This window comes from Hyperoodon ampullatus (genome assembly GCF_949752795.1).
Source record: "Hyperoodon ampullatus genome assembly, chromosome: 5".
NCBI lineage: Eukaryota > Metazoa > Chordata > Mammalia > Artiodactyla > Ziphiidae > Hyperoodon > Hyperoodon ampullatus.
In genome coordinates, this window is record NC_136918.1 from 63,009,897 (window position 1) to 63,081,985 (window position 72,089).

Genomic DNA, 72,089 nt, shown 5'->3' on the forward strand with positions numbered 1-72,089 from the left:
CATGATATGACTTTTTATCTTGGGTTGTTTTTGAGATTTCTTTTAACCTATAGTTTTTAACAGTTTAAGAAAAGTGTAATTTGGTATGATTTTATTTTTGATTAATCTATTTTGTGTTTTCTGAGACTCCTGGATCTTTGGATTGCTTCTGAGCAATTACTGACAGCCTATTACTAAGCCCTAATTGAGAGAAATCATTTCACTGAAAGAAAAGTTATGACTTAATTATTCTTATTATGCAACAGGTCCTTTCAAAATTAAATTACCATAAAGTGGGGCAAGTTTCAGATAGTTCCACTGTGAAATGAAAATTATAACTGTAATTAACTGGACACTGTAAAGAGATAGCTACTTCCAGTTATACATTGGGAAACCTTTGAATAATAATAATAATAATAATAATAATAATTGAATCAATGGAGCACTACTTAAAACACTTGACACTTAACTGATAGTATGGTTGACTGATAAAACATCCCACCTCTAAAGTTGTGATAAAACTAATAGAATATTATAGTTACTCATCCTAATGATAAATTGTTGATGCCCCAATCTATTAAATGTGTTTTCTTCTAATACTATTTCTAAAGATAAGGTAGAATTACTCAGTGTTGGACCATTGACATTTTGGATCAGATAACTTCTTTTGGGGAATATCATGGGCATTGTAGTATGTTCAGTAGTATCACTGGCCTCTACTTACCAGGTACTGACAACATCATCTACCACCGCCAATTGTGACAATTAAAATATCTCCAGATGTTGCACATTTCCCTTACAGGAAAAATCACCTCAGTTGAGAACCGCAGCTATACACTATGCATCCCTTAAAATAACTAACATATATCTTTATTCATTTTGGGAAGAGGTGGGGGATAGAAAGAGGTGTTACTAATGGCCTATTTGGGTAAGACTGTTGGTCTACTCAGGACTATGTAGCTTAAGTATTTGGTTACCATCCTCTGGAAACACATGCACAACTTATTCATGAATTTGATCTTCATATTATTCTTGTATATGCCTGTATGAAGTAACACATATAAAGAAAACCATCTGGACTTACAAAACCATTTACACATGTTAGCTATCTTCTCTTCTGTAGCCCACTAAATCCATGTTGTAAGCCATTATAGTAATGGAACTGCCAAAAATAATTAGAAGGACCAATATGAAATTTTCCTGACTTATGTAACTGCTGCTCTGTGGGTCTTCTCAATGATAATCACTATAGGAGCAACTGGTCCAATCCTAGTCAGCTATATAAAGTTACACATGAACATACATGCTTAGCTGATTCTCTATTCATCCAAGAGCCAGGAAAACAAAGAGACTGTGAGAGGAGATAGTAAGTACCAAAGTGATCCTCCTACTTTAGAGTACAGTAAGTCCCCTACATACAAACACGTTCCATTCTGAGAATGTATTCGTAAGTCCAATTTGTTCTTGAGTACAACAAAGTTAGCCTAGGTACCCAACTAACACAATCAGCTATATAGTACTGTATTGTAATATACTTTAATAATATTTTTTTATTGTGTGAAAAGTTTATAATACTTTTCATACAATACTATATAAAAACCAAACAAACACAAAAAATAAAGAAAAAAAGTTAATCTTACAGTATAGTACGTTGAAAAGTACAGTAGTACAGTACAACAGCTGGCATACAGGGGCTGGCATCGAGTGAATGGGCAAGAAGAGTTACTGACTAGAGGAGGGAGAGGAAGTGGGAGATGGTAGAGCTGAAGGATCGTCAGCAACAGGACATAGAGGGCGAGCTACAATTTCACTCACTCATGACGTTGATGAAACGCACATTCACATCTTTGAAAGTTCGCAACTTGAAGGTTCATGTGAAGGGGACTTACCGTACCTTGTTTGACCTCAGCAGATAGATAGATAATATTGCTCAGATGGTGGACACCAGGATAAACATAAACAAGGACACAGACTTTGCTTCAGGTGATTCCACAACTACAGTATTCTGCCTCCAGATATTATTCATGTTGACAAAAAGACAATTATTGGGTTTCTAAGGAACACATCACTCCAAAACTGGAACAGGGATAGTCTACCTCTTCCATGAGAGGGCATGATATCCAGTCCAGGGAAATGGTAGGAAACCAGAGGAAGGTGGTATCTCTCTCCTTTCTTTATACATATGGACAAAAAGCTCTGATCAACCTTCTTTAATTTTCCAAGGCAATAGCTCATAAGTTAACTTCCTTACAATGTTGGATATGTCACTTCCCATCTGGTCCAGTTGTTTGAGCTTATTGATGTTTGTATCCCAGAAAATGTCTCAACTATCTCTGTAACCTGAAGTAAAACACAAGTGAAGGGGAAAAAATGAAATAGTTCCACAAACACTGAGGGCTAAACGAAGGAGAGATGAATCTGGATTGTCCTGGAGACTAATTTCCTCCCCTCTTTGGTAGGTTAGTAAAAGGTTGACTCAGCGGGTCTGACCTGGCACAGTGCAAGAATAGGCTGATACCTGTAACTGCTATTAGATGTTTCTCCTTTTTATCTGGTCACCTTCTCAACCAGAGCACTTCTATTTTTTCATGTTTGTATAGCTGTTTGCTACTAGTTGACTCAATAAATATGTAATTATTATAAGAATGGGGGCTTCTCTGCTGAGAAGTTGGCCATGGTGGATATAGTCCATCTATACTCAGCCTTAACTGCAGGCTCAGGGTTAAACTTTTGAGACTGTGGTGTTTTTCTACTTAAGCTTTATGTAAAGTTCCCCCCAGTAAAGCCTATTTTATATCCATGGTGTGTGACTACTGGTGTCTCTCTCTAACAGTTTCATATCCTATCATTTCAATATGCTCATAATTATAATACATTTATATGTTACAAAGAAATATTAATATGTTAACATTATATTGAGTAGTTAATATGTTGAGACTCTTCAAAATATCATTAATGTAATCAATCAAACTTTAAAAGCCCTTGTATAACTATAGGCATTGTGTGTGTGTGTGGGGGGATATTTTATTTATTTGTTTGTTTGTTTGTTTACATCTTTACTGGAGTATAAGTGCTTTACAATGTTGTGTTAGTTTCTGATGTACAACAAAGTGAATCAGCTACATGTATACGTATATCCCCATATCCCCTCCCTCTTGAGCCTCCCTCCCACCCTCCCTATCCCACCCCTGTAGATAATCACAAAGCATTGAGCTGAACTCCCCATGCTATGCAGTAGCTTCCCACTAGCCATCCATTTTACATTTGGTAGTATATATATGCCAATGCTACTCTCTCACTTCATCTTAGCTTCCCTTTCCCCCTTCGTGTTCTCAAGTCCATTCTCTATGTTTGTGTCTTTTTTCCCGCCCTGCACTAAGTTCATCAGTACCATTTTTTTAGATTCCATATATATGTGTTAGCAAATGGTGTTTGTTTTTCTCTTTCTGACTTACTTTACTCCAGGTCCATCCACCTCATTATAGACTCTAGATCCATCCATCTCATTACAAGTAACTCAATATCATTCCTTTTCATGGGTGAGTAATATTCCATTGTATATAAACTACATGTATTCTAATGAAAATATATTACATGACATTTCAACTAAATCTCAAAATGTTCATTGGTGTTGATACTGGCATTATCATTAAATGCTTTTGGCTGTAGAGAAAAAGTCAGACTGATTTGATACTATGTTCTTGATAATTAAGATTATGCACAATTAAAAAAAAAACTTGGGAAATGAAGTGTCACCTAATCTTGACTTGAAATTCAAATTCAGATTTCTTTTTCTTGTATCATTTTTATCATATAATAAAAATATTATTCCCAATTTTTTGACACATGTAATTTTAGTATATTTTGTACTGATTTTTTAAATGTATTTTTTCTTAATAAGCAAAGTCTTGGCAATGGAATATAATGAGGTTTAATGAAATTTCTATGTATATGTATTCTTATAGTAAAAGCTACACAGCATAATTAAAATGCACTGGAATATTACATGGTAAGAGGCTTTACAAAATAGGACATATCATGTAATTTTCTTTATATGAAATTTTAGAATGGGCCAGAATATCATAACAGTAGCTGTCACTGGAAGTTGGGATTGGAATTGATTTGGAAGTGGCATGAGGATACTTTCAGGGAAAATGGTAATATTTTATATCTTCATAGGGGATTTGGCTACACAGGTGAAGTCATTTGCCTAAAGTTAGGCAATATACACGTAATATTTTTGCATTTCATTTTATTTCAAAAGACATAAAATAAATATGGAGTACTAAATGATATAAATGCTGTAGTTTTTAGGGGGAGATTTGCTAATGTCTGCAATTTCCCTTTAAATGCATCCAAAACCAAAATGGACTGATAGGCATATTAATAGTAGGATCTAAGTAGTGGGTATATGGGTGTTCACTGGTAAATTCTTTTAACTTTGCTGTAATTTTGAAATGTTTTTGAAATGGAATGTTAGGAAAACATAATAAAATAAGATAAAGTAAAAATTAGAATTGCCAGATGAACACAAAACATATTGACAATTAAGAATACTATTTAATATAACTAACAAAAGAAATCCTTATACCACAGAGCTCTGGAGAATATTGTAAATGCCTTGTAAGATGAGGATTGTGTCTAATTGTTACATGTAAGATGGAAACTATTATTAGAATGAGAAAAATCTAAGGTGCAAAGGTTTAAGATTTTTGTGAGATATATCAATTTTTCCACTCTTCGGACTTTCCTCTAAAGTAATATATAGAAAGGCAATTCTTTAAAATACTGTGAAGAATACTACTAACATTAAAAAACAAAAAACAGATGTGAAATCTAAAGAAAACAGAACAAATGGAAAATTGACTTTCAAAAAATCAGATTTGCCCTAATCCCATTCTCTTCATAACATCAAGAGCTCCTTGTTATGGGAAATATTTAGCAGACCTTTGAAAACATTCAGCAAAGTAGTGGAGTGAGTAGAACTACAAAGAGTGTAACATTGATCAAGATACAGTTTCAGGTTCCCAACTTGTAAGACATTTTATTGCAATTCGTGGCTGTCTCTTTCTTTAAAATGATTGTTTCATATTGTCTAACAGTTATGTTTTCCATTTGTTAAAACAATTAAAGCAATTCATCTAAATATCCTTGTTACAGATCTCCTCATATTCAGCTTATTTATCCCTCCACTAAAATAAACTTAGCTGTAGAAGTAACTAATTTTCATACCTTTTATTTCAGTCTCCAAAATGTCTCCAACATGTTCTTTTGAGTCCACAGAATATACCCTGACCCCAATTTTTAAATTGTAACTAAAGCTCTCTACCAATGTGCTTGCCTTCTTTTCTTTCTAGTTCTTCATAAGTCAGAGCACCCTTAATTCAACTCTAACTTCTTTATGTTTACTGTTTTTATATATAGAACAAAAAAATTTATATTCACTCTAGCACATATTTTGGTGAACAGTAGATAGATATCACTTGGAAACTATTAAAAAATCTGATTATTCCTTGACATTATCTTTTAATAATTTTTATTTGAGAGGTCCAGTAATTTATATTTTAAGCATACATCAGAGATGATTCTGATGAACATAAAAATTTAAGCACCATTATTTCAATGATTTCTAAAATAATTTCCTCCCATCTTTATTATCTAGTAGTTCTCACAAATATCTTTGGGAATAGGCACATTGGCTTAAATTATGTATGTTTTTAATGCATTAATTTAGAAAAATAAATATTAGCTAAAAACTTTTATATTATGGGTTAGTCTATGGAAATAAAGAGAAGTGGATAAAATAGAAATTATTGGCTCTGAAAGAATTCACAGACAAAAGTCATTTGGACCCCACTCTTTCTTAAATAAAAATTATCTCAAAATTCCGAAAAAAAATATTAAAGTGAAATAGTCAGGTGAGTGTTTCAGGAGTGGGTAGAAGTGAGGTTAGAATTTCTTAATCAGCAGTACTGACAAAAGTTGGCACCATATTAAATAGGATAATCATTCTTGCCAAAAGACACGTATACCAATATCTGCCTGAAATGTCAAGAATTCTGATATTGTGCCAATGTACATGTATTTGAGTTAGCATTTTGAGGCCATTTTTGAATTACATCAAAATAAGAATTTAAATACAACAAATGTTGGGAATTCCCTGGTCGTCCAGTGGTAAAGAATCTGCCTTCCAATGCAGGTTACATGGGTTCAATCTCTGGTGGGGGAACAAAGATCCCACATGCTGCAGGGCAACAAATCCGGTGCGCCACAACCACTGAGCTCGTGTGTCTCAACTATAGAGCCTATGTGCTGCAAACTACAGAGCCTACATGCTCTGGAGCCCGTGTCACAACTAGAGAGAGATAACCCACACGCCACAACTAAAGGGAAGCCTATGCACAGCAACGAAGAACCCATGTGCCACAATGAGAGCCTCAATGAAAAATCCCACATGCTGCAATAAAGACCCAACACAGCCAAAATAAATATTAAATAAATAAATACAACCCATGTTATCATAACCATGAAAGTTTAGAATTCAGCAAGAACAAGTTTGGGAAAGGTTATCAGAATCTGGAGGTGGGGAATAGTTTTGTAGTTGGAGTCAGTCTAAAGGATAGTGTTTTACTAGAAGGCCATCATGGAAGACAAATCATGAAACTAGATCTGTAGGCATGATTAAAAAAACAGTAGTAGGAAGAAAATGAAATCTGATAATGTTGGGGGGGGAAACAAGGAAACCAATTAAGTGAGGTTATTAAGGCCAAATATCAAGAATCATGAGAGAATAAGGTACATTAAATCACAGGGTGAGGTCTAGAGACAAATTTGAAGAAATCACTTTATGCCAAAATCATGTCTTTTTTGTCTATTTATTTATTTATTTTTGGAGGCCCTGAGTGTTCTAACCATTGCTGCATCTCTCTCTGGCTTACAGCAAATTAGTTTCTTATTTCAAAGATTTGTTTTAGATTTCAGAAAAATAATATAGTTTTGTTGTATCTTTATTTCAGTAGGTCACTGGGCACAATTTCTCATATTATCCTTCAGAGGATGTTTGGATAACAACAGCTTGATGATAAGCAGGTATAATTGTAACTATCTGTGTGATTAAATTTCCAGAAGTTGATTATTAGAGTGAGGTCAAGCTAGAGAACAGATAATAGAGAAGAGTCAAATGGTGCTATGATATTTAATAAATGTTTAACATAGATGATAACACAAAAATATGATTAAAACTTGTAGATAAAACTGAGTTGTTAATATTAGCCAATTAATTGAATGAAAGAATTAATATCAGTAGTATCTTTACCAAATAGAAAATTAATATGAAATGAGCAATACAATTGTATATATAAACCTGAATCAATATAAAATCTTCCAACCAGGATGAAAGAATAAATTGACTAATTTCAAAATTCATTACCCAGGTTGGTAAAAAGTTCAAGTAAAAAAGTTATCTTGGTTATCATCTCATTATAAGACAATAAGGTTCACATGACAAGGAGATAATCTGGATCATTCGCTTTTGTGTAAGACTGACCACACCTGTGTGTCTGCATAGCACACTTTAATAAGATTATTAAAAAATTGTGCTAAATATTGGAATCAGGGACATGAGAGTGGTAAGAGCACTGTCAACTGTGTCATATAAATAAAAGTTGTTGGAATCAGAGGTGCTTAGCAAAGAAAAGAGAAGCACTGTTGGTGAGGAAAAGGTATCATCTCAGTCTTAATTTTCTTACATTGCTCAAGTTCATTAGTATTCAATGCACTGATAACTATTTTTCTGATTATTTGACAACACACGTAGCCTTGCTGTTCAAGTTGTCTTAAAATCACTGATCCGAACATCAAAGGGTAGATGGATTTTAAAAGCTGTCTTGTGAAATAAGAAATAAGCTCTTTTTCTTTTAACATCTTTATTAGAGTATAATTGTTATACAATGGTGTGTTAGTTTCTGCTTTATAACAAAGTGAATCAGTTATACATATACATATGTCCCCATATCTCTTCCCTCTGGCATCTCCCTCCCTCCCACCCTCCCTATCCAATCACTATAGGTGGTCACAAAGCACCGAGATGATCACCCTGTGCTATGCGGCTGCTTCCCACTAGCTATCTATTTTACGTTTGGTAGTGTATATATGTCCATGCCACTCTCTCACTTTGTCCCAGCTGACCCTTCCCCCTCCCTGTATCCTCAAGTCCCTTCTCTAGTAGGTATACATCTTTAATCCCGTCTTGCCCCTAGGTTCTTCAAGACCATTGTTTTTTTTTAGATTCCATATATATGTGTTAGCATACGGTATTTGTTTTTCTCTTTCTGACTTACTTCACTCTGTGTGACAGTCTCTATGTCCATCCACCTCACTACAATTAACTGAGTTTCGTTCCTTTTAATGGCTGAGTAATATTGCATTGTACACTGCATGGTATATCTCTCCATCTATTTGTATCATCTTTAATTTCTTTCATCAGTGTCTTATAATTGTCTGCATACAGATCTTTTGTCTCCCTAGATAGGTTTATTCCTAGATATTTTATACTTTATGTTGCAATGGTAAATGGGAGTGTTTTCTTAATTGCACTTTCAGATTTTTCATCATTCATGTATAGGAATGCAAGAGATTTCTGTGCATTAATTTTGTATCCTGCTACTTTACCAAATTCATTGATTAGCTCTAGGAGTTTTCTGGTGGGATCTTTAGGATTCTCTATGTATAGTATCATGTCATCTGCAAACAGTGACAGCTTTACTTCTTTTCCAATTTGGATTCCTTTTATTTCTTTTTCTTCTCTGTTTGCTGTGGCTAAAACTTCCAAAACTATGTTTAATAACAGTGGTGAGAGTGGGCAATGTTGTCTTGTTCCTGATCTTTGTGGAAATACTTTCAGTTTTTCACCATTGAGGATGATGTTGGCTGTGGGTTTGTCATATATGGCCTTTATTATGTTGAGGAAATCTCCCTCTATGCTTACTTTCTGGAGGGTTTTTATCATAAATGGATGTTGAATTTTGTCGAAAGTTTTCTCTGCATCTATTGAGATGATCATACGGTTTTTCTCCTTCAATTTGTTAATATGGTGTATCACGTTGATTGATTTGTATATATTGAAGAATCCTTGCATTCCTGGAATAAAACCCACTTGGTCATGGTGTATGATCTTTTTAATGTGTTGTTGGATTCTGTTTGCTAGTATTTTGTTGAGGATTGTTGCATTTATGTTCATCCATGATATTGGCCTATAGTTTTCTTTCTTTGTAACATGTTTGTCTGGTTTTGGTATCAGAGTGATGGCGGCCTCGTAGAATGAGTTTGGGAGTGTTCCTCCCTCTGCTATATTTTGGAAGAGTTTGAGAAGGATAGGTGTTAGCTCTTCTCTAAATGTTAGATAGAATTCGCCTGTGAAGCCGTCTGGTCCTGGGCTTTTGTTTTTTGGAAGATTTTTAACCACAGTTTCAATTTCAGTGCTTGTGATTGGTCTGCTCATATTTTCTGTTTCTTCCAGGTTCAGTCTCGGAATGTTGTGCACTTTAAAGATTTGTCAATTGCTTCCAGGTTGTCCATTTTATTGGCATATATGAGCTTGTAGTAATCTTTCCTGATCCTTTGTATTTCTGCAGTGTCAGTTGTTACTTCTCCTTTTCCATTTCTAATTCTATTGATTTGAGTCCTCTCCCTTTTTTTCTTGATAAGTCTGGCTAATGGTTTATCAATTTTGTTTATATTCTCACAGAACAAGCTTTTAGTTTTATTGATCTTTGCTATCGTTTCCTTCATTTCTTTTTCATTTATTTCTGATCTGATCTTTATGATTTCTTTCCTTCTGCTAACTTTGGGGTGTTTTTCTTCTTCTTTCTCTCATGCTTTAGGTGTAAGTTTAGGTTGTTTATTTGGGATGTTTCTTGTTTCCTAAGGTAGGATATTATTGCTATAAACTTCCCTCTCAGAACTGCTTTTGCTGTATCCCATAGGTTTTGGGTCATCTTGTCTCCATTGTCAATAGTTTCTAGGTATTTTTTGATTCCCTTTTTGATTTTTTCAGTGATCTCTGTGTTATGAAGTAATGTGTTGTTTAGCCTCCATGTGTTTGTATTTCTTACAGATTTTTTCCTGTAATTGATATCTAGCCTCATACCATTGTGGTCGGAAAAGATATTTGATACAATTTCAATTTTCTTTAATTTACCAAGGCTTGATTTGTGACCCAAGATATGATCTATCCTGGAAAATGTTCCATGAGCACTTGAGAACAATGTGTATTCTGTTGTTTTTGGATGGAATGTCCTATAAACATCAGTTAAGTCCATCTTGTTTAATGTATCATTTAAAGCTTGTGTTTCCATATTTATTTTCATTTTGGATGATCTGTCCATTGGTGAAAGTGGGGTGTTAAAGTCCCCTACTATGATTGTGTTACTGTCGATTTCCCCTTTTATGGCTGTTAGTATTTGCCTTATGTATTGAGGTGCTCTTATGTTGGGTGCATAAATATTTACAATTGTTATATCTTCTTCTTGGATTTATCCCTTGATCATTATGTAGTGTCTTCTTTGTCTCTTGTAATAGTCTTTGTTTTAAAGTCTATTTTGTCTGACATGAGAATTGCTACTCCAGCTTTCTTTTGATTTCCATTTGCATGGAATATCTTTTTCTATTCCCTCACTTTCAGTCTGTATGTGTCCCTAGGTCTGAATTGGGTCTCTTGTAGACAGCATATATATGGGTTTTTTTTTTTTTTTTATATCCATTCAGCCAGTGTATGTCTTTTGGTTGGAGTATTTAATCCATTTACATTTAAGGTAATTATCGATATCTATGTTCCTATTACCATTTTGTTAATTGTTTTCCATTTATTTTTGTAGGTCTTTTCATTCTCTTGTGTTTCCTACCTAGAGAAATTCCTTTAGGATTTGTTGTATAGCTGGTTTGGTGGTGCTGAATTCTCTTAGCTTTTGCTTGTCTGTAAAGATTTTAATTTCTCCATCTAATATGAATGAGATCCTTGCTGGGTAGAGTAATCTTGGTTGTAGTTTTCCTCCTTCATCACTTTAGATATATCCTGCCACACCTCAGAGTTTCTGCTGAGAGATCAGATGTTAACCTTATGGGGATTCCCTTATGTGTTATTTGTTGCTTTTCCCTTGCTGCTTTTAATATTTGTTCTGTGTACTTAATTTTTGATAGTTTGATTAATATGTGTCTTGGCGTGTTTCTCCTTGGATTTATCCTGTATGGGACCCTCTGTGCTTCCTGGACTTGATTAACTATTTCCTTTCCCATATTAGGGAAGTTTTCAACTATAATCTCCTCAAATATTGTCTCAGTCCCTTTCTTTTACTCTTTTTCTTCTGGGACCCCTATAATTTGATTGTTAGTGCATTCACTGTTGTCCAAGAAGTCTCTGAGACTCTCCTCAATTCTTTTCATTCTTTTTTGTGTATCCTGCTCTGTAGTAGTTATTTCCACTGTTTTATCTTCCAGGTCACTTATCTGTTCTTCTGCCTCAGTTATTCTGCTATTGATCCCTTCTAGAGAATTTTTAATTTCATTTATTGTGCTGTTCATCACTGTTTGTTTGCTCTTTAGTACTTCTAGGTCCTTGTTAAACGTTTCTTATATTTTCTCCATTCTATTTCCAAGATTTTGGATCATATTTACTATCATTATTCTGAATTCTTTTTCAGGTAAACTGCCTATTTTCTCTTCATTTGTTAGGTCTCTTGGGTTTTTGCCTTGCTGCTTCATCTGTTGTGTGTTTCTCTGTCTTCTCATTTTGTTTAACTTACTGGGTTTGGGTTCTCCTTTTCGCAGGCTGCAGGTTCATAATTTTCGTTGTTTTTGGTGTCTGTCCCCAATGGCTAAGGTTTGTTCAGTGGGTTGTGTAGGCTTCCTGGTGGAGGGGACTAGTGTCTGTCTTGTGGTGGATGAGGCTGTATCTTGTCTTTCTGGTGGGCAGGTCCACGTCTGGTTTTGTGTTTTGGGGTGTCTGTGGCCTTATTATGATTTTAGGCAGCGTTGTGCTAATGGATGGGGTTGTGTTCCTGTCTTGCTAGTTGTTTAGCATAGGGTATCGAGGACTGTACCTTGCTGGTCATTGAATGGAGCTGGGTCTTGGTCTTGAGCTGGAGATCTCTGGGAGATTTTCGCCGTTTGATATGTGGAGCTGGGAGGTCTCTTGTGGACCGGTGTCCTGAACGTGGCTCTCCCACCTCAGTGGCCCAGCCCTGATGCCTAGCTGGAGCACCAAAAGCCTGTCCTCCACACAGCTCAGAATAAAAGGGAGAAAAAAAAAGAAAAAAAGGAAGAAGATAAAATAAAATAAAGTAAAATAAAATAGTTATTAAAATCAAAAAATAATTATTAAGAAATTTTTTTAAGTAATAACAAACAAACAAAAAAATGGACAGACAGAACCCTAGGACAAATGGTAAAAGCAAAACTATACAGACAAAAATCACACACAGAAGCATACACAAACACACTCAAAAAAGAGAAAAAGGGAAAAATATATATATATCATTGCTCCCAAAGTCTACCTCCTCTTTTTGGGATGCTTCGTTGTCTATGCAGGCATTCCACAGATGCAGGGTACATCAAGTTGATTGTGGAGCTTTAATCCTCTGCTCCTGAGGCTGCTGGGAGAAATTTCCCTTTCTCTTGTTTGTTCGCACAGCTCCTGGGGCTCAGCTTTGGATTTGGATCCGCCTCTGTGTGTAGGTCACCTGAGGGAGTCTGTTCTTCGCTCAGACAGGACGGGGTTAAAGGAGCAGCTGATTAGGGGGCTCTTGCTCACTCAGGCCGGGGGGAGGGAGGGGTATGGAGTGCGGTGCGAGCCTGCGGCGGCAGAGGCCGGTGTGACGTTTCACTGGCCGGAGGTGCGCCATGTGTTGTCTAGGGGAAGTTGTCCCTGGATCCTGGGACCCTGGCAGTGCCGGGCTGCACAGGCTCCCTGGAAGGGGGGTGTGGACAGTGACCTGTGCTCGCACACAGGCCTCTTGGTGGTGGCAGCAGCAGCTCCAGTGTCCCATGCCTGTCTCTTGGGTCCGCGCTTTCAGCCGCGGTTCACGCCCGTCTCTGGAGCTCCTTTAAGCAGTGCTCTTAATCCCCTCTCCTCACGCACCAGGAAACAAAGAGGGAAGAAAAAGACTCTTGCCTCTTCGGCAGCTCCAGACTTTTCCCCAGACTCCCTCCCGGATATCTGTGGCACACTAACCCCCAGCAGGGTGTGTTCACGCAGCCAACCCCAGTCCTCTCCCTTCAATCTGACTGAAGCCCAAGCCTCAGCTCCCAGGCCCGCCTTCCTCGGCGGGCAAGCAAACAAGCCTCTCGGGCTGGTGAGTGCTGGTCGGCACCAATCCTCTGTGCGAGAATGTCTCTGCTTTGCCCTCCACACCCCTGTTGCTGTGCTCTCCTCTGCGGCCCTAAAGTTCCCCCGCTCCATCACCCGCAGTCTCTGCCTGCAAAGGGGCTTTTAGTGTGTGGAAACCTTTCCTCCATCATGGCCCCCTCCCACTGGTGCAGGTCCTGTCCCTATTCTTTGTCTCTGTTTATTCTTTTTTCTTTTGCCCTACCCAGGTACGTGGGGGGTTTCTTGCCTTTTGGGAGGTCTGAGGTCTTCTGCCAGGGTTCAGTAGGTGTTCTGTAGGAGTTGCTCTACGTGTAGATGTATTTCTGATGTATTTGTGGCAGGAAGGTGATCTCTGCATCTTACTCTTCTGCCATCTTGAAGCTCCCCTCTAGAAATAAGTTCTTTTTACTCCAGAGTGCAAAAGTAGAATAAATGTGTAGATAAATCAAGAAGATACATTTTATCTCCATATATTGAATAATTACCTAAAAATTCAGCCCATTATGAGTAATATTTAAGCAAAGGCTACATACATTACTGTTTTCAGTCACATGATATAGAGTAGATTCTTGTATCATGAGGAAAGTAATCTCACTAGCAACCATCAGCGTCCATCTCAAATCTAAGAGTGTAATATTTTAATTGGGTGAGGAAAAACCATTTGTCAAACAATTCTTTGGTCTACATTGAAATATTTCATTAATCAAATAATCACAATAATAAGCTTTTTAATAAAACCTGAATCCATTGACTCTTTAGTCTCTTTATTTTGTTTCATCTGTCCCCCATTCAGCAGGCAGCTACTGTTAGGATTCATATTCTTTGTCTCTGTATTACCAACACTTGGCACTTAGTATTTACTGACTCAAATCACTCTGTTGAATTATAGATGATAAAGGAAACTTCATACCCTCAAAATTAATCTACAATCCTAGAATTTTTACCCCTAACAATATTTTGAATAAGATACTTTCCAAACAATAATGATAAAGTACCTATATGACTCAGAAAGAGGAGCACATGAACTCTTTATTCATAGGTTAATTTATTATCTAGCAGACATTGGGCCTTGGGGAAGTTAAATTTGAGAATTCTACAGTAGGATATGCATTACCTAAAGAAGGAAGTTCAGTCATGGCGATGGTGTTGGTGCTATCCGATTGGCTAGGGATATTGTTAACATTATGTATTTTGTATGAAAAATTGAGACAAGCTTAGTGTGCTCCACAATTTTGCCCCAGTCTAGTTTATAAAAATTAACAAAGATGGTAACTTTAAAAAACTGTGGTAAGAACAATTAAATGAAACCTACTCAACAAATTTTAAGTGCATAAAACATACTCTTAACTGTATATATAATGTTGTACAGTAGATCTCTAAAACGTATCCACCTTATACAACTGATACTCTATACCCATTATAGAGCAACTCCCCTCTTCCCTCTCACCCCAGTTCCCACAAACCACCATTTTCCCCTCTATTTCTATGAGTTTGACTATTGTGAATATGTCATATAAATGGAATCATGCTGCATTTGTCCTTCTGTAACTGGCTTATTTCACTTAGCATGATGTCCTTCTGGTTCTTCTGTGTTGTTACATATGACAAGGGTTTCTCCTTTTTTTTTAACATCTTTATTGGAGTATAATTGCTTCATAATGGTGTGTTAGTTTTTGCATTATAGCAAAGTGAATCAGCTATACATACATATATGTCTCCAAATCTCCTCCCTCTAGTTTCTCCTTTTTAAAAGCTAAGATTCCACTGTATGTATATTACCACATTTTCTTTATCCATTCCTCCTTTGATGGACATGCAGTTTGTTTTCATAGCCTGGCTATTGTGAATTATGCTGCAATGAACATAGGAATGCAAATATCCCTTTGAGTTCTTGATGTGTATTCTTCTGGATATATACCCAGAAGTAGAATTGCTGGATCATATGGGAATCCCATTTTTATTTTATTTTTTTGAGAAACCTCCATACTGTTCTCATAGCAGCTGCACCAATTAAAATTCCCACCAATACGGTATGTGTGTTCCCATTTCTTTTCATCCTCACTAATTCTTGTTATCTTTTGCTTTTGAAATAAATCTACACATATACAGTCAACTAATCTTCAACAAGGGTGCCAAAATAAACAATGGGGAAGGATAGACTCTTCAATAAATGGTGTTGGGAAAAATTGATATCTGCATGTGAAAGAATAAAATTGGACCCTTATCTTATACCATACACAAAAATAAAATCAAATTAGATTAAAATGTAAATACAAAATGCTGAAACTGCAAAATTCTTAGAAGAAATCACAAGAAGAAACTTCATGACATTGGTCAAGAAAATGATATCTTGGATATGACACTGAAAACACAGCAATGAGTAAAAACTGACAAGTGGGACTACATCAAACTAAAAAGCTATGAACAACAAAGGAAACAATCAACATGGGAGAAAACATTTGCAATCTGTATATCTGATAAAGGGTTAATAACCAAAGTATAGAGGAGACTCCTATAACTCAGTAATAAAAAAGCAAATAACTGAATTTTAAAAGGGCAGAGGACTTGATAGACATACCTCTAAGAAGACATCCAAATGGTCATCAGGTATATAAAAAAGATGCTCAACATTACTAATCATCAGGGGAAGGCAAATCAAAACCACAATGAGATTATGACCTCACACCTGTAAGAATGGCTATTATGAAAAAAATTCTTTTTCCATTTGGATTGTTTTTTAGTCCTTGATACATAATGGAAAGAATCTGGACACTTCCTCTTTCTAGTAATTTTCCCCTCTGGAATTACTGCCTTTGTGTTCTGTTTGCTCCACAGACTCAAAATTTGTGTAAGTATTAATAGTTTGACTATGTAAAAAGGACTTGGAGGTGCTTACAATAAAGAGAGCATGGGATAGTCATTAAGAGCATATAATCTGGAGCCAGAATGCCCCTTAGTCAATGGTTGCTAAATAACACTTCTCTCCTCTGGCCACCAGATCTAGATGTCCCAGGGGTGTTCCCTCTGTGGGCTGCATGAATCCTTCTGTTGCAGCAGGCAGACTTTTGTGGGCACCCTGGTCATTGGGGTGGGCCCCTGGCCTGGCTGGCTGTAAGGCCCTGCCTTGTGCACTGCTGTGGGTGTTCTGTTGGGTGGCACATGCTCCCAGTGTGGCTGGTTACAATACCTGGTAGAGTACAACTGCTGTGGGGCCACTGGTGGGTGGGGCCAGCCCCTGACACTACTAGACTAGAGACAAGATTCCAGAATGACACTTGCCAGCCCCAGTGTCAGTGTGGTAGAACAAGATCCCCAAAATGGCTGCAGCCAGAGTCTCCACCCACAGGGGCCTCTCAGCTGCCTCCTGCCTCTCCAAGATCTGCAGGTAGGTCTGAAACTGATGTAACTTAGATTGGGACTTGAAACCAGCCAAAACCCAGATTGGGACTTGAACTCATAGTCCTTTAATTAGAATCCCTCACCTGGTGTCTGGACTTACTGAGACTCAGGTTCTTTGTGTCTCAGTGCAGAAAGAATTCAGCGAGAGGCAAAGTGATAGATAAGAAGTGATTTTTTTTTAGAGTAGGACGCTTGTGAGGTTTACAAGTGGGCAGGCAAATGTTACACTGCCCCGAGTACTTAGTGAGTTATGTTTTTATAATGAAAGGAAGAGACAAGAGTAGAATGCCTTCTTTGTCTTTCTTGAGTAGACATCACGTTTCCATCATTGGCTCCTCCTCCAGGGTGGGCAGGGGAGTTTTCTTGTCCCTACCTGGTCAGGCCAGGACTGTCTTAGCACTTGGGAAAAATTACTTCTGGTCTCAGTACAATAAGGGTCTTTCACTTTGAAATGCCACCTTTCCATAAATGATTGTTTTTTTGTGTGCACAGAGCATGTCCTGGGGGTCATTAACTTGATACCACTGGGCAGGTTGTAAGCCTTATTCTCCACTATTGTTTTATTGTTTGGGGGGCACTGTGCAAAGAGCATGTCCCAGGGGTCAAAGAGCATGTTTTGGAGGTCATTAAGTTATTGAGCTCACTGGGCAGTATGTAGGTCTCATGCCACAGTTGTTTTATTGTTTTAGGGCATGTCTCATGCTTCTGTTGCATGGTTTTGTTGCTAATCAAGTTAGCTTTTTTTTTAATTTTAATTTCGGAGATATACATTTTAAAGTAATAACTAGAATTATGACTTGTAACATTATACCAGAACATATAAGATTTTTAGAAATTTCATGTAATGTCTGAAACATTTATATTAACATATTTCCATACAAATAACCCAAAGAATGTTTAGTATTAGTTGGTTTTTTGTTTGTTTGTTTGTTTTTATGCTGCAGGTTTTTATTAATCATCAATTTTATACACATCAGTGTATATATGTCAATCCCAATCACCCAATTCAGCACACCACCATCCCCACCCCACTGCAGTTTTCCCCCCTTGGCGTCCACATGTCTGTTCTCTACATCTGTGTCTCAAATTCTGCCCTGCAAACCAGTTCATCTGTACCATTTTTCTAGGTTCCTCCTACATGTGTTAATATACGATATTTGTTTTTCTCTTTCTGACTTCACTCTGTATGACAGTCTCTAGGTCCATCCATGTCTCAACAAATGACTTAATTTCATTCCTTTTTATGGCTGAGTAATATTCCATTGTATATATGCACCACATCTTATTTATCCATTCGTCTGTCAATGGGCATTTAGGTTGCTTCCATGACCTGGTTATTGTAAATAGTGCTGCAATGAACATTGGGGTGCATGTGTCTTTTTGAATTATGGTTTTCTCTGGGTATATACCCAGTAGTGGAATTGCTAGATCATATGGTAATTCTATTTTTAGTTTTTTAAGGAACCTCCATACTGTTTTCCATAGTGGCTGTATCAATTTACATTCCCACCAACAGTGCAAGAGTGTTCCCTTTTCTCCACACCCTCTCCAACATTTGTTGTTTGTAGATTTTCTGATGATGCCCATTCTAACTGGTGTGAGGTGATACCTCATTGTAGTTTTGATTTGCATTTCTCTAGTAATTAGTGATTGACTGATTGATTGATTTTGTTGTTAAGCAAGCCAATCTGGCTTTGATGCTAAATGACTTGTTCTGCTTTATGAGTCAAGCAAACCTACATTGTTTCATGATTTTCCCATTACTTTCTTGAGTGATCATTAAGCTTACTGTGGTCTCCCAAAGCCCCCTAAATTTCCCTCTCTATCTACAATCCCCTAATGGGGTTTCTAAGCTAACTATTTGATTATCCTGCTCTATTACTAACAGCTCTGACCCAGGTGGCTTTCAAACTATTACCTCTGTGCTAGGATTCAGAGCCTGTGAGATTTTTAAATGTATTCTTTAAAAACAAAACAAAACAAAACAAAAAAAACAGATCTTTATTGGAGTATAATTGCTTCACAATACTGTGTTAGTTTCTGTTGTACAACAAAGTGAATCAGCCATACCCATACCTATATCCCCATATCCACTCCCCCTTGAGCCTCCCTCCTACCCTCCCTACCCCACCTCTCTAGGTCATCGCAAAGCACCGAGCCGATCCCCCTGTGCTATGATAATACTTCCCATTAGCTATTTTACATTCCGTAGTGTGTATATTTTGATATCACTCTCACTTCACCCCAGCTTCCCCCTCCACCTTCCATGTCCTTAATTCGATTCCCTATGTCTATGTCTTTATTCCTGCCCTGCCACTAAGTTCATCAATACTTTTTTTTTTTTAGATTCCATATATATGTGTTTGTATATGGTATTTGTTTTTCTCTTTCTGACTTAGTTCACTCTGTATGACAGACTTTATGTCCATCCACCTCACTACAAATAATTCACTTTCTTTTCTTTTCATGGCTGAGTAATATTCCATTGTATACATGTTCCACATCTTCTTTATCCATTCATCTGTCGATGGACATTTATGTTGCTTCCATGTCCTGGCCATTGTAAATAGTGCTGCAATGAACATTGTGGTACATGTCTCTTTTTGAATTATGGTTGAAAAGAGGCTCAACATCACTAATTATTAGAGAAATGCAAATCAAAACTACATTGAGGTATCACATCACACCAGTCAGGATGGCCACTATCAAAAAATCTACAAACAATAAATGTTGGAGAGGGTGTGGAGAAAAGGGCGCTCTCTTGCACTGTTGGTGGGAATGTAAATTGATACAGCCACTATGGAGAACAGTATGGAGGTTCCTTAAAAGACTGAAAATAGAACTACCACATGACCCAGCAATTCCACTACGGGGCATATACCCTGAGAAAACCATAATTTACATGTACCCTTTAAGAGCATTGTCTTTGTTTCCTATAGCCCTCTAACTCTTCCAAATTTGTAACTTGTATTGAGCATTTTTATATCAGGCACTTTTCTGAGACCTTTATATCTTTAACGTAACATATGTAATATACATAACATAATAAAACAAACATAACATTAGCCTATGGTTAAAAAGAAAGTCAGTTGAGTAAGTGAGGATGTCAGGATTTGAAGAGAGGAAGATTATCTTCTTTGTCCTTGCGCCTCATCACAAACTTTGCAAAACAATACAGCTGCTTCTGAAGACAAGGACATCTGAAAACTAGAGCATCACATCACAAAGTGTTCTTTGCATATTAGTCTCTCAAAATAGTCCCTGAATAAAAGAGTCTGTGGTCAAACATATTTGAGATCCAACAGATTTTATTTCCCACGTACCCTTGCAAAGTCACAAAGCACATCAGCCTATTAAAGGCTCTGAGAAATCGTGAAGGAAAGAAATCCTTTATATATGTTTATCTCTACATTTTCCAAATTTTACTCATTTGAGCCCCTAGAACATATCTACTAACTTACTGGAAAATTAGCCACTGTATTCAAGAATACACATCGGAGCATTCTCATCCATAAACGAGTTGAGAAAACCTTTTGGAGTGAAGTCAGAATGCCTTATATAACACTGTGTATGCAGAAGCCTTTGTAACCTACAAAAAATGATTGATTAGCGATTTATAATTTTGATGATCTTCAAGGAAGTGATCCTCATTCCAAACCTGAGAGGAAAATACTCTTTTCTCTCTTTATAGATGAAACAGTGATCTCAGAAAGATTAAGAGATACAATCCCGATCCCACAGCCTGCACACTGCTCATTCTTCTATATTTCTTCAATGGGCAGCATATCACCCGTAGAATTGTTATATTTCTGATTTGTCTAATGTGAGAGATTTTTTTTTCTTTTTTAACCCAAACCCTCCTCTACAGAAGTGTTGACATTTTAAAGGTGCTATAGTTCAATCCCATTTATGACATCAGTGCCAATTTCTCCAATTAGTCTGACAACACATGTAAGTCTCAGTAGTCAAGTTGTCTTGTGATTGTTGATCCAAAGACCAAAGGATAAGTACTGCTGATCTTCAAATCAGTGATCAGAATGGCCTTCCTAATTATAGTTGTCCTCTTTCCTTTTTATCTGTATGACACACCCATTCTTAACAGACTTGAGGCATCTGCCTAGAAGCTGTTGTCATTACTCATTAGAATTTCACATCCAAAAAGTGTAAACAAGTCTTCTGGTTTCTATCTAGAGATAAAAAGCCTTAGGAACAATTTTTTTTTTCACACTGCTAGATTTAAAATTGTCTGTGTCATTTTATTTAATAGTTCAAAACTTGCTTTTTTTCAGAGGAAATTAAAATTATTTCCTATAATTTTTATCTTTTACTACAAGTTGATTTAATATATTTTCATCCCTCATTTATATATCATGACACCATCATTTAGGAATGAAGGTAATTTGAAAAATTAATCTATTAATAGGTTTGTAATACTTCCAAGGACACCAATGCAATATGATTTTTCTGGAGTTCAAAGTAAATACTGAAGAAATGTGTGCTGAAATGGTATAGTTCTTTTGTTTATTTGCCCAGATTTAGTTACTTAATTAAACATGAATATAACCATTTAAATTACTAGTTAAATTAAAACTCAAACTTTGAGTGTCTTTCTTTCAGAATGAGGCAATGTGAATGTATATTCTTCTCAGATACAGTACTCAGAGTTCTCTAATTCAATAGATTATCAGGATATTATTATTTATCTCTCCTGTTGACAGACTTTTGGCCTTTTAATGCTCTTCCACACCACTAATAAAGGATGCACAGACGAGATATTAAACTTAAATTAGTCTACTTATTAGTCAGTCACTGAGTCAGCAAGGACCTGATGGGAGTCCATAGCACACAAATTACAGCAATTTTGTCTTTGGTAACCACTTAGTGAGAAGGAAGCTGAAAAAAATTTTAACTATGCAGCATTCATTACAGTTTTTATGAGTTTCAACTATGTATATTCTCTCTATTCCAATGTGTATTGGTTATTGTTAATATTTATTTATATCACCATGTTTAAGTGTAATTTTCTCCTAAAAAGAGTCATACTATAGAATTTGAAATATAATAATTTAAGTTCAGTATAAAAATGGTATCAGACTAGCATTCCTTTATAATTCCTGACACTGTTTTCTGTCAATATACTGATGAATAGTTTTTTAAAATACTTAAAACTTCACCAGGATATAAATATAAAGAAAATAGTCAATAATTATACAAGTACCCCAGGACTGGTAACTACTGCAACTAGAAAAACTGTGATTCAAAAAACATAATCATTAACACACAGTCTTCACTCTGGTGCACAAGAGTATGAATTGCTAGGAAATGTATGGGAGATGTCTGTTCACTGTCTTCCCACCCCACCTTCCACTCCCATTTACTCAAAGTCTCTTGAGGTGTAATCTGCACCGACAAGAAGAATAAACCTCTGTGACGTATAAGGCTCCAGAGTCCCGTGCCATCCATTCTGTCAAAAGTGAATGGCTTTATTTCTTTCTGTGTTCAAAAATAACACAGTAGGGCTCAGTAAAACGGGCAGTTCCCTAATATAAATGACAAGAAAAGCCCATGGAACAGAGTATAGGTTTCTAAGCCTTATATTTGGTAAAAGAAGAAATCCCTGACTAAGGGCAACTGGAGCAAAAACTACCCTTTGTGCAGCCAGATACTGGATTGGAGACAAGGTTTGAGAAAGCCCTATTTCAGTCCAGCAAAATCCCAAGAGTTAATCATATAGGGGACACTGGAAAATGTTTAAGAACATCCTTTGGCAGCCACATTTCAACTTTTATTTAGAAAGAAAAAATCTTCCTTACCCATATAAACAGCAAATAAAGGTAAGAAGTTTTCAAGATATTTTTGTTTACAAATGTCAATTTTGGGTGAAATTCACCTTGATGGAAATAGTAAGCATATTTTTAAAACAAACAAAAATAACATTAGCCTATGGGTAAAACAATACAACTTTCTTCTTTCTCTCTCTGAATTTTCTTTATCTTTAAAATCCATATCTGTAGAATATAAATAGTGAAGCATCCTCAAGTGCTCACGAAAAAAATTCTTACACTATTATAAGCCTCTGTTTTATGACTTCAGTAGGAAACAAGATAATATTTCTTGTATGACTCAAGAACAGGAGGTCTGAAAAGGAAACTTTAGGAGTTTCAGAAAGTATGTTTACAAGTCAATCTGAGGAAGTCTAAAAACAATAAAGGATTTAATCAAATAGTCTGCAGGTAGGGCTAATTTTTTAATGGTTATTTGTTTTTAAAAGAAAGAAGTTATAAAATAATTTTGGACATGTAAATTCCAAATATAGTTCCCAGTATTATACGCTTAAAATTTCACTTACAAGAATTGTAACGTTGACTAACATTCTCTCAATGGTAAACAGTTCATTAAACCAGGTGTCTGAGAGGAAGATGTATGCCTGCTGGAGCACACAGCAGTTTGTTGGTTTGTTTGTCTTTGTTCAAAATATTTTAAAAAAACAGGATATTTTATTTAAAGATCCAGATTTTCCATCTCTCAAAAAAAAATGAGAGTACCTGGTATCTGGCAATGTCAGTACTGGACCTGCATTGCCACAAGGCAGCCATCTGTTTGAGCTGGCTTATACAGTCCTTTAAGAACTGTATGAATCACACCCACTCTTTACTCATAACCTCCCCCCAAGTTTCTTACACTCAGATTGCTCATTGCAAATCCACCTAAATTTAAATTTCTAATTTGTACTCTCTTTTAACGTAACATTTTCTTGACAAATGTCTATATATTAGTTAAATCTGCATTTTACTATTATATACTGCCATGTATCTTCAATTCATAAAAATGAATCAATAGTTGAAAGAGTTTATTGAAGCATAAACTCCTGAAGAATTTTAAAAGAGCAAGTTCCATTGAGCAAGAACTAGAATTTCTAGGAATTTATTTTTATTTTTTCCAAGATTTTGTCAGAATATGAAACTGATTAATGCTGGAGGGAATCATATTGCCTCTGATGGATTTTTATAAAGAGAGCTCATGGAGTTAACAGTTTATAACTTGATGGTGAGTCCTGGATCCTATGTCATTGTCCAGTTGACACTGACCTGAAGAAACCTGATTTACACTTTGTTAAGATTAAATGTCCCATAAATTAACTGGCCACATCTCACTATCCATGCTGATAATCTTGATGTGATAAGTTACTCATGATTTTGCTTCATTAGAGATTTCTGTACTTTGCAAATTTTCAAAATGAGTATATATCCATTATAGAATCATATGAAATAAACACTTCTCTATTTTATCATTATATACCATATGTTGAAACATTCTTGTACAATTGCATAATCAAATTTTGTCACCTAGAAAGTCAATACTACTTGCTTCATATTTGATTTTTGAGGTTAAAGTCAGACAATCTCACTTGTTCATAATAATGTAATTAATCTGATCTCTTCTATTTTTTATCAGTAAAGGAGAATAAGTATATAAATAGGATGTTCTGAATTTTTTTATCTTACTATGAAAATTAGAAACAAAATAAGAAGAGTTGAGATGCTAATTGTTTTATCTGTTCTTCTACTTTTATAATTTCCTTTAATAGGATAAAAGATATATCTTTGTTAATAGTGTGATTCAATATAAGTTATTTTTTTCATCACTGGATCAAGAGAAAATGTTCAAGTTTCCTTTTACTGAGTAATTTGTTTAACTTAAGACTTTATTCTAAAATAAAATAATTGTAATATTTATAAGTAACAATATATTTAATTGTATTAATGTTCAGCGTGAATAAATAGAATAAAAATGTCTAATGCCTACTTAATAAAGCAGGTGTGTATTATGGTTCTACTTATTTAAAATATCAAACTTTAAATATATGTAAGTTATCCACATGTCACCAAGTTTATTATCATTTTAAAGCATACACATTTTCTAAATATATAAATGCGTACTTTATAAATATAAAACACATTCAAAATATTGAGGAATACATCATAAATAATGCAATTCACTACTAAATGTATTAATAGAATTTTGTTAAAGTAAATCAATACTGAATACAAAAAAAACCCTTCTTCACAAGGGACAATTAATTGGCTCTGTGATTGCTTAACAATGACATTCCATGCCCTTTTCAACAATAATCATTTGTGTTAATGTGGCAGCATGCGCAGACAGAAAGCCAGGTCTTCCTGAAATAACACCTGCCAGGATAACAGGGTTGTAATAGAGATCAGATGAGCTCTCTCTTCCATCTATCTCTGCTTGTCTTTTCTCTGCTGTACATAACTTGTGATAAATGTCTTCTTTTTCTCCTTTTCCCTTAATGGTTTTTACTGTGATTAGCCCTGATATTTTATTCTTTAATTGTCTGCCTTGATTCTTGGATAAAAACTCTCTATTAATTTTATTTTTAACCCATTTAGACTCTTAAAAATGATTAAGAACAACACACACACAAAGAGCTTTGTTGGTTTGGTGGATTATCTGTTGTTACTTCAGATATTAGAAAATAAAATAACAGAAATTTTAAGTGTACTTATTGATGTGTTTCAAAATAATACCACATGTTAACATAAGTAACATAGTTTTTGGAAAATAATTATATTTTAAAAGAAAAATAGAAAAGCTACATTGTTTTACTTTTTGCAAATCTCTGTAATGTTTTACTTCATAAACAGCTGGAATCTCATATCTGCTCCTGGATTTCATCTATTGTGATCTCAGACACCTTGTAGTCCCTGGAGAACACCACTGTACACTCATGAGAAAACAAGAGTGAAAAAGCTTAACAACATCTGGGTAGCATTATGAAAATAAGTAACTTGCAAATCTCTCCAAAGAGTCTTGTGCACTCTTAAGCAAACCCACGCCACATTTCAGAACCACTGGCCTACACAGTTTTGTCTCAATAGTCAAAGGATCAAGTTATACATATTAAAGTATAACTCTATAGATTAGACTCAAAAATTTCAACTCCAGAAAATAGGCTCATCTACATCCATAAGAAGCATGAGGACTCAGAAGAAAGAGATAGCGCTCCAATTTCTTCAGTATTCTCTAGGGTCATTTTTACCACCATCAAAAGTACATGATCAGTTGTATTAGCTGTTTATACATTTTGGATATTAACCCTTTATCAGTCATATTATTTGAAAATATTTTCTCCTATTCTGTGGGTTGTCTTTTCCTCTGGTCAATAGTTTCATTTGCTGTGCAAAAGTCTTTAAGTTTAATTAGGTCCTATTTGTTTATTTTTGTTTTTATTTCCTTTTCCTTAGGAGAGGGATCCAAACAAATAATGCTACAATTTAGTGGTCTAAGTTTTCTTCCAGGAATTCTATGGTTTCAGGTTTTATATTTAGATCTTTAATCCATTTCAAGTTCATTTACTTCTTGTATATAGTGTGAGGAAGTGTTCTAACCTTATTGTTTTACATGTAGCTCTTCAATTAAAAACTGGGCAGAGCCCTGATTAGATAATTTTCCAAAGAAGACAGGCAGATGGATAACAGGCACAGGAAAAGATGATCAACATTGCTAATCATTAGAGAAATAAAAATCAAAACCACAATGTGATATCACCAAACACTTGTCAGAATGGTTTTCATGGAAAAATCTACAAATAACGAATGTTGAAGAGGATGTGGTGAAAAGGGAACCACTGTACACTGTTGGATGGAATGTAAATTGGTGCAACCACTATGGAGAACAATATGGAGGTTCCTCAAAAAACTAAAAATAGAACTACCATATGAGGCAGAAATTCTACTCCTGGGTATTTATCTGAGGAAAATAAAAACACATTCAAAAAGACACATGCACCCCAATGTTTATTGCAGCATTATTTACAATAGTCAAGATATGGAAGCAACTTAACTGTCCATCAACAGATGAATGGATAAAAAAGTGTGGTACATATATACAATGGAATATTACTCAGTCATAAAAGACGAAATTGAGTTATTTGTAGAGGTGTGGATGGGCCTAGAGAATATTAAGCTTAGTGAAATAAGTCAGACAGAGAAAGATACTCTGTTATTACTTATATGTGGAATCTAAAGCATACGACATATAAATGTATATAACAAAATAGAAGCAGAGTCACAGATGTAGAGAAAAAACTAGTGGTTACCAATGAGGAAAAGGAAGGGGGGAAGGGTAAGATATGAGTATGGGATTAAGAAGTACAAACTATTACATATAAAATAAATAAGCAACACTGATATATTGTACAGCACAGGGAAATATAACCATGGTTTTGTAATAATTTAAAAGAAGTATAATCTATAAAATGTTGACTCACTATATTGTACACCTGAAACTCATATAATATTGCAAATCAACTATACTTCCGTAAAAAAAGTACAAGATCAGCTACCTGTTTTACAATAATGTAAACAGAATATATGAATTAACTGGTAAATAAATAATAGCCACCTCTAATTGTTGGATGTTAGAAACAAGGTCCTAAGCACTCTAAAAATAGCAGCTTATTGTCAAGAAGCTAACATTTTTAAAGATGAAGAATCTAAGAATCAGGGACTCTTAATGAAGGTGATATAGCTAACAAATGGCAGACCTGAGACTTGAACTTCAGATCTGCCTGACTCCAAACCTTGCCTTACATTCAGGGAAGATCTCTCTATCATTTTGTTTCATTGCATACAGATCTGCCTGATGCTTCTAAAATAATAATAATGGCATAATTAATGAAAATTGACTTTGTGTAAAACACATAAACAAGTCAGAGTCTTAAAAACAGAAATGTAACTAAACTGCACTTATACTCACAAGCTGTCAAAAGAAGCTGACTGTTTTTTTCCTGACTTAGAATATAGGTTTCCACATAAAATGGTAGAAAAACTGTAATCACAGTAAAAGTGGTAAAAAAGTGGTTAAAAAAAAGAAGACCTCCAGGTTTTGGCTTCAGATCCTCCCCTTCTTTTCCATCAGGTTTTAAGAAAATGGCATATTTACAACGGGTTGGTGTTTTGCCCAGGCCTTACAAGCCTGGAACTTGTGTAAAGTTCCACTGAATTTCATATCTGGAACTAGAAATTGCATTTTTAATCAGACATATGGACAAGTATTAGGGAAACATTAATACATCTCAGGTAATAGTATGTATTTTTAGAAAGTCTAATTCTTGAAGTGTGATAACTGAAAAATTCACAATACATACCTTTAACTTTTGCAAATAAACTGGAAAAGATAAATATGTTCTTTTTTCATTTTATCTTGAATTTCTTTTTCTATTTCATATGATTTTATTACTGTAAGAGTATTACATTATTTGGCAACTTTATAATTTCTTTGAGAAGATCCTAAAATTTATCATATACATTTTACAATTATAGCTTTTTAAAAATCTCTAAGTAAAATTCAAAAGAAGAAAAACATGTTTAGAAAATTGTATAATGTAAAGCAAAATACTTCTTTGGTAGCATTATTGCATTTATTCAATATATTATTCTCCAATATGCTCACGTTTAATGACTTCGTAGCTTATTTTGAGTAACCATCTTTATAATATGTAACATTAAGTGTACATAGACTAACTTTATTAATATTTATTACTGTTTATAAGATTTGTTTGTCTTCTGGTCCCCCATACCTCCCACATACATACTTTACCTTATTTCATCACCACTGATATTGAAACAGATATGTGTTCCCATGTCTGCTCTATTTTTTCTCCAAAAATAGTTTTTTTTTAAGAAAAATAGTGAAAGTAAAATTGCAGAAGTATTCTATAGCTTCACATGTAAAGACAGTGACTCATTGTTTATCTTTGTTTTTGAGAATCCCTCTGTTTTGAGATTCAAAGCTTGCTTGAAAAGAAATAATTACATATATTAAGAATTAAGTTTCTATATTTACTACTTACAACATTTTATTTTGCTTTCTTAATCAGATAAATACAATCCTATAGCTAAAAAAATGATACTTTGAAACATAAAAAAATTTAAGAATAGAGTGCTTTAAATCCACATGAGTTGCAAGAATTGAAATGATACACTTATATGAAATATTGGTCTGGGCAACTGTTATTTATAATGAAAAATAAAATTAGATACCATTTGCAGGATTACTATTGAGTAAATCATTATTAATATCTTGTGTAACACATTATTAGATAAAGCAATTAATCTGTAAATCACTCTTGGAAAAAAGTACAGTTTACACTAGGTCCAGGATGATTGGAGAATACAGGCAAAAGACCTAGTAGAAGGGGGAGCCTGCAACCGGAGTTCAGGTCATCCTGGATCATTCCAGAATTTATACCTCTCCATTTTTAGAGGAATGAGGAATAGTTTCTGGTGACTATTATGACTAAGTCCATATTAACTTCTGTTATAGCACTTGCGAAAAGAATATGCTCAGGAAAATTGAATACACAAAATATTTTTCCACTGAATCATTACTTGATCTTAAACAGCAGCCTTAGTGCATAATATTAAAGAACAATTTTACTACAATAGGTTTCTGAAACAATAAATTTAAATATGTAAGGATTACAAGAGGGAAGTTATCTTAAAATATATTGACTGTCCAAATAATGTATATGAGTCAATGTTAATATCATACAAATTAGACTTCAAGATAAAAAAATAATTATTTGGAATAAAGAATTTTATTGTCTGATGCCCACTTACCAGGAAGATATAAAAATCCTGAATTTTTATAAATTTAACAGTATGGTTCCAAAAAATACTTGTTACTACATTATGACAAAGTAAACATACAAACATATAAATAATACTACATTTTATGAGCATGTATATGCCTATAAGTATAAATATGTCTAAACATTGAAATTTACTGAAGGAAAAGAGTGTAGAATTTAGTGAAAACGTTAAACTTGATCTAGGTCATGAAACTTAGATCTGGCTGTAAATTTTTTAAAAGGAAGTAGGAAGGAAATTCTCATTTATTAATGCCTACAACATGCTAGGTAATTAATTTAATCACTAATATTTATTCCAGGCATTCTCACTGATAAAAGTATCCAAAGTGCTGTTTATGGATGAGTTGCAAGAATCTTCAAAACAATTTTTATCATAATTTTACTGACAAGAAAACTGATATTCAGCTAGGATTCAATGATGTGTGTTTCATACAATTATCACAGCAGATATTCAGGATGGGTATTATTGATCAGAGAGTTCAAGCAAATTCACCAAGTATGCCTTGTAAGTAGTGGAAAAAAAATTATTTCAGCCTTTATTCATTTCAAGAACTTGTGCTTTCTCCATCTTGTTGTGTTGCGTGTATAAACAATTCAGCTTAAGTAAAAGTGAGCATGATGTGTGAGGTCTAGTAAGAATCATCTGTGGTAGAAGTCACCTTTCCTAGGGGGAGATTTAAGTAACTTTATAATTATGAATAAGAAATAAAAGATATTGAGACCAGTCGAATTTTTTTGTGTGTGTGTGGTACGCGGGCGTCTCACTGTTGCAGCCTCTCCTGTTGTGGAGCACAGGCTCCGGACGCGCAGGCCCAGCGGCCATGGTTCACGGGCCCAGCCACTCCGCGGCATGTGGGATCCTTCCGGACCGGGGCACGAACCCGCGTCCCCTGCATCGGCAGGCGGACTCTCAACCACTGCACCACCAGGGAAGCCCCAGTCGAATTTTTGTGTATGTACTTTCAAGTTTTATTTTATTTTTAAAAACTTAAATTTTTTGCTTAAAGCTATGAAACTCCATAATAAAATTAAAATATAATCAGGGAGATAAAATAATAATCCTCCATCAAAGAGTATATTTAACCCCAAATTGTAATTAATTTATGTGTGACTTAGTCCCCAAACAAGTTCCAAAGGCAGTGATTCTCAAATGTTTAGTTTTAGGACCCCTCTACACTCTTAAAACTTCAAAATCTCAAAGGGGTTTTGATTACATGGAATGAAATTGTTACAAAGTTACATATATGTTCCACACTAGACATTAAATGAAACATTTTGAAAATATTTACTAATAATTATTTAAAATAAGAAAGTAAATATATTTACTTATTTAAATATGCTTTACTTATATCAATGTAATATGTTTTTATAAGATAACTTTATTTCCAGAGCAATCAAAAATATAGTAATAAGAGCATCATTGTTTTACATTTTAATGAAACTCTTTAACATTTGGCTTAACGATGTAACATTTGCTGTTACATCAGATATCATGCAACCTCTGGAAAACTCCACTGTACATTTTTGAGTGTATCAAGGTAAAAAATGACAAATAACATTTAGTATCATTATAAAAGTCATTTGACCTCAACTGCCTGAAAAGATGCTGGGGATTGGCTCACTGAATTTTCATGAAGAGAGAAAAATCCAGGTAGAGTCAGGGAGGCTTCTGGAGACAGACTGCCTGGGTTCAAATCCTGATCTATCAAGTTACCAGCTGTGTGACCTTGGGCATTGTACATAACTCTGCTTCTGTTTCCACACCTGTAATAAAAGCACAAAGGTAGCAATAGTTTTCTCTCTCGTAGTTGGCATACTGTATGGGTATTTTAGTAAACACTTAAAATACTGCTTGTCAAAGAGCACTGTACGGAGTTTGAGAAATAAATGAAAAAATCTAAAGCAGGGATGGGTCAGGTCACTGGCTTCTCAGTGGGAACCGGGCAATATGATGCTCATATCTAAATGTTTAGCTTGGTGAAATTTCATAGTAAAGAATTACTTCCAAAAGAAGTTTTGACATTCAATATTTAAAGAAAATTATTAATTTTTAAAATACTTTTGTTCTATTAACTATTTTTTCATCAAACTCTTACTCAGGTGTATGAAAACTGGTAAACTTTTGTTCTTAAACAATCAAAACAAAACAAAACACAGAAACATGCTTTTAGTCCTTGAGAAACACAGCCGCCTAATGCTCTGATAGACCTCAAAAAAAAAAAAATAGGGACAAGATCATCATTAGATTAGCTAATGTGAATGATAGTAGATATGTCCAGATGATATGTGATACATTGGAAATGGATGTTCTGGAAATGTTTTCAGACCCAATTCATCCTTTGGGCCATGTCTTATGTTAAAAAAAATGTGGATTCACCAGTCCACTTATGTGAATACATCTTCATTCATTTGAATTGAGGAACACTGGTAATGGAAATGGATTTGCATGAGATTTAGTATACTAAGTCACTTTGAATTTCAAAAATTTCCTGACAAATGTTCAAACTTTTAGGAAATTTACTAGCAAAAAGAAATACAAAGTAAAAGATGAGATTTGGTAAGAGCAACTGGATTTCCTTAGCACTGATAAAAATATACATTAATAAAACTTCCTACTTGAAGTTTTCTCATGCCCACTGACCCACCCCACACCCTGCACCCAGTCTTTGTCTGCCCTCAGTTGAAAGTACCTTTTAGCTCTTTTGTATTTTTATAGTACTTTGTCTTACAATTTTTTGTGTGGCACTTATTTTCTGCCTTGTAATACCGTGTTTTTTTTTTTTTAATTTTAATTTTATTGGAGTGTAGTTGATTTACAATGTTGTGTTAGTTTCAGATGTACAACAAGGTGATTCAGTTATACATATACATAAATGTAAAAATGACATATCTTCTATCACAAGGACTGGTGTAGATACAGAACAAGCATTCCCTGCAGGCCTCAGACGACTATGCACAAACTGGACACCTAATCTATTTGCAGCGAGTGAATTTAAACCCTTAGTTTAAAAATAACTTCTGCAAAGCTCCTGAAAATAACATTTGAGCAATAGCCATCATACTGTTCTCTGAAGAACATTTTGTTGGATAGAGAGGAAAAAAAAATTTTCAGATAAATGTATTTTTCTCAGTTTTGATGTGATTTTTCTGTACCTTTTGGACCTTCACTATATTGTACATAATGGAAAATAGACTTCATAATGGATAATAAATTTATTCTCCTAATTTTATTTTATGTGTATGGGATCATGTGGCTTTAATTAACTTTATGATCATAAAAAGATTCAATGAGATTTTCTTTTTTTTAGAGCACTTTTCTTACAGAAAACTAAGTCCTATTTTAAAATATAAACTCACAGAAAGAAGGATTTTATAGATCAGCAATAAGATTTAGTTTTTGTCATAAAAATATTAGGTAATAATCTAATACATGCAAATTATTATACCTAAAATATAAAAGAAACATACAAGTAAAAGGTTATACATTATTGAAATTGTTTGAAAATATCCTGCTTATATTTTGTTGCAATACTTAAATACCAATCATCTCAATGCAAAATAGCTTTGCATTATTATTAGAAAAAAAGTAATTTTAAAATGCATACATTGATACATAGCATATACACAACATTCTGTTCTCTTAACCTGTTTTTAACCCCTCCCCCCAGCAACAGCTGTGATTTTAGAGATAATATTTTAATTAATCAAAATGAAACTGACATATTGAACTCTGAGTTCAGATGCAAAGTGTCCTGGCAACTAGCAGAACAGAGTGTGTGTTTAGTGTGTGTTGAGGTTGGTTAAAACAAAAACTCACTGAGAAGGAAAAAAAATAGTAAATCCTCTTAAAAAGGTAAAGTTTGAAAGCTTGAACTAAGTTTTTCGTTCTGCCTGAACTTGATGATAAAAAAATAGGTTGAACATTTCTGTTTCACTTTAATTAGCATAAGTACTCATAATGGTATAGCCCATGTGTTTCTTGCTTTCCTTGTCAGAAGCAATACTGCTACATGCAGATTTACTGTAAATCATTGAATATTATTATTTTTTTAATTTTTGTTGAAGTACACTTTATATGCCTAGCTGATTATTAAAAAGAATCATTGTCTTATTCATACATGATTGATATGTATCACTATAAAATGAATAAAAAAGAAGTTGTCATATCCTTTCCCAGCTTAACACTGTGAATAAATTCTTCAATTGATAAGTAAGAAATGAAAGGAGTATGTTCAAAAACATTTCTCATTTTAGTGAAACTTTCAATGATTGTTCCCAAAGCAATTTTAAATAATACATAACATCTTGCATTTTAACAGAAACATGATTGGTTGTTTCATGAGTCCCTCAAGAATATGACTCTGCAAATATAACATTTGTAATATAAGTATGATGATACTTTTATTTTTATGCTAACTTCTGCTGTAATAAGCTAAACAATATTGTATATTTTTTGTATTCTATTCCTCTAAGCAATAATGTCTTTTATTCTGTAGAATTACTCTCTATGCTATTTTTTCTATGTATTTTTCCTATGTATGTATGAATACATAACATAGTTGGAGACATATTAATTTCAAATAGTGGCCAATCAAAACATGCCATTTTTTCTCTTAAGAATTATCTGATACTGAAAAAGCTGTATTTCGTATTAGTATTTTATATGTGTATATATCCATATGTACATATAATTACAGCTATGACATTTATCTTCAGGTAAGCATTATACAATTTTGTCCTATAAAAATACTATTTTGTAATACTATTACAAAAAACGATAATGGTCAAATAATGCTTAAACTGATAGAGTAATTTTCTTCTCTGTACATATTTAAAATTTAATTTTGTATTTCCAAACTCCCTATAAGGCAGGGATAATACACTATTAGTCCCCATAAAAGATATAATATCCTAAGAAGAAATATTTAAATGAAATATTCCAAAATGATCTAATTAATTAATGGCAGAGAAAAAAATGTACCTCCCGACTTCTAAGTCCAAGCTTTTTGAATCCACCATATAATTCTTCCTGGTATACACCAAATTTATTACCAGAAATGTCATATCTGAAGAAAATATAAATTATTTTTTCAACAAAAAAGAAAATGTAAATACGTGAAAATTTAAATAAACAGTACCTTAAAGTGTTGAATGAAACTACTTGTGATATGAAAAAAAAAGCCAATAGTTTTTGTGTCTCTTTTTAATCTCATTATTAATTATTGGACAAATACAATTATAACAACAGTTAATACTTTTCTCACTGACAGCAATAAGCACCAAAAAACAATGCAATAATATCTTCAAAATCTGAAGACCAAAGAAACAAACCAAATAAAGACCCAACCATCTAAATTTTATGTTCAACTAAACTGCAGTTCAAGAGTACGTGTGAAATAAAGAATTGGTGGAAGATTGTGGCAGAATAACAAGACTAACAAAACCAAAAATATACAATGACTTTTACCATAGAGCCATATGTAACTATTTAGGAACCCATAAATATAAGCATATAGGGAAAAAACATAGCTTCAAGCCCACAGGATACTAGAATCTGTATGAGAGAAGAGGATGGAAACAAGGGGCATCTGACAAATCTGAGAAGAGGGGAACCAACAAATTGCCAACAAATACATTCTAGAAATTGTGTCAGGGAAAGTGATGAGTCAACAGGGAGTGAAAGTGGGAGGGAATTTTGCACTCCTGTTCATGGATTCATGGTAAGTACTGAAAAGGTGAATGCTGAGTCTAAATTCTTTAAACTAATAAAGCAAAACATCCACCCAGGACAAAACCTCACAGCAAGGAAACACAGCTAAGAGTTGAAACCAAAGAAATGAAGGAGCTATAGCACTATGAAGCCTGAAAAACTGCCCTCACACCTCGCCATCTTAGAATTTCAGGAAAACATTTTCCAATAAAATCTAGAAATGAAAACATTCCAGGAAGATGTGCCCACAAACAGTTTGAAGCTTAACCTGATATTTGCAAAAAAGATGAAAGACATTAGGAAACAGAATTGAGAGTAAAGAATTAAGTATTAAAAATTATGTGTGATAATAGTATTATAGCTATATTTTCAATTATTTTAAAGATACTAAAAATTATGGATGATCAATATTGACCATGTGTTAATAATCGGTGAGGCTAAGTGAGAGGTAAATATGGGTTCATTATAGTCTTGTTTACTTTTATATATGTTTGAAGTTTTTCAAAATGAGAAACAAATGTGTGTGAAATTTAGCAAAAAATCAGATAAAAATACAAATAAAACATAAAAAATATTTCACTAGTGGTGTTAAAATATTGAAAAACTTTCTGAAATAAAAGCAGTATATTCATGTAAACATTTCACCTGAAATAAAAATTGATACAAAGTTCCTTAAGTGGGAAAAAACTCCTAGTGGTTGAACACAATAAGAAACAAAAACATGGAAGCCAAAATTAAGAATAAATTAATTTTCACACCATTTCATTTACCAATATGGAAAAGCACATATTTTTAAAATATAATATGCTTTTACTTATGCTTTATCCAGGTGGAAGTGTTTGGCTTAATATATCATTTAAAATCCTGTATGATCAGGGATTGTTAAATTACAGCCAACTGTGATAAGATTATTTCCTGGAGATATTTTGTGTATTGATTTAATATAAAAGCTCTTTAAGCCTCCTTTCAGACGTATATGAGTCAGTAGGCCCCTAGTAAAGTAAAGCATAGAAGAAAAGGAACAAAACTTCAAGGCTGTCATACCAAATTTCTGAGTCAGTGTCGCACCAGGAATTCATAGTGTTTTCTGTAAAAGCAACAACAAAAAAACCCCAATATACTAAAAAAAAAAAACACTTTGTATATAATTGTATATGAATCCCTCACAATTTGAGTTATCTACATTTTGGCTTGTGGTATCAGATTGCCTAACTGAGTGATAGATCATGACTTTTGAGCCAAGTAATAAAAGTCAAATATTTTTCCTTGTAAACCTCAGTTTTCTCTTTCTTAAAATGAAGATAAGAATATAACCAAACTCATGGAAGATTTCATGTCATAAAGTATGCAAAACATTTACTACAGTGTCTGTATCTTAAAAACACACAAAAAAATTTAGCTGTAGTCATTAATTAGATGTCTTATACCAGTTTCCAATATAGAAGAAATATATAGACAAATTGAGGAAAACCAAAGAGGAAAAAATCCTCAAATAAATTTAAATTCTGTCCAATAATTTAATTGGTTCTGGATTAGAGAAATGTCACTCATTTTATTTTAGTGGCAAAGCTTTAACAGAAAAGTAAGGGAGATTTGAACTTAAATGCATATTTCCATTTATCAGTGACTTCATTATAGTGCCTTTTCATTCATAATGGTAACAAGGGTTTGTCAACATTAATATAGAGTGCAGAGAAAAACAAGAGCTAAGGCATATAAAAATTGGATAGTGCCTCTGTATTTTAAAAGTATTTTTTAGTGTAAAATATTTCTGTGACTCTTGGGTAATAGGATTTTTATTCTCCTTATTCATGAGAACAAATATCAGATGCAATAAAATCATTTTAAACTAAGAGCATTGTATTAATTATAACAGCACCTACAGGTTTCAAAAAACTAGTTAATACAATATTTGTGAATTGGCATTAATTGAGAGAGTACTTGTTTCAAAGAGGAATTCATAGTTCCATATTAGAAGTCTAAATGACACTATGGTTTCAAATATAGGTGTTTTTATAAAAACTTTTAGAAATGGAGGTGATTCCTTTTCATTATAAATAAACTGATCTCCAAATGAGCAATAGTGAACACCCACACTCATTTACTCTTTCTTTTGGGACAACATCTGAACTAATATTTTAGTGCTTTTATGAGAAATAAACTCATTTTAAGACTATTTAATAACTCATTTTAAATTCCCATAAGTTTAACAGCTGATCACTCAAAAAAATACTGCAAGCCAGAAGGGAGTGGTAGGACATATTTCAAGTGATGAAAGGGAAAAACATACAACCAAGATTACTCTACCCAGCAAGGATCACATTCAGATTCAATGGAGAATTTAAAACCTTTACAGACAAGCAAAAGTTAAGAGAATTCAGCATGACCAAACCAGCTTTACAACAAATGTCAAAGGAACTTGTCTAGGCAGGAAACAAAACAGAAGGAAAAGACTTACAAAAACAAACCCAAAACAATAAAGAAAATGGAATTAGGAATATACATATCGATAATTACTTTAAATGTAAATGGATTAAATGCTCCATAAAAAGACATAGACTGGCTGAATGGATACAAAAACAAGACCCATATATATGCTGTCTACAAGAGACCAACTTCAGACATAGGGACACATACAGACTGAAAGTGAGGGGATAGAAAAAGATATCCCATGAAAATGAAAATCAAAAGAAAGCTGGAGTAGCAATTCTTATATCAGAAAAAAATAGACTTTAAAATAAAGACTATTACAAGAGACAAAGAAGGACACTACATAATGATCAAGGGATCAATCCAAGAAGAAGATATAACAATTGTAAATATTTATGCACCTAGCAGAGGAGCACCTCAGTACATGAGGCAAATTCTAACTGCTATAAAAGTGGAAATCAACAGTAACATAATAGTAGTAGGGGACTTTAACACCCCACTTTTGCCATGGACAGATCATCCAAAATGAAAATAAATAAGGAAACACAAGCTTTAAATGACACATTAGACAAATGGACTTAATTGATATTTATAGGACATTCCATCCAAAAACAGCAGAATACACTTTCTTCTCAAGTGCTCATGGAACATCCTCCAGGATAGATCATATCTGGGGCCCAAGTCAATCCTTGGTAAATTTAAGAAAATTGAAATCATTCCAAGTATCTTTTCAGACAACAAGGCTAAGAGACTAGATATAAATTACAGGAAAATAAACTGTAAAAAATACAAACCCATGAAAGCTAAACAGTATGCTACTAAATAACTAAGCGATCACTGAAGAAATTAAAGAGAAAATCAAAAAATACCTAGAAACAAATGACAATGAAAAAAAAAAAAAAAACCACTATGACCCAAAACGTATGAGATGCAGAAAAAGCTGTTCTAAGAGGGAAATTTGTAGGAATAAAATCCTACTTCAAGAAACAGGGAAAATCTCAAATAAACAATCTAACCTTACACCTAAAGCTATTAGAGGAAGAACAAAAAAACCCCAAAATTAACAGAAGGAAAGAAATTATAAAGATCAGATGAGAAATAAATGAAAAGAAATGAAGGAAATTATAGCAAATATCAATAAAACTAAAAGCTGGTTCTTTGAGAAGATAAACAAAATTGATAAACCACTAGCCAGACTCACAAAGAAAAAAAGGGAGCAGACATAAATGAACAGAATTAGAAATGAAAAAAGGAGAAGTAACAACTGACACTGCAGAAATACAAAGGATCATGAAAGATTACTACAAGCAACTCTATGCCAATAAAATGGACAACCTGGAAGAAATGGACAAATTCTTAGAAAGGTATAACCTTCCATGACTGAGCCAGGAAGAAATAGAAAATATAAACAGACCAATCACACGCACTGAAATTGAAACTGTGATTAAAAGTCTTCCAACAAATGAAAACCCAGGACAAGATGGCTTCACAGGTGAATTCTATCAAACATTTAGAGAAGAGCTAACACCTATCTTTCTCAAACTCTTCCAAAATATAATAGAGGGAGGAATGCTCCCAAACTCATTCTACAAGGCCACCATCACCCTGATACCAAAACCAGACAAAGATGTCACAAAGAAAGAAAACTACAGAGCAATATCACTGATGAAAATAAATCTAAAAATCCTCAACAAAATACTAGCAAACAGAAACAAACAGCACATCAAAAGGATCATACACCATGATCAAGTGGGGTTTATCCCAGGAATGCAAGGATTCTTCAATATATGCAAATCAATCAATGTGATACACCATATTAACAAACTGAAGGATAAGAGATATATGATATTCTCAATAGATGCAGAAAAAGCTTTTGACAAAATACAGCACCTATTTATGATAAAAACTCTCTAGAAAGTGGGCATAGAGGGAACGTACCTCAACATAATAAAGGCCATATATGACAAACCCACAGCCAACATCATTCTAAATGGTGAAAAACTGAAACCATTTCCTCTAAGATCAGGAACAAGACAAGGTTGCCCACTCTCACCACTATTATTCAACATAGTTTTGGAAGTTTTAGCCACAGCAGTCAGAGAAGAAAAAGAAATAAAAAGAATCCAAATTTGAAAAGAAGAAGTAAAACTGTCACTGCTTGCAGATGACATGACACTATACATAGAGAATCCTAAAGATTCTACCAGAAAACTACTAGAGCTAATCAATGCTTTTGGTAAGTAGCAGAATCCAAAATTAATGCACAGAAATTTCTTGCTGTCCTATACACTAATGATGAAAAATCTGTAAGAGAAATTAAGAAAACACTCCCATTTACCACTGCAGCAAAAAGAATAAAATACCTAGGAATCAACCTACCTAAGGAGGCAAAAGACCTATGCAGAAAACTATAAGACACTTATGAAAGAAATTAAAGATGATACAAACAGATGGACAGATATATAATATTCTTGGATTGGAAGAATCAACATTGTAAAAATGACTATACTACTCAAAGTAATCTACAGATTCAATGCAATCCCTATCAAACTACCAATGGCAGTTTTCACAGAACAAAAAATTACACAATTTTTGTGGAAACACAAAAGACCCCAAATAGCCAAAACAATATTGAGAAAAAAACGGAGCTGGAGGAATCAGGCTTCCAGACTTAAGACTATAGTACAAAGCTACAGTAATCAAGACAGTATGGCACCTGTACAAAAACAAAAATATAGTTCAGTGGAACAGGATAGAAAGCCCAGAGATAAACCCACACACTTATGGTCAACTTATCTTTGATAAAGGAGGCACAAATATACAGTTGAATAAAGACAGCCTCTTCAATAAATGGTGCTGGGAAAACTGGACAACCATGTGTAAAAGATTGAAATTAGAACACTTCCTAACACCATACACAAAAATTAACTCAAAATGGATTAAAGTCCTAAATGTAAAACCGTACACCGTAAAAATTTTAGAGGAAAAATGGGAAGAACAGTCTTTGACATAAATCACAGCAAAATCATTTTTGACCCACCTGCTAGAGAAATGGAAATAAAAACAAAAACAAATGGGACTTAATGAAACTTAAAAGCTTTTGCACAGCAAAGGAAACCATAAACAAGACAAAATATAACTTTCAGAATGGGAGAAAATATTTGCAAAGGAAGCAACTGACAAAGGATTAATCTCCAAATTTTACAAGCAGCTCATGCAGCTCAATATAAAAAAAACAAAAACCCAAAGCAAAAATGGGCAGAAGACCTGAATAGACATTTCTCTAAGGAAGGTATAAAGACTGCCCACAAACGCAGGAAAGGATCCTCAACATCACTAATCATTAGAGAAATGCAAATCAAAACTACATTGAGGTATCACCTCACACCTGTCAGAATGGCCATCATCAAAAAATCTACAAACAATAAATGCTGGAGAAAGTGTGGAGAAAAGGGAACCTTCTTGCACTGTTGATGGGAATGTAAATTGATACAGACACTATGGAGAATAGTATGCAGGTTCCTTAAAAAACTAAAAATAGAACTACCATATGATCCAGCAATCCCACTACTGGGCATATACCCTGAGAAAACCATAATTCAAAAAGAGTCATGTATCACAATGTTCATTGCAGCACTATTTACAATAGACAGGACATGGAGGGAACCTACATGTCCCTTGACAGATGAAAGGATAAAGAATATGTGGCACATATACACAATGGAATATTACTAAGCCATAAAAAGAAACGAGATTGAGTTATTTGTAGTGAGGTGGATGGACCTAGAGTCCGTCATACAGAGTGAAGTAAGTCAGAAAGGGAAAAACAAATACTGTATGCTAACACATATATATGGAATCTAAAAAAAAAAAAAAAGGTTCTGATGAACCTAGGGGCAGTACAGGAATAAAGATGCAGAAGTAGAGAATGGACTTGAAGACATGGGGAGGGTGAAGTGTAAGCTGGGATGAAGTGAAAGAATATCATTGACATATATACACTACGAAATGTAAAATAGATAGCTAGTGGGAAGAAGCTGCATAGCACAGGGAGTTCAGCTCGGTGCTTTGTGACCACCTAAAGGGGTGGGGTAGAGAGGGTGGGAGGGAGATGCAAGAGGGAGGGGATATGGGGATATATGTATATGTATAGCTGATTCACTTTGTTATATAGCAGAAACTAACATAACATTGTAAACCAATTATACTTCAGTAAAGATGTTAAAAAGAAGAGAAAGGGCACTAGAATTTTCTTTACACAAACCCCGTGTAGTGAAACCCAGAGGGGTGGAATAGGGAAGTTGTTAAATGGGAGTAATTTAAATTATGTGCAGTATAACTTGGGATACTGCAATAAAATCAGAGAACAAAAACAAACAAAATATAAAACATTGTATTATATGCAAGAGTTAATCAATCAGGAATTAATTTGGTGTTCTCTTGGTGGCAGAAGAATTATTGCCTCATTCCTTCTTACTAATAACTTGCTCATCTTACTGCAAGCTCTGAATTATTTTGACAGTCTTTGTCATTTATTCCGTCAGTGGTGATGTCATCTATTCCAGAGGTTGTTTTCCTTATCCTTCAATTCATTTTTGGTCTGCTTTCCTTTTAATAAACAGAAAATTTCTAGAAAACATTAAAGGTTTCATTTCATTTAGAAACATTTTATTCATTTAGAAATTTTATTTCATTTATTTTTTGTTTGTTTTTTGTTTCATCCTTATGTTATCAGCAATATTCAGGACCAATATAGGTCACTTCTGCCACAAATCATCAACCAACACTAGTGTCTAATCATTATATTCAAAGATTTTTTTCATGCTTCAAAACTTCTAAATTCTATACTGTTAATATCAAATTTCATGCCCTATTTTCTTGAGTTTTAGATTTCATTGTTGCCTTTTTTTTCATTTAATTGTGTAGCTTCTTTATAAATATAAAATATGTATTTTTCCCCAGGTAACAAGTATTTTACCTCTTGAATTTATTTTAATATTAAAATACTTTTATGATGCTTCTCTTTAAAATCAGTATATACTGTTTCCACATATTTTACGGTAAGATAAGAATCCATTTCACCCTGAATGATAACATGGGGATGGAGGATTCCACCGTGTTCATGTCCAGTGTTACACATCAGAAGTCCAAGGCCAGTTGACCATCTTTGTTCTTTTGCCTGGAAACTTGTAATATTTTTAATCTTCTTATTTAGAGCTCAGCAGTTTTACCAGAATTTGTCCTCTCTGTGTGTTTCTCATCAATTTACCCTGAGTAATAGTGACACCTTTCAATCTGTACACTCAGATGTTTCCTACCAAGGGGAAATTCTCTTCTATAAATTGTTTAATTATTGCCTCTCCCACATCTGTTCCATTCTCTCTTTTCAGCTCTATCTTTCAAAGATTTTTTTATAAATTGTTTCCTTCATGATTACTTCATCTTAATGTTCTGCTTTGTGCTTTGAGATTTTCTTGCCCTTGATTTTCCAGAGCATTAATTCGAGCCTCATAGGGGAACTACAAATCATTTATTTCATCTATACTGTACTTAATCTGTATTTAATTTTTAGTTTAATAATCATATATTTAAGCTCCAGAGAATGTTGTTTTCGTTACAGATGGCTCTCTTTGTGTGTGTGTGTCTGTGTGTGGGTGTGCTTGTATGTGTGATGTATGTCATCCATTTATCCTTCCTTCAATAGTTGTATCTCATTTGACAAGTGTTCTCATTGTAATACATACCTCCCTAGTAGTTGGAGCCCTCACATAGGTTATTGTCTCTTTCTGTGAGCTCATTTTGCGGTTTCCAGTCCAATTGTTTAAATATTTGCCATTGTGAACTCCTGGGGTAGATAGGTTGGATGCAAGTGAGTATCTTACCATATCCAGTGCTCTCTGGAAGAACACAGAAAATGCCTATCTGCTTATTAGTCTCCCTCACTATTCCAGCTTCAAAGGTAGAGAAGATTGGGCTCGTTAGTTCAATTCCTTCCTGAATTTAAATGTCTGGAAATAAAAGTACTTTCCCTCCTTGGTCATTGGCACCTTTAGTATCTAATAATGAGGCTTAAAAGAAGAACTTTTGCTCAGATCTCAGAAGCATGGAGTTTTACACTTATTTTCAGTAATAAGAATGTGTTATATATTGACACATGTGAGGATATTCTTCTTTGTTTGCTTTGAATATACAGATCAGAACTAAATTTTTGACCTTTTTCTTGCAAACCTATATAAACTTATAGGGAGCACTCACCTGTGCTTCCTTTTCTCTTCTCATACTAATTTTGATGTATATTGCTTTTGATATACTATTGAACTCTCTATGTAAGACTCACTTAAATCAATTTAGGAAGGAAGCAGGAAAACCCTAGTTGGCTGGTTTGCTAGATAAGAAGCAATAAAAATATACATGATGAGGCCCAATTGAGAGAGAGCAAAAAAGACTTTCATCTCTCTTTTGAACAAGATGTTTGTACTTTAAAGAATCCTAGCTGCATCTGTTTTAATTTTATTCATTTGGGGAGTGTGATCATGAAAATTGGGACTGAGGAGTAAGAAGACTGTCCTCCACTCACTCATTAATTTAGTAATTCAGGAATATCTGAGTAGCTACCACTTCTCAGATTTTGTTTAGGTGAAGGGGATGGAAAGGAGGACAGAAAACCAACTCCCTGACCTCAGGTAAGTGAAAAAAATCAACCTTGTAGTCAAAAACTTGTTTTTCTTTTTTTTCTACTTTTCCCCCTTCTTTCTTAAGTTCTCTATAATTATTAATGTGAAAATTAGAAATTGTTCTTTTTTCTTTGAAACTATTAAGATGAGAATTTATATGGTTCTTTATTTAAGAATATTTAAATAGAAATAGTACTTAAATTTAACAAAAGTTCAAATAATTAACTTGCAACAAAAATAGATTTTAAAATCATCTCATTCATAGAATTTTTATAACATGGTAAGGTAAAAATCTTTTCTAAAGATAGTATTAACTGAGATAACCTTGTTTGCAAAACCAAACCTGATCTCAACTATTCTCAGCTGTTCCTTTGTTATCATTATACATTATGTACTATTTTTAGTTTTTTGAACTTTTTATAGTTGTGATTATATACAATCATTGGGTTTTAAGAAAAATAAAAACTATTGCTTTATAAATATGCAAACACACTCTAACCATCAGATTAAAAAAAAAATCCATTCACACTCATAAATCCTGAGTGCAAATTTCTGAGATATAGAAAATTCAAAATGACCCTTCCAAATGAAAACTGTGGTTCAAAGTTATTCTTAATTAGCCCTTAAGTAATAGCTTTTATTAATATGTGAATAGTTCAATAACAATGTGTACTATTTATTAGCTTAAGTTTTTGCTCTATCATCATCACACTGGACTAGGAAACTTAGAAACAATTGAAAAGAAAAACTTTCTTTAAATATACTCATGTGGGTGCACATACACACTCAACAATTGAGATAAGTATTAGCAAATTCACCTAACTAAAATAATTTACAGGATTAAAAATCTCATTTACCCCCTTACTTTTATGGATGGGGTAAATAATACTTTTCCTCCCCTCCTGAGACCTCCTGCCAAAGTTTACATTTATTACTCAAACATTCTGTGAAGTTCAGACAAACTGACCTCCAAGAGATCCTCTTATTAAAACATCATGTAGCTACACAGGCTACATATTTATCAACACCACTGTTGCTTTAGGTGCATGTAGAAATGTGTGGCAAAACTATACAATGAATAGAGAAATAATAATTTTCATCAATTTAACACTAAAAAACCCAATTCTGTTATTAAGTCAGACTAAAGCAGTCTGACTTAGTAACAGTAAAAATAGAATAATTGTTGAAAATTTTGCAACTGAAGTTTAGCCTGATGAATTAGAAAAATCAATATAAAACTTCTCCAAAGCTGTACTTTTTAAATATTTGATATAAAAAATGTTATTTCCACTGTTAAGAGATCATATTTTACATGTATTATCCTTTTTAATTAAAAATATCCATATTGATTTTTGTTTAAATGGCTGGTGATGAACACATATCAAAGTAGTTAAAAAATTATGATCAGAAAGTGTAAAGCCTGGAATGATAATTATATACCTTAATTAAAATATGGAAGACAGTGTATAAATAAGGTGGCTAAAATATAATGTATCATGATACTGGAATTTAGATATCATCCTGCTAAGGCACAGATAATGAATGTGTTTCTAGTGGAGGATTTTTTAAAATCTTCTCAGTCAATAAATCCTCGATTGCATGAGACTTGGAGAATAATATAAAATAAAAAAACATTTAATGTAATTAAACAATATTCAATTAATGAACATTTATTCAGTATGCAGAATCCTGCATTAGACATAAAAAGAAATAACAGCATGTGAGCTTCAAGTATCTCACATTTTATCTCTTTCTTCTTCCCTTACACAAAAATGAATATGCTTGTGAGCCATGGCATATGAAGCGAACAACTTAGAAGATAGAATAGCCAAAAAAAAACAGGTTACCAGAATAACCATGTGGAACAAAGCCATTCACCAACCAAGACTATCACCATAGGTTTGTTACCTAAGTAAGTGAATAAACATTTATTTTTGCTAAGCCACTAAATTTTGGAACCTCTATTAACTCAGTTTTTCCTTCACTTTATAATGGTTTGCACACACTTGGAAGAAAACTAATATTATAAATTTCTTAGTATTTTACTAACATGTTGTACATTCATATAACAGCTCATGAAGTAATTTCATAGTAGATGTTGTATAGTTACAGTAAAAACTCATTTTTATATGGCAAAAGAAAGGGAATATGTTCAGCCTCAGTTATCAAGTAAATGAACTTGGCTTAAATGAAAATAAATTCTTGTTTTTCATTCTAGCATACATATTGTAAGGGTAATTTTCTTCAAAGGATAATCAGACAACTGATTCTCTAGTTACAGGTTCAATTATAGATGTTTCAACCAAAAAACTATCTAAATGGGATAAATTTCCTTTTGTATTATCTGTATTAATTCATATACTGCAATAAACCATGCTTATCTTTATCTGTAGATGCTAAATATGTTTACATATTCTGACATCATAATTAAGAACATCATTTGAATAGAAAGGTGTGACTAATGACCCACCAAGAGATATCCATGTCCTAATTTCTGAAGCCTGTGAATGTCACCTTTTATGACAAAAAAAGGACTATGCATTGTGATTAAATGTAAGGTTTTGAGATGGAAAATTATCCTGGATTTTCTGGATGGACCCTAAAATGCAATCACATGTATCCTTACAAAAAGAAAAAAATAGAGATTTGACACACAGGAGGAGGGAGGGAAAGCAATGGGATCAGACAAGCAAAGATGGGAGTTTTGTGTCCACAAGCCAAGGAATGCTGAAAGAGGCAAGGAATTGGTTCTGCCTAGGGTCTCTAGAGATAGTGTGGCCTTACTGACACCTTGATTGCAGCCGAGTGAAACTGATTTTGAACTTCTTGCCTCTAGAACTTAAGGTAATAGTACATATAATACATTTATATATTTATATTTTATGCTATAAATGTAATAAAAGTAATGTGAAAATACTAATAACAGTTGTAAATTTAGAGATAAAATGACAGCAAATATGGATTCACTAAAATTAATTTTAGAAGTTACTAGTGTATGTAACTTCATAATTTTCCCATACCTTGGATTAGTCTTCATATTAGAAATTCTGAAGAGGTATTATCTTAATTTTTGGCACACCTAAAACAGGGAAGTTATAGGATACTGAAAATTTTCAGGTCACTCTGCTGTTAGAATGCAAGAGAACTGATGCCTGAGGAATTTAAGGTCTCAGAATTGATTAGTCCAATATAATAAGTATTTAATACATTTTGGGATAGCTTAAGCATGTGCCCCCTTATATAAACTCTTTGGAATATGGCTCCTGCTTACCCAGATTTATCATATACTGCAGGAAGGATTAACTGGATTCTTTTCCCAAGCCAGCAAATTCACTTTCTTAGTCCTACTTGGGCATGGAAACTAATTGTACTCATTAGTGAATTATGACTATCTCAACCCAGTATTTATTTGTTGGAGAAGTTTGTAAATAAAATATCTTACTCCTTACAAAATCCCTTTTATGGTTTTCATATAAAAAATCTATAAGACACTATGTAGAGGAATAAAGAGATAAAATAATTTAAACACCAGTATCATGGGAAAGATTTTGTAAGTATGTGTGAAGTACAGCCAAATTGCTGGGAATAGGAGAGTGATAGGTAATGGCTGCATGCTGAGTTGGAACAATTTTAAGTGACTAGAACTAGGTAGGTGTGACCAGATTGTAGACAAGATAAAGAGAAGACCCACCCAGAAAAAGATAAGAGTTACCTGGATTATGAAAGAAAAAATAATAATAAAGGTTTCCAGAAACGTAAAGAACACACATTACATTCCAAAAAAGTTGGGGGGAAGAATAATATGATGTAAAAAAAATCTTATCTGTAAAATTAGAAGTTGAAGAAATAATGAAAACAAAGATATAAACCCTTATTTTAGGTCAATGGTTTTTAAACCTATATGCACATTAAAATCTTCTCAGAGTTTTAAAAGACAGTAACAATGTGTCTAACCCCAGAGCAAATATATTGGGATCTCTATAAGTAGATCAGTGGGCAATACTATTTAGAATCTCTCTGGGTGATTCTACCGTGCAATCACGTTTTGAAACAACTTCCCAGAGATTATTTGAGAAAAAGACCTGCAAACCAACAATTCCACACCCAACCAAGATACATTTCATGAGAAAGGATTGTAACTAAACAATACTTTACAAATTATTTCTTATACCAGGGAGAGTGGAAGTGGAGAGGAAGCTGGTGAGCACTGAGACTTGCACAGAAAATGTTGTATGTGAGCAGATAATGATAGAAGGACTAGGAATGTGAAATATTGTGGTAAATGATGACTCAAGATGAAAGTGACAGAGTAAAGGAATACTCACTTATTAAAAAAAAAAAAAGAACCAAAGAAAGTATAAAATGTCAGAAAAACCTGGAATTTAAGCCAGGGAGAATAAAGAAGTAAAATTATTATAAACTTTTTGTACTACTGGATGTAGGCTACAGTAGTTTGGGAAGCAAGCTTGATGGATTGTGTTTAATATTTCCTGAAATATTTCAGGAGAAAAAGATGAAGTTTTTACCAACTAAGCAAAAAATTATCAGGTACTATATTATTTACAGATTTAAACTTCTGAGATTGACATAATATCACTCTCGATTTTGTGAAGAATATGAAAAGACTCAAGTGATGATGAGAATGAATATTCTGACAAGAAAGATTCTTATATCTTAATTTAGCTGTGGGACTGCTTGTCCTATAATCAAATTTCAATGTTTTATACAAGATTAGAACAAGAGTTTTAAGTGTTATTTCCCAGCCTCACCCACACTTTAAGCTCAGTGTTTGTATCATGGAACCAGCAAATTAGCAAATAAATGTGCCAATCCTTTTCTTCCTTCCCTTTGTCATTATTTTTCTGCAGTGTGCCAACAAAAATTAATCTCAAAAATAAAGCCAATCTATGAAAGAAGTACAAAATTTTATTCGAGCTAAATTTGAGGATTATAACACAGGAAAGAGCATCTCAGAAAGTCCTGAGAAGTGTTCCACCTGTTGGAAATCAAGGTACATTTATTTAAGTTTTTTTGAGGCAGGGGGCTGTACATTAAATGATGTATCACTGACAGTTTACACAATCCAGATCTAAGTGTCATCTGGCCCCTTACAAGATCAAGAAAGCATGTTATCTTTTAAGGAGTTGTCTTGTTGATCTAGAGGATTGTTGCTCATTATGGTTGAGCAAGTATTTTTGTTGATGGGGAAGCTTTGGCTGATGCATAATGCAAATACACAGTGCACAGTGGTGGGGAGAAAGGAGGCCAAAGGGCAGAGAAAATTTTTTATGTGTAAAACTTTCTTGTCTTGCCCAAAACATGAATTGTATTTCACAAGTGAAATACTTTGAACCTTTCTCTCATCTATGTTTCCCACTTAAGCCATTCTAGTGCTTATTGAGTGGTCCCATTTTGTCAATTCACCACAGATATTTCTTACCCAAGCCCTTTTGAGCATACCCAAACCTGTTTTCCTTATTAAGTAGCTTATAGGTAGTATTTTCTGTATTGAAATACAAAAAGTAATAAGTAACTCTGATGCAAGACACTGTTTTTTCCACCTTCCCTCCCTTCTTTCCTTCCTTTCTTCCTTCCTTCCTTCCCTGCCCCCCCCACCTTCTTCCTTCCTTTCGAAATTTTCTTTCTTTCTCCTCTTTCTTTGTTTTCTCCTACTCTTCCTTCTCTGTCTTCTTCTTTTATTTTATAATTGCCCATCTTCTCTGGAAATATTTATACAACTATAATTTAAAATATTTACTTTTTTGATAAAGAAAAGAAAGAAGATGGATAAGTAAGATTGTTATAGAGTTTGGGGAACTATACTGACAAACTAAAAGCTATTAATACCAAACTATTATAACATTTAGATACTTCCTACTGCAAAGAATAATCTCCTACATTGCATGATTAAGTAATTTTGTGAAGGAGATGCACTGCTAGCAACTATAGCATAAGAAGATAATTCTAGTAAAGAACATGTAAATATTTTGGCCATGCCAAAGTGGCAAAATTTTATTAACTATATTTCAAAGTCAACTACATAAAATTTAGTAGTATTAAAGGACCCTTTTAACATCCACATCAAAACATCTACTCTACAACTGGTTTTAAATCATGGACATCAGCATTTCGATCTGGGAGTGTTAATTCACTAATCAATAAAATAGGAAAACTTTCTTTCCAAAGATAATGTTTATGTCAATCTCAAGAAGTACAAAACAAAACTGAACTTATCTTCTCAAATAAGCATACTGCTTTTTATATACTGCTTTAACTTTCTCCCTGAGAAGCTAAGCTAAAACCTTTTTGCTTTTGTTTTACTTGTTTAATTAGATAAGGAACATAAAAGAGAGTCATTATAGGTTTCTTCCATCATAAATCTCATCCAAAGAAAAGCATTACCTAAAGTAGAAAAAAATACCATATCAATTTCTTTTCACAAACAATGGATATGGTGTGCCTATGGGACTTACAGTGTCAGTAATTAAGATGTTTTCTTCATTTATTTTGGTTCATCACATATTTTAATGTGATGTGCATAAAATATATATGCAGAGTTTCCAGAATAATAAAAAGCAAGCATTGATGTATTGAACACTTATTTCAAATAATAAATTATTGCCATCATAGCAGAAGCCCCAAAAGTGCCCCTTCCTGAACATGAATCCCCACATTTCCCAGAGGAACTACTTTGCTCTGATTTCTATTGTCATCATACCATGCTAATAATTCTAAATTAATGCATTTATAAACTTTGTATGCATACTGTTGCTTCTTTCCAAACTTTATATAAATTTAATCATATTGCATGTATTTTCACTCAATATTGTTTGAGTTTCATACGCATTGCCTATAGATGTATTGCATTTAATTGTTATATTTTGTTCCATTTTAGAATCTACCATAATCTATTTATTACTGTTAATGTTTGCTTAAAATATTTGTCAAATTTGGGCAATAATAAACTATGTGTCTGTTCACATTCTTGTACATGATTCTGCATACATGTGCAAGAAATTTTCTAAGGTTTGTACCTGAGAGTGGAATTGCTGATCTGTAGAGTTTGTGCATCTTGCACATTACTGGGCAATGCCAAATAGTTTTCCAAAGTTCTTAGACCAACTTTACTCCCTCATGCAGTATGTGAGAGTGTGTGCGCCCCACTCCACTCCTATGCTTAGAATTTCATAATTAAGTATTTTTGACAATATATAGGGAGTATAATAATACCTAATTGTGGTTTTAGTATACTTGTCTCTTAAGACTAACACATCTTCAGATTTTTTATTGGGTATTTGTATTCTTCATAGTATGATATTCTTTTTTTTTTTTTTTTTTTTTTTTTTGCGGTACGCGGGCCTCTCACTATTGTGGCTTCTCCCGTTGCAGAGCACAGGCTCCGGACGCGCAGGCTCAGCGGCCATGGCTCACGGGCCCAGCCGCTCCGCGGCATGTGGGATCTTCCCCGACCGGGGCACGAACCCGTGTCCCCTGCATCGGCAGGCAGACTCTCAACCACTGCGCCACCAGGGAAGCCCCATAGTATGATATTCTTACTGAATTATTTTGCTGTGTGGTATTTGTATTTTTTTCTGTTTATTTTTATTAAGTTTTAAGAACTTAAATATTTTTTTGTTAGTTATAGTCCCTGAAAATATATTCTACCACTTTGTGGCTTGTTTTTTCACTCTCATTTTAGTGTTATTTAATGAACAGATGTCTTTTTTTTAAATGTAGTTAAACATTTTGATGTTTATGCTTTTAATGATTTGTTTCACATATTCTTCCCTATCTCAAGATTTTTTTAAAGTTACTTACATTTTTTCCTAAAATTTAGTAGCTTTGCTTTTACACTCTTTACCTGCATTTTTGTATGTTGGGAAATAATAATTCAATTTTATATTTTTCTATTTAGCTACTCGATTTTCTCAGCACTGTTATTAAAACAAAAAAATTTGATGCACTGATATGAAAAATAATATCCTTATGTATCAAATTAAGATATATATGTGGGCCTTCTGAGGTTTTTATTCTATCAATTCATCTACATGTTGATTCTTGCAAAGCGAGCCCCACCTTTTTCCATTTTGTCCAGAGATAATTAGCTATTTACACACACACACACACACACACACACACACACACACACATCTGGTGAGACTGATTTAAATTGCACTGAAATATAAATTATAACCAGTGCACATCTATTATATTTGATTCTTGCAATCCTTGGATATGGAGAATATGATGTATCTCTCCACTTATTAGCTTTCTTTTATGTCTCTCAATAAACTTACACAATTTTCTTCTTAGAGGTCCTTACATTATTTGTCAGATTTATTACTAGTTACTTTTTAGTTTTGTGTTATTTCCTGGTTGTTTCTGTAATCTAGAAATAAAAATAAATTCTATTAGAATTAAAATAGTAATTAGAAAATTTCCTAAGCCCTCATTACTTATGATAATTTGTATGAAGATTCTTTGAAATATCTATGTATATATAAATATAATCATATCAGCCAATAATGATTTTTTGTAGACTTTTAATCTTGACACTGTTTATCACTTTTCTCTTTTTTATACAGTGCATTTACAATTGCAGTGTGATACATAGAAGTTGTGTTAGCAAACATTAATGTCTTGTTCTCGTTATCAAAAAGTAAGCTTTCAAAGATCCCCGAATAATTATGCTTGCTTTGATTTTTTGAAGGTACTCTTTATTAGAAAAAGGAGTTTCTCCATATCAATACTTAGCTTAGAGACATTTTTTAATCAAGAAAGGATAATGACTGGCAGTTTGTACCTTGTGTTCAAACTTCCAGTTATAAAATAAGTAAGTCCTGGAGATGTAATGTACACCATGGTGACTATAGTTAATAATACTGTAATGCATATTTGAGAGTTGTTGAGAGTAAATTTTTAAAGTTCTCAGCACAAGGAAAAAATGTTTGTAACTATGTATAGTGACAGATGTTAACTAGACTTATTGTGGTGATCATTTTGCATGTTTACAATTATCGAATCATTATTTTGTACACCTGAAACTAATATAATGTTATATGTCAGTTGTACTTCAATAAATAACAAACAAAAAAAGCCAAAGGACATATTACTCAATATTTTCATTGCTAAATATGTATGAGTTAATATGTATGTAAGTGATCTTAATACTGTCTCAGGAAAATGCGCAGACATTAGAACCTGCCCAGTTGTCCTATTGGAAGGGTGAATAAAATAGATTTCCATCATCTCCCCCCACCTAAAAAAAAAGGATAATGGCTTTTATTACTCATATTTTTTGCATCTATGAAAATTAATATATATTTCTCTCTCCTTCACTCTATCAATGTTGTGGTTTACATCAATTGATGTTTTTGTTTGTGACCCAATCTTGAATCCCAGGGACAAACCCTATTACTTGATTATCTTCTTTATAAATTTCTGGGATTGATTTGATGTTTGTTTATAATATTTGTACCTTTGCTCATGAGCAAGAATGACTATTATATTCCTTCCTCAGGCTGTCCAAGATGTTAGCACCAAATTCTTTCTAGCCTCATCAAATGTGCTGAAGTGTTCTCTCATTAGTATTTTATTTAAAAATTTGTATTAGTTTTTTTTTTTTTGAATGTTTGGACTAATTTATTTGTGAAGCCATATGTTACTGTAATTTAAATGTGAGAGGAAATTTTATTGCTGTGATACAACTTTGTAAGTTTGAAAATTTATATTTTTCTAATATATATATTCTAATTTATAACTAATCCTCAAATTGGTTGTTCTGTGCTTTTGCTTTTTTCTTTATCCTTCTCTCAAGAGGTTTACCAAGGTTATTAGTATTTTCAGAACTCTTTGGGTTTTGTTGATCTCTTCTATTATTTGATCTTTTCTTATTGTACTAATTTCTATCCATACTTGTCCCTCCTTCCTTCCTACTCCTCTGTTCAAGTTTAGTTTGCTGCTTTTTATGCATTTTTTTTTTTTTTTCGGTATGCGGGCCTCTCACTGTTGTGGCCTCTCCCATTGTGGAGCACAGGCTCTGGACGTGCAGGCTCAGCAGCCATGGCTCATGGGCCCAGCTGCTCCACGGTATGTGGGATCTTCCCAGACCGGGGCACGAACCCATGTCCCCTGCATCGGCAGGCGGACTCTCAACCACTGCGCCACCAGGGAAGCCCTATGCATTTTTATTGGATACATGCTTAGCTCATTAACTGTTACCCTTTTTATTCTAACATTTGCATTTGAAGGTAAATAGTTCTCTCTGTAATTTTTAGATATAAGCCACAATTTAAGATATATACTATTTACCATAAGATCCATATGAAACTTTTATAATATCAAATATTATTTCTTCTTTACCCATGTATATTTTTTTAATTCAAGTATAGTTGATTTACAATATTGTGTTAATTTCAGGAGTACAGCAAAGCAAATTGGTTATATCTGTTCCTGAGTGGGCAACAGGGGGTCCACATACTTGCCACCACTGTTGTTTTTGTGACTTCCTCTCAATAAAAATTGTTCCGGCAAGTCTGGTATAGGATCTGCTTGGGCATTCACTTTTGGTTCCTGGATACTCTTTTGTCTTAAATACTGTTTTCTAATACTAACATATTCCTAGCAATTTTTTCATACACATCATTTGTTTACTTTCAACCTTTCTTCATCCTTATATTTTAGATATCATTCTTGTAAATGGCATATCAACATCTTTGTCTTTTAATTGAAAGATTTAACGAATTTAAATTTAATTAATATAAAAAGCACTGTGCTTCAAAACAAGTGTTCATCTTTCAGTGTCAGAGATTGCTAATTATTTTCTAATATCAATTCTTCCCTTCTTTATTAATAACAGCCTAAGTAACATCTTGATGTGTCACTCCCCATACACAGAATACATTTCTAATATGCCTTTACCTCTAGAGGTGGCCATATAATTATTTTTTAATTGATTTTATTTCTATTTTTATTTTGCCTTGTGGCACGTGGGATATTAGTTCCCTGACCAGGGATCAAACCCACGCCCCCTGAATTGGAAGCATAGAGTCTTAACCACTGGACCACCAGGGAAGTTATATTTTGACTGACAGATTGTGATGGCAATTGCTACACACAACTTTAGGCGTATTGTTTCAAATAACTTCTATTCTAGATTTTCCCATTATTTAATTTCCCTCTATATTCTTGGATGAACATTGGAAGTCAGCTAAATGGTAAAAAATGAGATTAAGACAATTACTCTTCCATCCAAGCCTACTATATCGAATGGCTTTAATAAGCCAAATGAAGGAATAATGTAAAGAGCACAGAAGGTAGTAACCAAAAGTCAGTGTTTTCTAAAAGAAATTGTCAAAACGTGACCTCTAACTGTGCTTATTTGCATTTGGAACTTCCTGTCTGCCAATAAACTGATAGTATTCTTATTTTGCAGGGTAATTTATTGCCAGTGTTTGATCCTCTGAATCCCAAATTTGCCTGCAGGAAAAGATGGGTTGCAATATCTTACGTCCCCAAGATCTATATTCTCCAATGCCCACATTAAATTCTTCCAGAATAAATGATGGGCAAGAAACATCCTTCAGAGGTCAAAGCCAGGGACCACAGAGAGAAATGGACAGAACAAGATCCAGGCTGTCACATGAGCTAACTTATTTTCAATGTTTAGGGCAAGAAATTCCCATAATTTCTGTAATATGATCATTATCATGGATCGATGATGAATTTATGTTTCCCATTATCTCCTTTTTAGAGGAAGATTTTAATTGTGGTCATCTGTCTGCTAGTCTACCATTTGATATCTGGTTGGGGGAGCAGGTAATTTCTCCTTTATGTAGAGGATCATTCATAAACTAAAGACCATGACTTGGAGTAGAATAAAGTAACTTATTAAGACATGTTATTGTCATTGTCTCACTTGGAAAGTGAGGGAGTGAGAAAAGTATACTTGGGTGGCTAAACTGGTAAACCATGGAAGAAATTCAATACCCACTTTCCCCATTTCCCCTCAAATAACAGAGGTTCTGTGAGTTTAATTGATCTCCTAGTAACTGAGATAAATACTACATGTTGCAATCTCCTTTGCAGGTGGGTATATGTAATTATGTTTTGGATGATGGAATGTTAGTGACATGGTCACCTTCCTGACTCAGATTTAAAGAAAGGGATTATGATCTCCATTAGTTTCTCTCCTTCCTACTCTGTGGAATATGGATATGGTGGAAATATAACACATTTATTATGCAAAGGGGTCAAAGCCACATGTGAAAAATGGCAGAGCAACAATATACAAAGTGCCTGTGTCCCAGATACAATACAACCACAATAACAACCCTGGACTGCCCATAATAAAACTCTTACTTGACAGACAAACTTCTATTTTGTTTAAGCCACTGCTGTTTTTGAACCTTTGTCACAGTAACTGAGCTTGTATTATAACTAATACAGAGTTCAGTACCTATGTATGGGTGCTACTACAATGCATCCACAATACATATGCCATTGTCTTAATCTGTGTCCTAAGTAATACACCTTCTGCCAATCAAATTTTCTTCTGTAAGCCATTATCATATAAAAATTGTGAAATGGTCTCTATATATCTCCTAAATATCTTTCAATATAACTCTTCTCCCTATCAACAGCTGGTTATTGTGTTATATCTTTTATATGTGCTATTTTATTTAATTTCCTCAAGGGCTCATTATGAAGATATCATTTCATCCCATTTTACAGGTTAGGTAAAATGTTTAAGAAATTTTCCCAGTATCTATAGGCAAAGCTAGTAAGTTCAGAGTCAGACACCACTTGGGATGAACTCACTCCAAAGCGCCCCTTCTTTTTTATTTATTTTTTTTTTTTTTGCGGTATGCAGGCCTCTCACTGTTGTGGCCTCTCCCGTTGTGGAGCACAGGCTCTGGATGCGCAGGCTCAGCGGCCATGGCTCACGGGCCCAGCCGCTCCGCGACATGTGGGATCTTCCCAGACCGGGGCACGAACCCGTGTCCCCTGCATCGGCAGGCGGTCTCTCAACCACTGCACCACCAGGGAAGCCCTATTTTTCTTTTTTTAATTGAGGAAAAATTGACATATAACATTATATTAGTTTCAGCTGTATGAAGTAGTTATTTGATATTTGTATATATTGCAAAATTATCACCACAATAAATCTAGTTGACATCAGTCACCATACATAGTTTCAAAACAATTATTAATTATTAAGCACTTAAATAATGAACTGACCAGAAGCAGTTTCATGTCCTATTGTATTACAAGAGTGAGACAAATGCAAACATTTTCACATTGTCAAACTTGAAAATGTTATTCATTGCTATTCATGAAAAGTTAAATAAAGGATGCATTTTGGAAACCAGAAGAGAGAAAATATGAAAGAAGCATGTAATTTTTTAAAAATGTTAATTGTGTCTGCAAATATTTTTTATAAATTAAAAAGACTTGAAATCTTAATAAGAAATTTTTGGCGGTTTAAAAACATTAAAATAAAATAACTAGCACAATAGCATATAACTGGAGAGCAGGTACGTGATGTTAAAGCAATTAGTCTCTTCTTTTAGTTAGGAGTAGGATAGAACTCTTTATTAGCTTCAGACCTTCTATGGCAACTATGCATGCTACAATAGTAAAGAAAATTATTGAAAGTATATCCTTAAATATACATCTTCTAAGGAGGGAGTGGGCTGTTAGGGTAATAAGAAGGACAGAGTAAAAGAGAATGCTTTTTCCATATAAACAAAGGATAAAGCACAGTAAATGCAAGACAAATAAATTAAGAATACAAAATAAATTAAACAAATTCAAATATAAAATTAACCACATTATACTTTTGCTTCTGGTTATAATGGAGTAGCCTGAAGCAATACAATTCTCCTGAGAATAATTAGAAAACACAGATAAAACATTTAGAATCCATTTAAGGACATAGAGGGCTTCTGGAGAAACTGGGACTGTAGGGACCAAGGCTCGGGAGCCAGGAAACCATGGGGAGGTGAGCTGATATTCTGTAGCCCCTTCATCCAACCTGTGTGCAGGATAGAGGTTGAGAACAGGAACCTTTTGTGGGCAGAGGGAGGCTGCTCAAGAAGAAAGCAATAGAGCTCTTTTGGTGGCCTCCTTGATTCACGGAGACAAAATTAGAGACTGAAGAACACAGGCTCAGTAGGAAGGGCGAGATGCAGAACTAAGCCTAATACACACTCATTTTCACAAAGATATTTGCTAAACTCTGCATGGGCAGAAGCTGAAATGTTTAATAACCTCTCAAAAAATACTGCTTGGAATACTCTGCAGTCTCACCACGTTGAGTAGACAGGAATTAGAATTCAGATTGTGCCAGAGGGAGGGACCCTGTGAACACACACAACATTCCAGTTGGATGCTCTGGAATAGGGGAGATTCTGGGGCTGAGACTCACCAAAACTGAAAATAAGATTTCACTCCAAAATTTATGTTCAATAAACAGTCCTAGAAAAATAATTTACTTATACAGGTATAAAAACAAAAACCAACCTCGTCTGGTCTCTGTCTTACCTATGAAGAAAATAAATTTGAGAGGAGTAAAGACCACACTATGAACATAAGAAAAGTAAAACATTTAGTGTACAACAAGGGAGAATATGTAACAATATAGCTTTCTTAAGAAAATATAGGGACAAAATATTAAAAAAGTAATGTTATCTATTATACAATTAAAACTTATCAATAACAAAAACCATTAAGCAAAGTGAGTATACAAATGTCCCTCTAGGAAAACATATTTACAGGTAAATAATGAACAATTTTAGCAGCCATGACAGAAGCTGTTACAAGTTAATCAAAAATTAACAAACAAAGAAGAGTCCAAAGTATGTGAACAGACAATTCACATACAACAATTCTCTTACAACAGAGAAAATCAAAATTTGATTAACAATCAAACTGTTAATCAATAACATTTGGAGAAAATGTTTAAATTCCAGAGACATGTAGATGTAAATTAAAATAGTATGTTACTATTTCACAACCATCAGTGGAGCAAAATATAAATAATAATAAAAAGCCATTATATAAAACTGTAGTAAGCTTATTGGGTAATGGACCATTTAAATTTTTTCACAGGCAGTTCAAATTGGCACAATTACTTGGGAAAAGCATTTTAGTGATTGCAGAACTGTTGATTATGTAGCCCAGCATTGATTAATCTAGTTTTCTATTCTGTAGAGAAGGATCACATGGGCACAAAGAAATATATACAACAATATTCATTCTAATAATGCCATAAAGTATTGCAAAAAATAATTTTCTCTGAAAGAATAGTACCTAAGAGTATGAATAAAGTATGTTTTAATCTTGCATTAAACTCTAATATTATAAATAAGAGGATAGACATGGAAAAAAATCTCAAAAATATAATTGTGAACCAAAAGGAAACTGAAAGTGACAGATAAGTATGATTCTACCGTTTATATAAATTGTTAAAATGCCAAAAATAATTATTTATCTATGTATCTATGTATTTATTGATCGGATATGTAGATATGTAGAAAAAGTATACAATTACCATTGCAGAATTTTTATAAAAATTAAAACTAGTATAATAATGTTTAAATAAGGCATACTGTACTTCATTAATGAGATTATATAGATTTATTTACTTAATATTCAATATACACATATATTATATAATAAATACATTTGCATAAAATTTTTGATATACATCAAAGCAATATATTAACTTTTATAATTGTTTTATGTGTATACTATATAATATAAATTTATATATTTATATAAATTATGTGTATTACAAATTGATAATTGTGGATAAAATCCTTTTTCTTTATACTTTTATATAGTTGAGCTTGTGTTATTTTTATAATCAAACAAAATAATAAATTAGATTAAGTGCTATAGAATTAGTATAAATATCAAGTTGAATACAGTTGTATCTAAGTCTTAGATTACATTTTTTTTTTGGACAAAGATTCAGTCTTTGCTCTCCATGACTTTTTTTCCCAGTGTAGTACAGTTGCCAGTTTAATTTAGAGGTGGGCCATGTGTGAGTCTATAAGATTAATTTAGAAAAGTTAGTTTAGGAAGTCAACATGGTATAATGACAGATTTTGTTAAAATGTGGAAATGTTGCTGTTGTTGTTGTTTTTCCCTTTGGATGTATAGCAGTAGCCTATAATAAAAGAGGAAAAGAAGGAGAAAGAAAAAAAGAAAAAAGAAAAAGCATTGTGGGACATACAAAATATTAGGTCATTAACATATTACAGTGTAACTGTGTTATGTACAGTGTTGTAAGAAATAGAAAGCTTAAAAATATTTTGAAACCTACTAAATCAGAACCAACATGGGTGGAGATCAGGCAAAGTCATTTGAAAAAGATCTCAAGGTGATTCTACTCCACTGCTAGGATTGTAAACCACTATACTAGAGCAATGGTTCTCAAACATTCATGGCTTCAGAATCTGCTGGAGAAGTTAAAACACAGCTGGTGGGCTCTATAGCAAACCCTGAGTTTCTCAATCTTTAGGTCTGGGGTGAGGTCTAAGAATGTGTATTTCTAACACGTTCCCAGGTAATACTGATGCTGCTAGCACAGGGGCCACACTTTGAAAAACACTGTATTTAAGGTTTCCTTAAAACATTAGAATGATTATGGTAGAGTAAATTTTGAATAACATTTTTACATATATTTGTTCAACTATGTTTTAATTTATAGTGCATATTTCCCAATCAAAACTGAAAGTCTCATGTTACTGCCAGAAATAGTAAATTCAAAATATGTGCTTTCTAGTAAAACCAATCAGTACACACGTGTTCTTTATTCTCCCCCTTAAATGAAAAGCTTACAGATCACGTTTTGATTAGAAAATAATTGATTATAAAAAGTCTACTAAATGTTTTTCCGGGAAAAGTAAATCCCAAATGTAATCTTGGGTCATGTTAATTTTTCCAGCAAATATAAAATGAAACCAATGACAGGAAAATCACAGTATAAAAAACAAACAAACAAAAATTTATGTCAAAGTACCCATGGGCCTTCTAAGTCCTGATGATATGTACATTTCCTTAGCTAATTCTCTTATCCTGCCATGCTGACACTGTCTTTGTCAACATCCTATCATATTTAGAGTTCATATTTCATGTCACTCTTCAAGATCTTTAATAAAGTTTCCCAACAGATATGAGGAAACATTAACATGTATTTTCCTTGTATTAACTGCTTCAATTAAAATCTAGTACATGGATTCAGTAAGTTAAATAAATATGATTTATTTTATACTATAAAATTGGCACAAAATTATTTTAGAAACATATATATGGATCTATTGATTATGTCTATTCAAGTTATAAAATAAACCGTATTACATATGTATATATATAAATAAAATAAATATATAAAAATCATTAATTTCTAAAAAGTCTATTTTAATAAATTATACATAACTATCAACTATATTTATAAATTATATTTGCATATACTTTTATTATAATTATATATAATTTATTAAAAAACATGTTCTTTGAAAATTGTTTGTATTGATTTTCTTACATTTATTATGCTATTTTATCATTTCTACACAGAAAATTTCTTGATATAGTTTATATGCATTATTGAATCTCTGCGTAGATGGTACCATATTTCTTTATACTTGAAAAAGATTCCCTTTAAATGAAATTGTAGCCCTCCAACCGCTATGACCAAAATAATCAGTTATACATCCACCAAATTGGGGTAACACTAACATCTGCTGGATAGGTTTATCAAATTCTTAATGGTTGGTAATGAGTGTGAGCATATATTTGCACTTAAGTTTGAACAAAATCATGCAATATCTTACATGCATTAGTATCCATACATCTAGAGTTGCTTCTCAATTAATTCAAATAAAAATCAAGTACATTAATTGCCATGAGACAGAGTGATTCTATGATAGGGAGGTCTTCTGCCACAGAAAAAATTCTGAACAGTTTTAGAAATTATGAGACAACGTGACATCTGACTCACAAACAGCATAAACATGGGTGTTCATCTTCCTTCTTATCCAACCAGACAGACACTAGATTTGTGACCAACATAAAGAAAAATGTGGTGAAATCCATATCACTGCTTCAAACTCAAAAGGACATTTTATCAGACTTGTCACCAGGGATTTTTGCTAAGTGCATTCAAAAGAGTAACAGACGCCTGACAGAGAAGGAGGACATTTGATTTCTTTTGCTTTGAAAATGGAATATCCTGTTTTGAAAAAGAATGCTATGCATTCACAGAGGAATCCTGATAAACCCAAAGGAATCCTGATAAACCCAAAGGGCAGTATTGGGCATGTTCTTAACTCCATGAGGGCAGAGTACCTCTCATTCTAAACAGTATTTCCTAGCCTAAAGCTATGTTCCTCAAGTGATATAGGGCATCACTAATTGTTCAATGAATGAAAAAAGGCAGCCCTAGGAGGCAGAGTATTTGAGAAGTAGGAATTCCTTTTAGACTGGGAAGCCACAACAAATCAAAAGTATTTTCATGTTTGGGTGTCACAAATATGGTCCTTTTCCAGAATGAGAAGTTACTACAAGGGGAGAATTATTTCTAGGACTTTTACTTAAAAGAGTACAAAAATGAAAAATATCAAAAATATGTAAAGACATAATAGGTCAAAAGCCAGAGTCTTCTATTGTTAATCAACGGAGATAGTACCATGAAAACACTTTCGCTGCCATAAACAGAACAAAACTTCAGAACAATTTTTATTTTGTCCTCCAGATTCAAGAGAACATATATTGGCTATAAAGCTAGAGCAATTGATCATAAAGAGAAAACAGTCTAAAAATATGGAGAAGTTTTTTTTTTTTTTTAAAGTTTGATAGGCATAATTTTGTCCAGTAAGCATCAAGCAACCTATTGGAAATTACAGAAAAATAATGACAACTGACAAATTAATGGGAAAAAAAGGATAATTACAAGAAAATATAAGACCTTTGACAGATGAAGAAAATCCAACCTATAAACAAGATAAAACAGAACAGGAAATTCAAGTTATTTATAACTCAAGTTAATAATAAAAACTCTTCTAAATGAAGACTAACATGAATCTATGAGCAAAAGTAAAAGATGCTAATACAAAGTGTTATCTCATGGAAATGCTTTTATTCCAAATATTCAAAAATTGTGTAAGCATCCAAATTATGTAGAATGGAGATGAGCGAAATACACAGAAAAAACAAAACAGACTGGAAACCTTAAAGGACATTTATAATGCAACTACAACTAAAGAGCTTTTGGGGGGTGATAGGTGAAGAGTTATACAAAGAAGACTCAAAATTCAAGAATTCTCTACTCAACCAAAATACCTGTCATGCACTAAGCAAACAGACTTCCCTGACTCATAGTAGGTGCTTATAAATTATTCATTGATTAAAATCACTAAAGCAAAACTTTAGTAAGTATATCACTCAAGTAAACTTCCTGAATAAATTACATAAATATAATCTCTCTTTGAATGAAAAATAAATCAAAATGCAAACTGAAGAGGAAGAGAGTAAAAAAAAGCTTAATGTTGGCAATAAAACCAACTAAATATAGAGTAATGTCTACATAACTATACAATAAGCCTATAAAATATATTCTAAAACGTAAAAATAATCAATTATGAGTAACTTTTAAAAAAGAAGACAGATAATATAAAAATACAATTAATATTTACCACCACTTAAATATCTCACATTTAATTTTAAAAAGCCTGTTGTGTATATGGGGAAATTTTGTAGAATTTTAGTATTCATGTTTTACACAGGGAGTCAATGGATTACTCTTTCATCCTTCACATTATCAATAACAGCAACAAAAGTAGTTTCTGTGTGTGTGTATACGTCTATGTGTGTGGGTTTCTGATTCACTGATAAGGAACAATTCACACAACTCATTGATTGTAACGGTAAATCATTTTCTCCCACTATCTCCTGGAATTTGTATTGAAGGGTATGTTTGTTTTTTCCCTGCTCCTGGATGGAAAGCTGGCCAGTGTCCCTAACTTTATGATTACTTTTAGGTAATTTAAAATATTACAAGCACTTTAGACCATAAAATATATTTCTAATTCAAGAATTTAAATGCCAAATTGTATCAAGTATCTTTTCCGACCACAATGTTATGAGACTAGACATCAATTACAGGAAAAGATCTGTAAAAAATACAAACACATGGAGGCTAAACAATACACTACTCAATAACGAAGTGATCACTGAAGAAATCAAAGAGGAAATTAAAAAATACCTAGAAACAAATGACAATGGAGACATGACGACCCAAAACCTATGGGACGCAGCAAAAGCAGTTCTAAGGGGGAAGTTTATAGCAGTACAATCCCACCTTAAGAAACAGGAAACATTTCGAGTAAACAACCTGATGCTGCACCTAAAGCAATTAGAGAAAGAAGAACAAAAAACCCCCAAAGTTAGCAGAAGGAAAGAAATCATAAAGATCAGATCAGAAATAAATGAAAAACAAATGAAGGAAACAATAGCAAAGATCAATAAAACTAAAAGCTGGTTCTTTGAGAAGATAAACAAAATTGACAAACCATTAGCCAGACTCATCAAGAAAAGAAGGGAGAAGACTCAAATCAATAGAATTAGAAATGAAAAAGGAGAAGTAACAACTGACACTGCAGAAATACAAAAGATCATGAGAGATTACTATAAGCAACTCTATGCCAATAAAATGGACAACCTGGAAGAAATGGACAAATTCTTAGAAATGCACAACCTACCAAGACTGACTCAGGAAGAAATAGAAAATATGAACAGACCAATCACAAGCACTGAAATTGAAACTGTGATTAAAAATCTTCCATCAAACAAAAGCCCAGGACCAGATGGCTTCACAGGCGAATTCTATCAAACATTTAGAGAAGAGCTAACACCCATCCTTCTCAAACTCTTCCAAACAATATCAGAGGAAGGAACACTTCCAAACTCATTCTACGAGGCCACCATCACCTTGATACCAAAACCAGGCAAGGATGTCACAAAGAAAGAAAACTACAGGCCAATATCACTGATGAACATAGATGCAAAAATCCTCAACAAAATACTAGCAAACAGAATCCAACAGCACATTAAAAGGATCATACACCATGATCAAGTGGGGTTTATTCCAGGAATGCAAGGATTCTTCAATATACGCAAATCAATCAATGTGATACACCATATTAACAAGTTGAAGGAGAAAAACCATATGATCATCTCAATAGATGCAGAGACAGCTTTCGACAAAATTCAACACCCATTTATGATAAAAACCCTGCAGAAAGTAGGCATAGAGGGAACTTTCCTCAACATAATAAAGGCCATATATGACAAACCTACAGCCAACATTGTTCTCAATGGTGAAAAACTGAAACCATTTCCACTAAGATCAGGAACAAGACAAGGCTGCCCACTCTCACCACTCTTATTCAACCTAGTTTTGGAAGTTTTAGCCACAGCAATCAGAGAAGAAAAGGAAATAAAAGGAATCCAAATTGGAAAAGAAGAAGTAAAGCTGTCACTGTTTGCAGATGACATGATACTATACATAGAGAATCCTAAAGATGCTACCGGAAAACTACTAGAGCTAATCAATGAATTTGGTAAAGTATCAGGATACAAAATTAATGCACAGAAATCTCTGGCATTCCTGTACACTAATGATGAAAAATCTGAAAATGAAATCAAGAAAACACTCCCATTTACCATTGCAACAAAAAGAATAAAATATCTAGGAATAAACCTACCTAAGGAGACAAAAGACCTGTATGCAGAAAATTATAAGACACTGATGAAAGAAATTAAAGAGGATACAAATAGATGGAGAGATATACCATGCTCCTGGATTGGAAGAATCAATATTGTGAAAATGACTCTACTACCCAAAGCAATCTACAGATTCAATGCAATCCCTATCAAACTACCACTGGCATTTTTCACAGAACTAGAACAAAAAATTTCAAAATTTGTTTGGAAAAACAAAAGACCCCGAATAGCCAAAGCAATCTTGAGAACGAAAAACGGAGCTGGAGGAATCAGGCTCCCTGACTTCAGACTATACTACAAAGCTACAGTAATTAAGACAGTGTGGTACTGGCATAAAAACAGAAAGATAGATCAGTGGATCAGGATAGAAAGCCCAGAGATAAACCCACGCACATATGGCCAACTTATCTTTGATAAAGGAGGCAGGAATGTACAGTGGAGAAAGGACAGCCTCTTCAATAAGTGGTGCTGGGAAAACTGGACAGGGACATGTAAAAGTATGAGATTAGATCATTCCCTAATACCATACACAAAAATAAGCTCAAAATGGATTAAAGACCTAAATGTAAGGCCAGAAACTATCAAACTCTTAGAGGAAAACATAGGTAGAACACTGTATGACATAAATCACAGCAAGATCCTTTTGGACCCACCTCCTAGAGAAATGGAACTAAAAACAAAGATAAACAAATGGGACCTAATGAAACTTCAAAGCTTTTGCACAGCAAAGGAAACCATAAACAAGACCAAAAGACAACCCTCAGAATGGGAGAAAATATTTGCAAATGAAGCAACTGACAAAGGATTAATCTCCAAAATTTATAAACAGCTCATGCAGCTCAATAGCAAAAAAACAAACAACCCAATCCAAAAATGGGCAGAAGACTTAAATAGGCATTTCTCCAAAGAAGATATACAGACTGCCAACAAACACATGAAAGAATGCTCAACATCATTAATCATTAGAGAAATGCAAATCAAAACTACAATGAGATATCATCTCACACCAGTCAGAATGGCCATCATCAAGAAATCTAGAAACAATAAATGCTGGAGAGGGTGTGGAGAAAAGGGAACACTCTTGCACTGCTGGTGGGAATGTGAATTGGTACAGCCACTATGGAGAACAGTATGGAGGTTCCTTAAAAAACTAAAAATAGAACTACCATATGACCCAGCAATACCACTACTAGGCATATACCCTGAGAAAACCATAATTCAAAAAGAGGCATGTACCAAAATGTTCATTGCATCTCTATTCACAATAGCCCGGAGCTGGAAACAACCTAAGTGTCCATCATCGGATGAATGGATAAAGAAGATGTGGCACATATATACAATGGAATATTACTCAGCCATAAAAAGGAACGAAACTGAGCTATTTGTAATGAGGTGGATAGACCTAGAGTCTGTCATACAGAGTGAAGTAAGTCAGAAAGAGAAAGACAAATACCGTATGCTAACACATATATATGGAATTAAAAAAAAAATGTCATGAAGAACCTAGGGGTAAAACTGGAATAAAGACACAGACCTACTTGAGAACGGACTTGAGGATATGGGGAGGGTGAAGGGTAAGCTGTGACAAAGCGAAAGAGAGGCATGGACATATATACACTACCAAACGTAAGGTAGATAGATAGTGGGAAGCAGCCGCAGAGCACAGGGAGATCAGCTCGGTGCTTTGTGACCGCCTGGAGGGGTGGGATAGGGAGGGTGGGAGGGAGGGAGACGCAATAGGGAAGGGATGTGGGAACAGATGTGTATGTATGACTGATTCACTTTGTTATAAAGCAGAAACTAATAAAAAAAAAAAAAAAAGAAAGAAATGTGCAAAACCAAGATGAAGAAAACTTTTTAAGTCACCCCTGAAGAACATAAAAAAGACACAAACGGAAAGGAATAGATGTTCTTTGATAGGAACCTCCAGGTTTACCTGGATGAATAACTTAACTGCATAGAGATGTCAATCCTCCCCAGGCTCATTCATAAATCTGACACAGTTTTCTCTAAAATACCAACAGTTCCCCAATACACAGCCCTCCCCAGAAAAAGACAGGGTAATTCTAAAGTTCATGGGGAGATAAAGCAGATAAGATAACCAAGAAAACTTTGAAAAAATAAGAGGAATGAGGGTATTTCAGCCTTACTAGATACTAGAATTTATTACTGAGCCTCAGTAGTTAAGAGCACAGTTCTGGCGTATGAACAGACAGCCTCATGGAACAGAAGAAAAAGTAGACCCCAAAACACATAGGCGGCACTCAACCAGTGGGTGAAAGGTGAGCTATGCCACGAAGAGTGTGGGGACAAACCTGAGGACAACATGAGAGCAGGGAAGCTCTTCTAACTATGATACAAAATTCAGGGGCCATATGAGAACAGACTGATAAATTTAACACAGAGATTAAAAATTTCTACACGGCAAACAAACAAAAATCCTATGCTATAACAAATCCTATCCTACCCTAATGTGGGATCCACGGACTCCTACAGATGCAAGAGTTCTTCCCCAAAACTGGCTCTCAAACCATCTGAACTATAAGCAAAATTTGTGCATCCAGGTCCACTACTCATGAGAAATTCAAAGAAATCTTCACCGCCCCAAAATAGTACGGTGCTTCAAAGTGTAGGCCCTGGAGCTAGAATATCTAGGTGTGGATCCTAGCTGTCCCGATTAGTAAACTGTGTGACTACAGGGAAGTTACTTAACCTTTCTGTGCCTTGGTTTCCTCATCTGTACAATGGGGATAATAATAGTATCTAACTCACAGAGTTGCTGTGAGAGTTGAAAAGGAAATACATGAAAAGTTCTTAGTAGAGAGACTGGCACACAGTAGCACTCAATAAATTTTGTTATTATTGTTATTAAAAAAAAAAAAAAAGAATTTAAATGTCTACCACCAGGTAAAAATCAAACAACCCAATATGATCTAAAGTTGAGACTGTTTCCGCATTTATATAAGCCTCTCTCAAGAAAGGGGGGTTATGACCAAGTGGCTCTCTTTCTTTCCCCTACATAATGCTTCTTCTCCCCCAGAAAAATAACTGTAATATCTGACAATGTTGAGATAGGACCTAGAGTATAAAGGTGCAAAAGAAGGGCATCAGTAAAAATTTCACTTAAGAAATCTCACCATGATGCACACAATCTCAGATTTAGCAGGTGACTAACTGGGTGTGTTGTATTGAGAGAAGTTGCCTTGTTCTGGGGATCTCATACCTGCAGTTTCCTGTAGAGCAAATTCCCACTGGATATTCCCTCAGTTCTCAGCACCCAGGAATCCTTTTAGATTCTCTCTGCTAAGCTCTATTTCACCCTCTTGGGCAAAACTTAAAATGATGCCTTTCTGGCTCTCTTTCTTGAGTTGATTCATATAACTCAAGAGAAATGCTCTCAAACGCTTTGCCTCACAAACTGTGAAATGTCGAACACCAAAAAATCACCTTTATTCTGCTTCAATAAACCACTTCATCAGTCTCTCCTCCTTTCTTATTTGTAAATCAGACAAGAGCTCAAGGTGTTCCCTCAAGTGCAGAGAAACACAACTTAAGCATTTCATGCTGTCTACTTAGAGCCTCTTTTTGTTGGTTTAGGGTTGGAATAACCACCACCACTCACGGTTGTGTTCCCCACTCCCTCCAAGGGACTCATGCACAGCTCCACAAGCCCTCAAGATACTTGGAAATCTCCAAATCTCAACCCAAGTTGTCTCTCAGTGTGAGTGATATGAGGAGTTGTGAGCCCTTTGTATCACTGCACTACTACTTTTAAAATTATAACCTAGCATACCACTTTAAAAATTTGCATCAAATTTTTTCAGCAAATATTTACTTTTAAAATTGAGTATATATGCCACTAGATAGAATGCAGAATACACCCACTGTAAGATGGAATCTTTAGAATTCTAAAGTTTTTAAATTAAATAAATGGATCCTAATTCACTAGAACAAAGAAGGTAATGAAGAAAACCTAAAAGTCTTTGAGTAGAAAGCAAAAAATAATACTGCATTAATGATGATTGGAATAACATAAAAAAAAAGTGTTAAAAAAATGAGTATTGTAGGACCAAGCATGTCATGCACCTCTCCATTATTTTAATTTGGTTTCCTCTTTGTCAATTCTCAGACGATCAATTATTATCCTTAGGACTTACCCCACTAATGAAGCACATTGTTTACTGACTCTTATGCTAATTCTTGAGGGTGTGATTTTTACTACTAAAATGTAAGAGCCATATGGCACAGATTCTTGGTAATTTTGCTCATGGGTGTTTTCATTGTGGTTAATGTTAATTGCCATTTTTTAATTGTGGTTAATGTTAAATGGTTAATTGCCATTTAATAGATAATATTTATTTGTTTGTTTTTGAATGGATGTAAAATAGAAAGATACCTGGCAATCTACTTATGCTATTGTCCCTTTAATATATTGCCATATAAGCAGAAATCTTTACTGAAACTTAGACTACATAAAATACCTTTTTAAAGTAAACTTTGTTCTGTGGAGCAGTTTTAGGTTCACAGAAATATTGAGCAGAAGGCACAGTGATTTCCCGTATAACTCTTACCCCGACACATGTGTAACTTCCAGCATATCAGCGTGCCTCATGAAAGTGGTGCGTTTGTTACAATTGATGAAACCTACGTTGGCATGTCATTATTACCTAAAGTCCATAGTTTAGATTAGGGTTCACTCTTAGTGCTGAGTATTCTAGGGGTTTGGACAAATGTATAATGACATATATCTATCATCATAGTATCATACAGAGTCATTTCACAGTCTTAAAAATCCTCTGTGTTCTGCCTATTCATCTCTCCCTTTCTCTCCAAATGCCTGGTAGTCACTAATCTTTTTACTGTCTTTCCAGTTTTGCCTTTGTCATAAAATTGGAATCATACAGCATGTAGCCTTTTCAGATTGGCTTCTTTCACTTAGTAATATACATTTGAATTTCATTCATGTGTTTTCATGACATGATATCTCCTTTCTTTTTAGCTCTGAATAATATTACATTACTGAAGTACCACAGTCATAAAATACCTTTTGATCCAGTGATAATATCTTTTTGTCTACTTTAAAAAAAATCCATGTGGATTTTCAAATAAGTAGTCTAATACATATCTAAAAATAAGTTTTCCACTTTGTGTCAAACCTCTTCCTCTTGTTTCCCTCACTCAACAAAGAGTATACCATACATACAGTTACTAAAGCCATCAGCAAGAGCATTAACCATGACCTCTGTCTCCCACCCTCCCCATAACAAATAATTTATTAAATCGTGTTAATTTTGGTTCCTCTCTATTGCTAGCACCTAACTTTTTGGTTCTGGATCCTTTGGCACTTATTTTATGTCACTCTCACTGATAAACTAGACTAATATAGTTTTCCAACTAATACCTCTTCTCTAATTTATTCAATTCTTTGGAGCTAGAGTAATCTTGGAAATACACAACACAAATATTTATGAATTCCTGTAATGGCTTCTTTTTGGCCATTTCCATCCTCTTAATAAAAAAAATACAAATCTCTTGGCAAAGTTGACAACACACTGAAAAAGCAGACTCCTGCTCACCTGTCCAGCCTTATTTCTGAACACACTACCTCCTCCCATAATATTCTCAGGCCATACAGAATGTCTTTCAGTTTCTAGTTCTTCTCTTAGAGTTTTTGCTGGTGCTACTTCCACTGCCTGGAACATACTTCCTTCTACGTAACAAACTTAAACTTGCTAAGAGCTGTTCACCATTCCTGCCTTAATGTGGAGGCTATTTTCTCCCAAGAGCCTTCCCTGGTCTTCCTTTAATTACACTAGATGGTAATTAGCAGTGTTCCAGGGCTTTACATATATTAACTTACTTAATCCTCATAAATAAGATTCCCACAAGGTAGGGTGACAGGTTTGGTTTATTCAAAAGGAAGCTGACTTTGCCATGCAGGAGCTTTATTAGTGATTTCTCCTATGAACAACACCTGAGGAAGAGAAAAGAAGGAAGTCAGGTTGAACAGAAAGAGGAATCAAGCTGTGATGTAATCTCAAGACAATCCTTAGCCAACTAGATGATGGT